Genomic DNA, 72089 nt, shown 5'->3' on the forward strand with positions numbered 1-72089 from the left:
TATTTCAGCAGTGAAATATTATTGAAACTTTGATCGTTCAAATAGAGAGATGGATCCCAATATATGGTCAAGATGCGAAGAAGTTCAAAACATGATTGAATTTTACAAAATAGATACTTGCTTTAAACTTTATAAATAAGATGAAAACAAAAGATTAAACTTTGAAAAAGGAGGATATCTCCATCAAATAGTATACAGAAACGCGTTTAAATGAATACAATACCACGCCGATGGTATCTTGAGGCTCCTTTAGGATGTAAGAGTAAGAACTTCAGACACGTTAAAACAAACTTTAATACGAATGCCATATTGAAAATGTTAGGTATTCAGTCGACTGAAACCTTAAAAAGCCTGAAGATGTTAGTGCAGATGATTCAGACATTTACCCATTATCCCATGTTCGTCATCTCCTTTGTTTTATCCATATCTGCGAATATTTCCTCTGGTCAAACATTACCGCCGGTGAAAACAGATCCAAACATGCTAAGATGACATCAAGGAAAATGAATAAAAGTTGAATTATTTAAAATAGCAAACTAAATCGCTCATGAGATTTTGAATAACAGTCATTAGTCGCACTTGTTGTCGCATTCGGCTATGTATGTTCTTCGGATTATACTGAATACATGCAATAGATGTACTTTGCGCCTCATTCGGACAGGTATGCTTTTAGCATTCCAATTCCGACGTAGATAAATTCTGATTGCTGAATTCGGTGTTCATCACATGGCTGATAGAAGTTATACAGATATGTTTTGGCATTCCACGCCCAACGTAGATAAATTCTGGTTGCTGAATTCGGTGTTTTTCATGATCAACATTATTTCATCTTAGACATTGATACAATTATTCTTAACACAACATATATAACTATAGGCAGAAATGCATCAAAAACAAAGTGACCGGTATACATTTATTTATCAAGCATTTTGTTTACGTTTTCTGTTCCTCTTTAATTTCTGTTGACATTTTGAAATTAATGTACATTGATCTAATCACATTTATGTTAAATGCGGATAAATGCATACGTAGCGTGAATGATAAAATATTATAACGTATCTAATACATTTCTAAATTGCCACGTGTCAATGTATCCAACAATCTGACAGAAGGACTGTTGTCACTGAAGGGAGGAGTTCCGAGTGATTTCCACCATCATCACTATAGTCCTTTGTTTTATATAATGACTTTCATATTGCCTATTTTTCGTTCTTTACAATATTTATCTTACTAAAACAGACTGTTTATCATACTAGAGTTTCTACATCAAAACTGCTAGAATGGTTTAATCGAGGTGTATACAAGTCGTTGTATTTCTTGAAAGTGATGTTGCCTCCAACGATACTAGTCTCTTTTATCACCGTATCACAGTATCACTTAGTAACAGAAATACACCTTAAAGTATTAGTATGGTTTCCAATATCACCTATTCTCATCTATGGCCTTTTTAAATATTTCTCTTATCTACAGATAAAACCAAAATGTTTAAGGTCAACGTCATTGTTTTTTTCAGATTTACTCTATCCTCGCCAAGCAGAAGTTTATTTTGATCGAGATAAATTGGGGTGGGTGGGTGGGTGGTGTGGGTGGGGGTTAAGGAAAACGTGTAAACAAATTTAACTGTAGCTCTGGGTATATTGAATGCTACTAGAAAATTCCACAACCAGTCGTTGGCATCCATTTTGCCACATTTAATTGGTTCGGAAAATATCATGGCACACTGTGCCCTGTCTAAGAGAGAATTGTCACTGTGAAGTACTATACTATAATTTGATACATGAACAATTACGTTTCAGTATAGTACATTTTTATCTAGTTAAATATCTGTACATATCAAAATGAGGTGGAGCGTTAAACTCAGTTGTAGGACAACAATTAGCTTTTTGAATCTGAATCTCTTATTTAGTTATTGAAAAATAAAGTGTGTGCAATATACATTTCAACCGCTCCGGTGGCCTAGTGGTTAGAGCGTCCGCTTCGGATGGGTTCGATCTCCAACCGAGTCATACCAAAAACGTACAAAAATGGTACTAGCAGCTTCCTCGCTTGGCGCTCAGCATTAAGAAGTTATTGTCAGGAGTGGTGAGACTGGTGTCAGAATAATGTGACTGGGTGGGGCATCATGCTACATGTTTGCGGCATGATGCCTCAGTGCTAGGCATCAATTTAAACTGCATCATTGCAGACATCGTAGCAATATGACTGAAAAATTGTTAAATCTACGTTAAAAATCCAAATCACATCACATCATATGTAGCTATAGAACACTGTTGTTGGATTTGTTGTGTCATTCAATAAGCGTTTATTGAAGACCCTCTTTTGATTGCACTTTAACAGTGTTAATTTGATCAGTCATGATTGATTCAAATGAATTATATTTACCTACTATGGTACACGGACTTACAGGCGAATCAGCCTCCCTCTAAAGTCAATTGATAATTGATGGGTGATAAATCAGTTGTGAAGCTTCATTCACCCCGCAATTCCTGTAGCAGATAGTTACACAGTTAAGGAGTCATTCCTATTCCAATAAAGAATAAATTTCTTAATGTAGGCGCCATTGATAGTTCTTATCACTGACCTTGTCTTCTGTTACATTCATGTCGTGGCATGGGAGTTTCCAACACATAACCATGTATATATATATATATATATATATATATATATATATATATATATATATATATATATATATATATATATATATATATATATATATATATATATATATATATATATTTTCAATTCCATGGTTCCCTTCGGTTTCATCCTCTTACCCTATATATCCTGCAAAGTTCAGCCGTTTGTCAGAGAACAGCGGGTATCATCAGTCAAGTTCGCATCACTGACAACTAATCTTTGTTTGATAAAAAAAATATCTTCTCTATCAACATTTCCAGCATGCTTGCTACTTGAAAAATCTTCCATTGGTTTCCCGGTGCAGTAAATGCAAACGTAGTCTAGCCAAAGCAATATGAAAGTAGTCAAAAGTATAGATCTGATATTTTACAAGATATTTTGCGTAATTTATTCTTATTATTTATATGATATTACGGCTTAAAATATGTTTTGTGATAAAATATCGATTGCTTTGTTTTCAGACGTCGAGAGTATCCTTGTATAACGATATATAGAACAGTAAATATTGCTGATGGGCGATTTCAGTGAGGATCGCAGTTTTGCTTTTGTTGGGTGGAGAGAGGCGATATGCATGCCTAAAATCAAATACATGCGAATAGTTGTAATCAAATCCAGGATTCAGGTTTCAAAATTATAGATATGTCACGTATCCGAAAGTTTTCTAAGTAAAGAATTTTTCTTTGCAATATATTAGTGTCATGATCGTAGGGATCTAACATTAATTTGCAATACTGTATACACACAGTACTCAAGTTGTTCTCGACGAGTGCTCATTTTTCTTTCACACCATGGTCTACTACCCATCATTTCTATTATGCACATCAGAACAGCAAACCACTCCTCCTTCTTTCTGGCTATTTACTGTGCTTTTCTGATCGTCAAAAGGTTAGAAAGTATCAAGTAATGTAACCTAAAGATTGATAAAACTGATTGGTCATTATTCGATAGTGCAATATAGTTGCGCTTTAATTATACATGGTTCGGTTATCTACAATCAGATCTCCAATGTCCTACGTGAAAATGTGACGACGACCTCGTATGGGTCATGTTCTGGTGACATTTGAATTAGCCAATGGAAATGCCGTTTTAAAAAATCTGAATGTGAATCAAATTGTTCGGTACACATTCATGGTCTTCATCCACAATGCTCTGTTACCAGATGCGAATATATTAGACTTCATCTGACTGGTTGATAAACTTAGCGATTATGGTAATAGCATAGGTTGCTAGAATATGACCCTTAAACGGTCGCTGTCAGATCTGATTTTAATCAGATTGATTATCTGACATTTTGGTTCGTCTGAAACAACAAAGTCTCTCAAACATTTCCATTTTCTTCCAATACAGACTTCGATTTTCTCTCATTCATGTATATCTATGTCACAGTTTGCCCATGCGAGAAAGCCATTTTGGATACGTTACTCTTTCATGTATATGTACGTTGTGCATGTGCGAGACAATCTGCACATGTGAGAAGTACAAGCGGGATCAAGCAAGTGCATCCCCACCCGCGTAACGAACACTTTAAAAAGGTGTAAATCTAAAGTAATTATCTTAATAAATACCATTCAAATTTAGAAACAGAGACACCTATTGTTGCCACCATTATCTTATGTATTTTGCGCATGCGCTGTCACGAAAACGATTGTAGAATTTCCAGTTGGATGTCTGAAGCTGTATGGCGAATTAAACAGCCCATTAAATTTTGTGTCATAAAATATCGCCCCTTTAGAATGCTTTGTCGATCGTCATTTGTACATTCTGTGTAATGTCTTGTGTTCGCTTTCAAGAGATTGAGAATGATACCGCCGTGATCACGAATCCGTGACGTAATGTGCCACAATATACATTGTCAAAACACCCTGCGTCACAATATTTCATGACTCAGCGCATTTCAGTACAAGGGTGACAGCAAATTAATATAAGAATATATCTTATGTATTGATTTGGGATATGGAATCTCATCCTATGGGTCAAAATAGTGATCTTGATGGTAGGTTTTTCCTGTCTCTCATCAATACACGTGTTTGGTGGGGATTCGCATTCCTGGGTCATTTAGATACAATGGCCCCCATTTGAATATGTTAATGCATTACAGAGGACAAAGTGTATATTAATGATTATTGGATCTTCAGAAAGAGCATATATGACTAGGTTTACACTAAATAATCCAGCATAAATTCGGAAATGCAGTCAAACAGAGACATATAACTTAGTACTGAAATAAGCTTTGAAAAGAAAGTAGACGATATGGCGTTATGTACTAATGACATTATAAAGGCAAGTCAGAGTTATGGTGAGTAGATCAGAAAGCTATTGTGACATTCATGCGAAGTAGGCCGTCAGAACGTCTCTGCTTATCCAGTCGCATGCTGAAATTCAAATAAGAGGGGTGGGTCACCAGTTATTATGTCCTTTTGAGAGAGTGACGTATGTATGGTGATGTTGTTTGCATTTAAAACATGCACAATGGAGAGAATGTTGGCATACCTCTATGCTACATTAATGTAATATGGATGATATTTATTTGGATATTGCACTTTTGGAAATTGTACATGATTTAAACACACTGCTAACTAAAATGACTGCTCCCTTGTGCTAAAACATCAGCCTGGATTAGTCTAAATTACACTATCCATAGCAGCTATTAAAATCGGGAAAATGAATTTTGCCAGACTAGACAATACCAGCTTCTGAAAATGCAATGAATGAATTACCAAATATATGAAATGTAAAAAAAAGTTATCGACTTTTTTTAATACCATTTACCTCTGAATTTCAGGAAGTGAAAATGACCAAGTGGGGCTATCAGTTTTTTGAAAGGTACACATCTGGAGTAAGGCCAATCTGTATTCTCTACAACCCATATTACACCCATCAATCATACACCAAAATAAAGGGAATTAAGGGTTCTTTGATTTATACCGAAGATATACAAGGTCTTTTTAAACAGCCAGTATGACCGGTGAGGAAAGCCAGGGAAATTCTTTTTCTTCAAAATCCTAACCCGATGCAAAAATTGAAACTGTAGAGCGCCACCTTAAAGCAAATATAAAAATGTGTGCAATTATTTTTTTATTTTCATATAATTATGTATGATGTTCTAAATAAAATAGTACATTCATATTGATGTTAGGTATGACAATAAGCTAATTATGCTTATTTTGCTCTTGCTTACATAATTTGCCATGAGGCATGTTTGTGTGAGTAATGACCTTAATTATGTGGAAATCAGAAGTCTTAGAATATAGGAATAGAGTCAACTTAAATTTAAAACTGTTGCAATAAGTAAAAGAAATATATAGTGAATATGTTTCTTTTCATTTATTTGCAATGAAATACAAAAATAAATGATGAGAAAGATAATTCACTTCTTCCATATTAAACAATACGCAAATATTTTACACTTTGACCTTTGACCTTTATGAACCTGATGGGTGTAATATGGGCTATAGAGTATACAGCTTGGCCTTACTCCAGATGTGCACCTTTCGAAAAAGTGCTAGCTCCCCTTGGTCATTTTCACTTCTTGAAATTCAGAGGTAAATTGTATAGAAAAGAGCAGATAATTTTTTTTACATTTTATATATTTGGTAATTCATTCATTACACTTTCAGAAGCTGGTATTGTCTAGTCTGGCAAAATTCATTTTCCCTATTTTAATAGTTGCTATGGATAGTTCAGGCTAATCTTTTTTAGCACAAGGGAGCAGTCATTTTAGTTAGCAGTGTGCTTAGATCATGCACAATTTCAGAAAGTACAGTATCCAAAGAAATATCATCCACATTACATTTAATTTAGTACAGAGGTATGCCAACATTCTCTCCATTGTGCATGTTTTAAATGCAAACAACTTCACCTTACATACGTCACTCTCTCAAAAGTACATAATAACTGATGAGCGCCCCCTAACGGCCAATTCACTTCAAATGTCCTTGACCTTTTCATTTGCATGCAATAAAAAATGACCTTGAATATAAAAAGAAACCATCTTGAACTGCCCTCAAGCCCGGTGTTGTTATTTCGTTATGAAATGTCATCTATTGTATCAATCGAAACGAAAGTATTGTTGAAAAGTCGTCGAGTTTTTATTTTCAACATTTTCCCATTTGATACAGATCTGTTCTTTGCACGTCGAAACTAATGTTCGTTGGGTACAAATTTACCAAGATATGTGCTGCAATTACCTCGAGTCTCTTTATGAACGATTACCTGGAGTCTCTTTATGAGTCGAAGTTATTCCACTTACATCGATTAGAGACGAGGTAGTTCCGTGCGTTTTGAAGTAGGGTAAGGATTTTCACATGGGCGTTCCGCATAGAATATCTTTATCTTTAGAAATGGGGGACGAAAATTTGTATCTAGATACGCGCTGATATGGGATAGGGAAATTACGTCCTCCGAATCAGAAGCTGATAGAGCAAACCATGAAAAGTTTCGCTAGTACCCACAAAGTCTGACCCTTATGTGAGATTTCCATATAGTATACTATTCGATGGGGTGGATTCCATTGCTCCCGCACGGGTGCTTTTATTGGCGCTGTAAGGAGCGCCATCGTGCTCGTGGCATCATGAACGTCTGCAATGCTTTTGAATTTTCCCAAGCCTATAAAGAATACAATGTTACTTCTCTTTCTAATGACGTACACAAACCTTTACCAATTTTCTGTATTTCTAAGATTATATCTGTACCGATGATACGCTATCTTTTTCCAACACAATTTCGTTGTGAGAAATATATAAAAAAAATAAACGTTCATGTGGTATGGGAAAACTCTGCCTTCTTAATCACAATTTGTGCGATGTAACTCAGCAAAGCCTCAATCCTACAGACAAATTCTGCAGTTCGCGGGGGATTACTGTATCCTACACCGGTGCATAATATTATACTTACCCAATATATTATGGCCCATAATGGTTCATTTGGGTAACTGGACTTCTGTTATAGTCCTTAAACTCTGTAAATTTAACTATTTATAAATGGATTCTGCGATTGACTTTCTGTTATTCTTTATTTTGTCTTTTGTTTGTCATGCTTTTAAAAATTATTTTACAAGTCTGTAATACATGTTTTACTACGTTTGGTAAAGCATACAAGACTACACACGATAACTCAGACATTTCTTCTTGAATTAAATACGGCCTAACACCAGTAAAAAAGAAACAAAAAAGTCCTGGAATTCCTATGGGCCCGAAAATATTTTGTTCGTGTTTTGGCTGTTCGAGATTGAGAGATTAGGCGGCTTTATGTCGGCGCGAAGCAAATCGTTTTAGCTATGTCGGGTATTGGAGTGATTAATGTTTTGGGTTATTGAGGATTTACTTAAAAAGTCTATGCAGCTTTTGATTTCTTTTGCAGTAGCCGATGAAAAACACTGCTGTCTGTGTGTTCGGTTCTATCTTAAGTGGTAGTTCCTTACAATAATCCTGCTGATCAATTATTTTAAATAAAAGGTACTATCCAGTAGCTCATTCTAGTTCTACTCAACATTTTGAAAACATTACTATCAATATATTATGTCCATGACCCGTACTCTCTAAACTTTCTGAGCAAAAATCGTAGGGCAAAGTTCAAAATCCAAAACTGTCATTTTACGTAGTTTATTTAATTTCGAAGCTTTAAACGTTCAGGATTTACATAAATTTTGTTCTTTTGCTAAAATGCCGAAATTTGAATCAATCAGATCGGCTCAGAGTATCACATCCGAATAGAATGTTTTGGGTTTGAGATTAACTTTCGAGATTACAAGGCCAGGTGGTGTGATTCAGGTAGCAGTCTTTCTGCTTTTCTTTGAACTTGTTTATTTCTCTCTTAAGGATGAACCATTAAGCGAAATATCATTTTCCAAAATGTTTGCACAAGCTGCGGAAATGTGTACAGCTGCATCTATTGATTACAGTATCGATGCTAAAGGCAAAATCTCAGTAACTTTCAATTCCACGATATAAATGCTTTTTCCTTGAAGTCTGCTCGTCAAGCAACACCTTGTCAATTGTATATTTCCTACGTGATGAAATGTATTTTTGCCAAGTTTACTTTTGACGGACTGGTACGAGTATTGAATAGGCCACTTCCATTTAGTCATTTTAATAAGATATTTTCGAAATACAGGCTCATTATTATGGCTTCTGAATCTAGAAAACGTGTACCATTTAGAGAGCTCATTTTGAATATCTGAAGTCCCATGTTCGATTTCAGCTACTTTATATGATTAGATCCATGGCCGTGATAGTCATTCACGCTTGATCGTTGACTCTAACTCGGAATATACTAAAACCATTTTATAAGTGGTCGTATTTGTGGTTATATAACAAATCGGAATGGACTGGATAAGTTCATAAAGATTAGAAGGGGCTCTTCGGATGTCTTTGCCTCCGTGACCACTCTAGATCGTTACATGTTTCTAGAATACTTGACAATTTGTAGTCCGATCAAAACGCAATCTCATTAACACAGAAATTTCTCACATGAGGAAATTTACGGCCAACGATACGAGATCATGTTCTGTTGACTTTTGGTTTCATTAGACAGATTACAGCCTTTGTATTTATGGGACCGTTCTGTTGGCCAAGTGGTTATAGGGCGCTGGTTCGAATCCCGGCCGAGTCATACCGAAGACTTTTAAAAATGGTACTAGCAGGAGCCTCTCTAGGCGCTCAGCATTAAGAGGTTAGCCTGGTGTCAGGATAATGTGACTGGGTGGGACATGATGCTACATGTCTGCAGAATGATGCCCCAATGTTAGACATCACTATAAACTGCCACACTGGAGACATAGTAGCTGATTCTTTTTATAAAATATACGTTAAATCCAAGTCACACACATAAACACAAACATTTATGGAAATGAAGAACATCGTTCGGAACATATCGTTTGACCTTTCAACACGAAATGGAAATCTTTCTCTCATAAATTACTAAAATTAGATGGACTGAGAATTCTAACGGTCACCAGAATATGCATTCATTTAATTGCGGATCTACTTAATTCAATTGCATTTTCATTTCAAACAAATTGAGTGAAAACGAAATATTCATATATATATATATATATATATATATATATATATATATATATATATATATATATATATATATATATATATATATATATATATATATATATATATATGACACAACAAAAGCCTTAATTGCTTTTGTTTTCATGCTGACATAGATTTCGAATTTCGAAATCACTTTTAAATATAGAAAACAAAATGCATAACGAAAACTTATTTCTTTTATTTCTTCTCAGTGCCATACAAAGATTGTAAGTACATGGGGAGAAAGTGAAAGTGGATGTATACCTTTATATTTTTTCTGAGATATTTTGATAGTTCTTTACACCTACGGATAGGTAAAATTACATTGGTTTAGTGTACATTTGGAAACTGTTGCGAGATTGAAATTAATGCGAAAATTGCTACTCAGAAGCATTTACAAAATGCGAATGTTAAGATCTTACGATCCTTGTTTTCAATTGGAATCGCAAATTTGCCCCTAAGCTGTAACTTGCACGATTTTCAAAACACATTACTTTTCCTATTTACAGTATTATGGTTGCTCCGTAAAAGCAACATATTTTGAGTAATACTAAATTCTATATATCGCAGTATTTACTCTTATCCCAACAAGAATGATTTATGGTACCAAGCCATGGTATTATTTACATATAAATAAATATAGAAGATAAAAAAAAACAACATCATGATTTGTGTGTTCACTATTTATTTCAGGTGATTATTCAAAAAAAAATCTTTAAAAAAATGATACTCTGTCACCAACTGTTCAAATAATCTTTCTATGGGCATACTTAACTTCCACATTGTGCACATCTATAACAGTGTCGATCTCAAGTATTAAAACTTTGATTCCTTTTTTAGATTGAAAGGTATTAGTTAGCCAAAATTGAACTGCTAATTTTGCTGAAAATTAAAATCTTATCATTTAAAACAGATTCTTCTGCAATATTTAATACAGACAGATTTATTAAAAATGTGTTTTAAGTAATTTTTTTTTGAACGTGCGTTGTTGGGTAAAGAAAGAAAAAATGGGATGTAACGGTTGAGCGTTCATTCTTTTGCCAATGGATATGGAAAGTATTGAACAAACAAAATCATCGTAGACACAAGATTTTCAGATAAATTTGGAGACACTCAAAAAATATTAAATGCAACAAAAAAAATATTTAAAATTCAGTGAGATCACACAAACCAGGAAATTAAAATGATTGCCACCATAATGCATTACAACAAAGTACCTAAGAAATCTTAACCGAAACACAAAAATGTGCAAAGATGTCAGGCTTTTTAAAGATATGTTATTATTAGAAATATGTGTTTGCTCTATCTTGGTATAAAAAGTTTATAAAAATGTATTTTGTTTCTGAACAATTCAGATCTATGCATAAAGGACGTAACTTATAAAATTAGAGAGCAATAAATATAATTACATTTGTTATTTTATGTGTATTTACATAAACATATTACATTCATACAATGATCAACAAATATGTTATAACTTAGAAACCCTGTAAATTGTTACTTCTATACATTTTTCATCAATAAGGAGATTGCACAAAATGTCGCCACACTATACGTGCACTTTGAAGATCACCTTTTGCGCATGCCTCCTTTTGTTACCACGGCGACAAACAGTTCCTGGCAACAGGTTACACACTGTTTCCTCGCAAGAAAATGTTTCTGCATCGTACAGCGCTATATTCACAACACGTTTTGATACACAAAGACTCATATTATGTTCAACAGAGCACTTATAATTCTTCATAAAACGAAAAGAAACTTACTCTCCTAAGTTTGCCCAAAAACCAGTGCAAGTGTGCAACTCTTCCAAGTGCCCTGGGGTGTCTCCAAGAAATGAATAGCGCATGCGCAGACTCCGAATTCATGGAACCAGGAGGTCTTTATCGGGTGATGTTTTTGGAATAAGATCACTTGATTAGAGTCCTTAAGGAGACAAAAATCTCCATTGAGGTTTTTTATTTACACACGTGAATGTCTACAATTGATTCACAAGTCTTACACTTAACTTGACAACACCACACGAAACGACAGTTACACCTTTCCACCAGTTTTCTCTTAAATGTATTATACCCTCTTCCGCAGCACATTAAATTACATCCGTCCATTCCGTCGGAACCTTTATTACACTCCCTTCCCACCGTCCCAAGTGACCCTGTTTTAGGGTTTACTACACAATAGTCCGGGGATTCGTCGAGGTATACCAGATCCTCCTTTGTGGGTTTATTGTACTTCTTATGTTTCCGAACCAGTTTTGTTCCCCGTTTATTAAACTTGGATTCCACAGCTCCGTCGTATCGTTCTTTCAGTCTATCCCCGATTTCACGGAACGTTGGAAGCTGCTGCCAGCAGGTTTTAAGGCTGCAGGACCCCGAGACGCCATGACACTTGCAGGCCACCTTGGCGTAGTTATACACCGACTGTAAAAAAAGTGAATCAATTAAGCAACTTTGCACATTTTTACAACAATCGATGGAAGTCACAAATGTAAATGCCTGTATTTTATTCCTTTAATTACGTTTGAAAATTAGTATCGGTCTTCTAAATTATTCGAGTTAATCACACTAGAATCTGGGTCATTAATCTTCTGTCGTTGCTTTTCCTGTAACTTCTATGAACAGGATTTGATATTTCAGAAAAAGATTCCCCAAACATCACAGCTTTACAAAGGCAAGGAATGTCATAACAAGCGGATACATCTTAGTATATGATGACTGTCAGCTGTAGAAAATGGTCTGAGACTCCTGTTAAAATAATGGTAATAAGTCACGAACTACATAACCATATTGTATACGAACAAAGGATTTGTCATATACAAGAATTATATAAGAAACAATGTTTTTGTTTCGTTAAAAATACACATTTAGGATTTAGGGCAAATTTCATGAAGGAACACTATATGGACACATTGGAATCGCCTGCAAACGTGCTTTTGCGTTATCCTCCCCCCCCACTCTCTCTCTCTCTCTCTCTCTCTCTCTCTCTCTCTGTATAATGCCGATCACTAGCAAACGCCCCAACTTCAATCAAAACACACACCACATGCAATCCTTGCTTATCTTACTTACAGTCTCAATATGTATTTAATTTCTTCAATGAACTTTATTACCACTTGAGGGATCTTTTCATCGAGGAAACGGTTTCAAAGTGGCTTTCACAAGAACGCGTCATTACCAGAAACTTATCACATTTTTCTGCGATTCACTTAAGCGTCTTAAACAGTTGGAGTGTAGCATCTTACTGCAGGGCAAACCACATGTGAAATTGAAAAGATTTTTCTATCTGTAACATTAAAGGATTCAATCAACAACTAAAATGAGATTGAAAAATAAATCTAGGCTGTAATTCTTCAGAAAGTCTCACTAAAGCATTTTTGATTGCACTTGCAAAAATAATTTTATGGGTTTGTCACTGATAAAGACTCTAAAACGTGCATAAAATGCAACCATAAAATGTTCTAGAATTTTTATTTCATAATATATTTCTAATAATACCGTTGATATGCACAAGTTAATGTGAAGTATGCATTTTTTTTAAATAAGATCCGGATGACATGGTGTGATATGTTTATTCATATATCTTCAAATAATATTTTGGCTTATTAAGTACGGAGATAAAACTGAACTGCGACAGGATTACAAATTTTATATTGTTTTCTATGCTTCGTGATAATGCTACCATAATCATATAGTTTTCCATAGTACCTTTAAAGATTATCTGTATACAGAATAGAAAGTTAATTTATGAAAACGTTTAATTTTTTCAACTGCCTCTTTATTAAATATTTTAAATTTGACCAGATGTGACAAAACAAATAGTTTCTCAACCTATAATACAAGTCAGTGTATTCAGGTCTTTATGACTCAGCTGCAAAGCGACACAAGGCCCTTCTGTCAATTTCAAAAGTATGAAAATCAGATTTATTTTCTTTTTCATTTCAGACTTCAAAAGATTATTACCCATGCAAGACCCAAAGATTCCGACAAAGTATACGGCATCGGCGAGATAATAAAATATTAAATAAAACTGTTCCCAGCACTTTAAATTAGTCTAAAATGACAGCCGTTTTTACATGCATCCGAGATTTAATCACATTTCAATATAATGGCATTGGTATCATGTCTGAGTTCCCTCTGTCACCAAACAGACTTGTTCCTGAATTACAGATATTGTACGATCAAAATGAAAGCTTATTTATATATTAGGATCTCATTCAACGAGTGTTCATTCACCCCTAACTTTATCTTTTATAATAACCGGTTGAATATTTGGAAACAAAATTAGATGTTGGAACTATTTTGTCCTTTGCAATTATTAAAAAATGGAATAAAGACACTATCGCAACATTTATGACCTTTTTCATCAACATGCATCGTCCCTTTCGTTTGTCATATGGTGTTTTAATATTTTTAGATTTCTACGTTCACCATAAGTCCGGCTTTCAAATCACATATTCAAACTCTTTACAGCAAGGGCCTTCCTACCAATCGATATGAACAATAATATGGCATCTCTCCTTCCGGTACAGCCATTGTTTAGTCGTAAATTCAAGAAGGTCTAATATGGCAATGATTGTGTTATATTTTATGTGTTTTGCTTTGAAGTGACAGGTCTGAGATATTACGATTGAAGCTGAGATTCACGTAAACTTGAGAAAATCGACGATCTTTCGACTGGAATACGGTAGGAATTTTATCAATATACAGCTGTAGATGGTACGGAACCAACATGATTCGAATTTGAAACTGATGAGAGGGACTTGCATGTTAGTATTCAGATTTTAAAGAGCACCCCACCCCCGCAAGGTTAGTAGCTTCGTGATTTGGTGTGTGTGTGTGTGTGTGTGTGTGTGTGTGAGAGAGAGAGAGAGAGAGAGAGAGAGAGAGAGAGAGATAGTTTGATAACAAGCGTTCTTATCATCTGTCAGTTGATGTCAGATGAAGACTGAGTAGGTATGAATTTATCGCCACACTATAATTGTGCCCCTGTAAAATGCATACCGTTCTCGGGGGATTACGTATGACGACACCTGTCCGGTCAAGTGACCTTTAAATCAGGTCAACGAGAGTTTTTGACTGCTTGATTGTCAAGCCAAACTTTGTATTGCACGTATTCATTGCTTGCGTTATTGCTTCACTGAAAGGAGGTTGGGTCTTTAACAAGTTTTCATCATACAAACATCTTTAAATCAGTGTATTCATTTTTTAAATCAGAGATCAAGTAATTAAGATACCTATCCAATTATTATTTTCATGCAATCTATGCTTAATCTATATCAATAACTTTACATCATCTCTTGTAAAAAGAAATCTTTTCCCAACATGAATATTATCGTATATATATATATATATATATATATATATATATATATATATATATATATATATATATATATATATATATATATATATATATATATATATATGTGTGTGTGTGTGTGTGTGTGTGTGTGTGTGTGTGTGTGTTTTGCATGAGTTCAAACAGAAAACATTTACTATATTCCTTTTAATACTTTAAATGGAAAGTGAAAAGGGATGATTGATCATAATGGTTGGTATTTTGAAAGCATATCAAATCATGTTTTATATGTTTAATATGGAATGTTTATTTAAAGAGGTGCATTGTACGTGTTTGATAGCACGCGTTATCTGTGTTTTGCTTCGTTGGATATCTTTGTAATTGATAAATTTATTTTTTCAATAGGTACGGAATTTGACATCCAGATAATTTCAGAGATATCATATGTGATTGATTTTCGATTCAGAAGTTAAATTCTGATAAAAATTTCTTGTTAAAATTGTATCTGATGTGGCTTGACGCCGGAAAACGGTATAATTGGAAGATCAAATAGGGAAACACATTTATTGTGCTCTAAATTTGGAGTAAAATGCCTTACTTTGATCATGAAATGAGTGATTCATTCCCACATAAAGCTATTATCAATCGTCACATCGGACAGTCATGTTTGATTCACAAAATAAAAACCAAAATTTAAACTGGCGTCAGCTACACGCTGGTACGGATAGCAAAATTGTAGAACTAACAAGTGGTGAAAGGAACAATAGTCCATTACGCATTCTAGGACAATAGTATGTTAAAAAACGAAATTAAAATGCCATAACCCTACACAAATTTGTATATCTGGCAGCCAAATCGTCCAACTCACTCTGCTGGGAAAGAAAATAAGACCTTTTGTGAACTGTTAACCTATCGGATAAATATGTAAAACGATAAAACGTTTAATGTGTTATTTATGTTCTTGACGCTTTTTGTATGTCTGTGTCGTTTGTATGAGTATCTGCGTTTAATCGATTGATTTATCGATCAATTGATTGAGCGATTAATGAGCAGACAATAGTGAAACGTTATAATCTTTGGAGAGTGTGTGTACGTGCGTGTATGTCGGTTGTCCAATGACCTACTCATTAGATACGTTGGCTGTTGGATGTAGGTGTGGTTGGTCCCTTTAAGCTGGGTAGTCGCTTTTTGCTTAAAGTAGAACAGTGACACCGGTTTAATTCGAACCTTGCGCATTCCGAATTCTTTTAAAATCTGAATAATTTCAGAAGGGTACCGTATTACTCGCGTATACATTACGTCCAACTGCAAACTGCATAGACCCTGATATTCCTTATATATATATATATATATATATATATATATATATATATATATATATATATATATATATATATATATATATATATATATATATATATATATATATATATATATATATATATGGGTCCATGCGGTTTGCTAGAATTAGTCAGTAGAACAAACAATATAGACACTGATCTCCCAGCGCATAATACAACGGCAGATTAGGGTCTATGTTGTTAGAAGTTGGATCCCACTTGTAGCGATTATATAGAGTACCTGTTACAGAACTAACATGAAAATGACATGTTTTTATATATGCACTGTTTATTCCAAAATATATACGGTACAAAAGACATTGGGAAAATCGACAGACTTGACTGTACACGAGTATACTTTATCCAGGTCATCGTTAACTACAGATATACCTATTTAAAGGACCGACATTGTATTGTTTAGCAACGATATAGGTGTGAAAAAGGTAAATGACATGACCTTATGATTTTCATTTCTTATATATAAATGAAGCATGTATATTGTCTAGACAGTCACACATTAAATTTCGTCAAGGTCGACCAATTCGAAAACGTACAATTTATGAGAAATCTACTGATTTTTTTTTTGACCGGCTTATTATCTATATTTGACAGAGCCACACCTCCAGTAAGCTAATCGACAGATCATAAAAGATATTCGTGTCTAAACCCTCGTTTAAGGGATACTAAAGGTCACCCATGCTAATTGCCCTTTACAGTTCTATAGAGGGAGACATAAAAGAAAGTACCGGCCTACTCGAATATCAATATTTTAAGTTTTCAATAAATGTTCACAGCAGACTGGGTCTGAAATTTTTTTTAACACACTTGTAAAAATTAAATAATAAAACGAGACACATAACTTTAGTAACCATATCAATTCCATCAGGAATTATGTAAATTTTACACGGAATCGGTATAATGTTTGGGATAATGATAGTCGATTATGAAATATACTTTGTGGTTAACGCTTGAAAATTATGACGCGAATAGAGCCTTAACATTTATTGAATGGTTTACTCTGACAAAACAATTTAAATCTGGGGCTCAATGACTCGGAATAAATAACCCATGAAATAGCAAAAATTTGGTCTTTCTTCAAGAGAAAAACCCGAAGAATTATTTGGCGTATGGCATTTGATTGAGTACCTTTGACATAGGAATACCCTTGACGAACACATGTCAGCTCATGTTAAATGCACAGAACATTAGCAGGAACAGCGTGTGTTTCTTTCATGAAATATTAATTTATTTTTTAATTATTGAACAAAACGAAATTTGCAGGCGAGGCTGATCCAGAAAATATTTCTTTTTATGAAGATCTGGTTTCCGAAAACGAGTGGATGCTTAATAAATAAATAGATAAATAAATAAATAAATAAATAAATAAATAAATAAATAAATAAATATGTGCAGGGTTTCACGGTATAGCAGCAAAGCCCTGGTTATACAGTGGTGAGTAAAGTTTAGGTCGTAAAAATGTAAAAGTAAAACAAAATCATTTAAAATCTCTATGAATATTAACTTTTCAAAAAACGTTAAACATAGTTACCTTTAAGGTTATTGATAAATGGCGAACATGTTAAAATTGTTATGGTACATAAATCAAATTACAACCGTGTAAAAGGTAAAATAAGAACAAAATATAGGCTCATTATTTCTTATATAGACCTCAGTCTTTTAGCAAGTCTGTGATTTTCTCTTGTGATACAAAATCAAAAAGGTTCCTTAACTGAGTTGACATCAAACAAAAAGAAAAACGTTTTTGTCTTTCAGACGCATCTTATGAGTAATACGGTGTATCTTCCTAGTCGCTAACGACACATTACAACTTCATTTCTGCATCTAATATGTAATCAAATAAATCATAGTTGTGACAAATTAATAAGTCGATTCTTTAAAAAGATTAGGGCAAATTCCAAAGAGATAATTTAAACGATTAATGATACATGCCAAATCCGAATCCAGCTGTTTTCTGTGTAAAAAGCCCTTAATTGTTTTTGCAGTAAATAAATAAATAAATAAATAAATAAATAAATAAATAAATATGAATTAAGGTAGATCAAGGAAGTGACCCGGAGTGGATAATTTCCATCCAAGACTTATTTCCATGCTGGAAATAGTTTAGAATCGTGTATTGTCATTTTACAAGAGGTTACAATTGAACTTGAATGTAGGGACCATCGGTTGTAATTTAGACAGATTTTACACTTTAGTTTAATAGAACAACAATGACTTTAGTTCAATTGGATAGCTAGCTGTACGCTTTTTCTGTCAGTTACTGCCATATAAATCAATTTATAAGATTTTCGTGAAGTTAAAATGAATTGTACAGTAACGCATCATGTGTGAGGCTTTTGCGAAGCACCAGATTACGTTAATAGCACGTTCGACACTAAACTTTTACGTTCAACGTATTATTTTATCACTATCAACAATCCAAATACATTGAACCTACTTAACCCCTCACAAAGCGCTGGCAAATTAATGGAAACATCAATTTCTAGTAGTTATAGATATGGAAAATTGCACCTAATATGCAGTCAAATAAATCATAGTTGTGACAAATTAATAAGTCCATTCTTTAAAAAGATTAGGGCAAATTCCAAAGAGATCATTTAAGTGATCAATGCTCCATGCCAAATCCGAATCCAGCTGTTTTCCGTGTGCAAAAGCCCTTACAATTTTTGCAGTGGGGTGGAAGCATTTCGGAAAAGATCGGCCGGGTCAGAAGTTTAGTCGATCGCAGAATGCCACCTACAGACATATAATACCGCTATTATACATGTAAAAACTCAACACTTCTCTTAACAAAAAATGTTTTGACCGCGGTAAATGCCACCCCTACCCACCCTCGTTCCAGTCTCAAGTACATGATTTTAATCATTCAATTATCTTACAGGTGACTACACTGTACTACTGATTAATGTGTGCAACATGGAATATGATTGCCTGAACAACTATTTTAGCGATCTGAGTCTAGTTTTAGAGAGAGACAGAGAGAGATGTACGTAATAGCAATATATACAGTATGCAGCAGAATTTGATCTCTTGAAAAGTCCCTTCGATCCAGTTGGGGGCGCAGTTGGGATTTTGTCGGGGGGGGGGGGGTTAAAATATTTTGCAGTTGAACGTTTTATATTATTTCACATTCACGTTCCTGTAACGGGGGCAATTCTTCCCAAAACTTATATTTAGGAGTGGCAACTGAGGGACAACTGTAGTAGTCCCGTGCCTCCACTGTATCTGTCTGTCTGTCAGTATATAAATTCCGATGGCTAACAAGGCCACAAGGCCAAATGAAATATTTGGCGATGAACGTGATAGGGCCGACGATGATATAGGGATATATGGCAATACTTAATGGAATTTATCACCTGTTGAGTTCAGATGAATTCGGAAGCTTACATAAAAATGCAGGTATAATGAGTCAGGTGTTAAGAATCGTCGGACAGTATATACCAGTATACCTTTGTCATCACCAGGTACGAAATTCTTACAGGTGGAATGTTTATGGCCAATCATGTCACCTCATTTATCTCAAATGGGAATAGCTATTGATATTTAGCATGAAAATTACACTGCAATCATGGTAATTGATCACACAGTGAGATTCAACATGTGCGGACGCATATGATGCAAAGTGTAAAACTTGCAATTTGCACACACCTTTCCGCCATGACTAATCAACTATTTGCATGAATTCGTTCCCTATGCCTTAACAAAATTTGGAAAATGCAGCCTGTTAAGACTTTAGTGTTTTGTTCGAGACCGAAATGCAACTGCCAGGCAAATAGTTTTGGAGATTTTATATCAATTTTAAACTTTAAAATGTATCATTTAACTTCTTTTTTTAAAAGCATTTTATTGGTGGGGGGACAGGTTTCCATTGCAACACTATTAGGAACTGTGTGCTTTGATTGCAATAATTTTAAAAATAAAATAAAAGTTTAAAAAAAATCATAACATTAATCAACCGTAAAACTTTAGGTTTGTGCTCAACTTAATTCAAAAGTTCGCAAACATGAAAAATGACCAATAAACTAATGTATCAATCAGAATAGTGGCCACCACTTAGCTGCCAGACCAATCAACTAACTTTGACGGTCAAGCAATTTTTCCCCAGTATAAATTTTTCACAAAACATATAAAATCATAGCCTAAATCTATTTGCCTGAAACTGAAATCAATTTAGAAAGTGATACTTTCTCCCATATTGACTCAAAGTGTGTTAAAAATTCGGTTGGTATCGTGCCACGTTTACAAGAAACCCAGACGGCCAGAATAGGGAACTAGAGAGAGAGAGACAGACAAACAGACAGACAGATAGATGGATAGATAAGTAACGAGAGAGTGAGAAGCTTCGGTAAATTTATCATTGGTCGTCTCTTTGGCTCTGGTGTATTTGATCACTTAAATTACTATCATCAAGAAATATATGCTTTTCATTACAAACATTTATCGTCAGTCAATTATAGGCTGTTGCGAAAAAACTCTGTTCCGGTCTCATGTGATATTGCATGATTAAATATCATTACATGATTGTGTTCAGCAATATGGGGGACGTTTGTTACAGTAACGTAGAGTACCATTTTACATCCAAAGTCTTTCTTGTGAAGCAAACACTGGCTCTTCGTCTGGTCCCAGAATGACATTAAATGAAATTAAAATTCTTCAAACATTATGTCATGCAGACAAATGACCGCATTCAACCTCGTACTCAAAGGAAATATTTCATATTAGGCTTAGAAATAGCTACGGTTGGTTAATTTATAAAACTATCGAAACTGTGTTTGATAGCGGGCTACAGTTAGTCGTAAATATCACATATTAAAGCGTGAAGAATCACAAGATGGAGAATGCAGTTACTTTGCAATGATTTTGTTAAAACTGTAACAATTGATTGATTGATTGATTGTGAATATATATATATATATATATATATATATATATATATATATATATATATATATATATATATATATATATATATATATATATATATATATATATATATGTGTGTGTGTGTGTGTGTGTGTGTGTGTGTGTGTGTGTTTCAATGAGAACAGTTTCTATTACTCTAAGTCATTTCACAAGTTATAGGCATTACTTCTGCCTACTCGACATTATGCATTATGCATTACTTTTTCCTAAATCAAAAACATAACAAACAAACAATAAAAAACAACAAAAAACAACGTTGCATACCATCCGGCATAAATTATCATTTAGTTTGATTCTTTATATTTTCCAAAAGGGGCCTAAGAACCCAGAGATTTTCCACAATCCAACACCACCACACGGCTTTTGCAATGAAGACACTGAAATTGAACCCGTCACTGGATGCTTAGCAATTGGTTTGCTGCTATGTTATCTGCACCAATGGTTTGCTTTACTATGCACAGAGCGTGAGACATATTTTCATATAAAATACATTTTTAAAAATCATGTACCAATTATATTCCCTTATAAGTCTATTCCAACTGTAAACTGCATAAACCTAGATCTGCCGTCGCATAATGCGCTGGTAGATCTGGATCTGTACAGTTTGTTAGGAATAATCCGTAGAACAAATAATATAGACCCTGATCTGTAGACGCATTATGCTACGGCAGATCAGGATCTTTGTTGTTTGCAGATTGCCTGGACTTATAAGCGAGTACAGACGGTATATAACTTGGGATCGTCGGGGGGGGGGGGTGTATACATTCAACCACGGCTCCCGCAGAACTAACACAACGCATACTTTGTTTGGCATTTTTATTTGTCTCTGCACATTTTGACACAGCGGGAGTTTCACCGCATGTCTGGGGGTCAAAATTATTGCTTTGCAAGCCTTCTTCGCCCCATCATATGTTTTATATTTCGTTCATAAGTGTGTTTTGTGGCTGGGTCAGGAGCATGGTTGAGCGTAAAGATATTAATCTGCCAAAAATATAATTATAGGTCGTGCATAGTCTTGACACATTTGTGAAGCGCACGAATGGAAGTACGGACAGTCCGGACAGATTGTCACCAATGTGTTGAAAGTCGGACAGAAAACTGTTTCAATTATCAACTTCGGATTCTATTGTTCACGTAATATCAATGAGCTCCAAGTATCCGAACACAACTGAAAATTTGTTTTTATCGACAACTTTCTAAAAATTAATTAGAAAATGATTATATACGATCAAATTCGGTAGGTATATACAAATGGAGAACATGCAGATGGAGAAAAATAAAAGTCCACTTAATATTTAAGAACCATTCAAAGATTAAAGTTTCGTACGATATTTTCAATGAAGAGAGTCTTCATTCAAAATAGCGCACGAAACTTTAATCTTAACAAGATGATTCATTTGACCGGATCATAACTTTGTGGGAGGGCTAGGTTTTGACGTTTCTCATGTTATTCCCTAGGTGTATGTATTTAGTTTACCTTTGCTTTTTACGTCTCTTTTATCTGCATCACAATGTCAACTCAAGCTCTATTAAAACACGGTAGCGAGGAACACGTCCTAATGCGCTCCGGTTCAGACCTTTTGAATGAGCTTTGCGCAAATGGTACATAAATCTATTGAAGAGAATTAGAATGATATTATTAAGGACCGGCACTCTCAAATCTCGTCATAGTTCCGTGGATATCGTACTGGTTTGGTTGAATTGAGGTACAAGAACGAATTTTGAAGAACTACACAAAACAGACTTAACTAAGCTTAAAGAGATTTTGAATGAGTTCATTGCATTAAAGTATAACGTAGCATTATGAGGTTTAAAGTGCCTGAATATGATATGTTTGCAATAAATGCGTGGACAATACTGGCTCAGATTTCATTTTCCTGTCAAGGATAGCGTGTGTAGAGATGCGTAATTAATTCCACCACCTCCAATCGTGGATGGAATACATAATATTTATATCAACATCCAAAATCTTAAGTTTTTTTTTTAATTAACCGTGTGTAGTCTGTCGCTGATTTGAAGTTTAGGAATATCCTCCACAGGTGATTGGACAAGTTTAGCTTCTTTTTCCCTATTAAACGAAAAATACTAGATGAAATGTGTTCATCAGCTATGTCTTATATTTCTTTCAAAAGTGCTGATCGCCATCGTTCTTTTATGGAAAAATATAGTTTGGCTTAACGTCTAAGCCTCAATACATCGTTGTTGAAGAAACGCTTTTTCAACGTTCTTTTGTGAGCGAATAAACCATTTTATAGCTGTCTAAGTAGCGCTAGTTTTATACGTTAACAGTTGAATGTAATATATGAAATTAAAGTTTATGAAAACAATCCAAAGCCATACCTTATTTCTCGCATTTCAAGTAGAGAATATAATGTATAAACACAGAGAAATAGAATGCATGAACATAGAGAATAGAATGTATGAACATAAAGAATAGAATGCATGAACATAGAGAATAGAATGAATGAACATAGAGAATAGAATGCATGAACATAGAGAATATAATGAATGAACATAGAGAATAGAATGCATGAACATAAAGAATAGAATGTATGAATATAGAGAATAGAATGAATGAGCATAGAGAATAGAATGCATGAACATAAAGAATATAATGTATGAACATAGAGAATAGAATGAATGAACATAGAGAATAGAATGCATGAACATAGAGAATAGAATGCATGAACATAAAGAATAGAATGTATGAACATAGAGAATAGAATGAATGAACATAGAGAATATAATGAATGAACATAGAGAATAGAATGCATGAACATAGAGAATAGAATGTATGAACATAAAGAATAGAATGAATGAACATAGAGAATAGAATGTATGAACATAAAGAATAGAATGCATGAACATAGATAACAGAATGCATGAACATATGCCACAAAAAACACATGCGCGCACACATAGACAACTACACAAAAAGAAGGAAAAAAGAAAAGCCATCAAATTAAAATTAACTGCGACCATACATTTCATTTATTTCAGTTCTTATTCTTTCTAAAATATTTTACCTCATTAATAAAAAGCAACGCTTTAGAATATGTTACTGCAGTATAATCTCTTTACGTTGCTATGTTCAAAAAAAGGTGTAACATAGGGCAATTTTTTCTATGAACATTTCGTTGATTAACAGTCAGGCACAAATACACACAGTCACGATTAGAATTTATACAATACTGCAGCTCAGATTGGCTCTCTTACTTGAAATAAATGTCACCATTACGTCGACAAGATGAAATAACTTTTGACAACTTATGAAAGGCGAGAACTAACTAATGTCTCATAAATTAATCTCACTCACAATTTTTGCATCGTCATTCATCTCTCTCTCTCTCTCTCTCTCTCTCTCTCTCTCTCTCTCTCGCACATGCACAAGTACATATACGAACACAAAATACTTATTTTCTTCCACCAGATATAGTGTTCAGGTGACTCATTGGGCAAACAATAGCATTTTCATATTCCTTTAATATTTTTAAATACAATAACTAACGCAATAATGTAAACTTGAAGTATCGACCTCTACTCTCTTCAAATATTTAATTTACAAATTTTATTTGCAAACCGTCTCTCTTATAGCAGAGACAGGTAATTCATGTTTAACCGCTGTACTTGAAGAAATCTTACATCACTCACTTCCAATCTTTGATGATGGAAAATGAATATTCATTTACCATTGCTGTTTCAACACCTTGTCATAATCAATTTTCTTTAACAAAAGTAGCAAGAAAAATTACCCTCTTATAAGAAATAAATCATTGTCTGCACAAGCTGGTGACGGCTGTGTGTGGAGATCAATCCTTTGAATTATATTCCTAATTTAAATCCCTTTATCAGTTAACAAACACGGCAGTACCATCAGCGCGTGTCTTCAAGACTTCATATTTAAGAATTTCTACTCAGAGAACAAACATCCAAAACTGCGCCTGATTCAAAACCTCTATGGTGGAAACAACTGTACTATTTCGGATGCAAACGGATTACAAAATCAGAGGAACATTTTAGTATTGAAGTGAAATTGTTTCAACAAAACTGAACAAATGCCAAAAAGTGCACCTTAAACGCCATAAACTGTACTTAAAAGAACGTACAGCTACAACCAAAATACGAGCTGCATCAGCCAAGAGTACATGTTTACCAAAATGGCTTTTATTATAGTGGATTTGGAGCGGAATAACTGTAGTTGTCAATAAATTCTGATCGTAATGAAACCTTTCATTCCTTCATTCGTTCGCTTCTTTCTTTCCTGCACTGTTTTGTTTAATCTACAAGTATGTCATAATTTGCTTGCATGTTCGAAATTATTTAACAAACCTGTTATATTGTTTACATTATATATATTGGACAAATTCTGTGTGTGTGTGTGTGTGTGTGTGTGTGTGTGTGTGTACTTGAACAATTTTTCAGTCATATCACTACGATGTCTGCAGTATGACAGTTTATAGTGATGTCTAGCACTGGAGCATCATGCCGCAGACATGTAGCATCATGTCCCACACACATTATCCTGACACCAGCCTGACCAGTACTAACACTGACCTCTTAATGCTGAACGCCAAGTGAGGGAGCTGCTAGTACCATTTTTAAAGTCTTTTGTTTGACTCTGCCGGGGTTAGATCCTGCGACCTCTCGTGTCCGAGGCGGACTCTCTATCACTTAGGCCACCGGAGCGGTGTTAATTATAGAAGATTGTTGGTGATGCTGTATTGGTTTTTGTCATTATTATTATTATTATTACTGGACTTGTCTATAAATATGGTCATGTAAGTCCAGTTTTCATTCCAATAACTTGTTTCGCATTAGTCGTTTCATTTTGTGAAGTGTTTGTTTTCATAGCTAAAATCGTTGTGAACATTTCATTTCTCTGTTTCGATATATTCACATGCATCTATCTGTAAGGCAAGAAATATTTTCTTTACACCTCAGTGAACATTAATTACAGCGTCATCTGTCTTCCAGTGAGAACCACAATTCACGGCAGTTCATCCCTCAGTTAAGGAAACTCACATCAGTAGGTTCACGAACCCATTGCAACGATTTATATGCCGTTTCTGTATCGTGACAGGAACCCATCATTGTTATAACACAGAAAGGTCATGGTATTTTGTTTAATACTGCCATCACTGTGATTGATAGATCGGTGTCCATAAAATGCAAATAATAGACTACTCGGATATCGTGTTTCTCAACTCCGTTTTGAAGAGAGCACCCTAAAGGGCACCTCAAAACAGACTGGAGGATACTACATCAACTGGTCTCTGATATCTTTAAAAAAAATTAAAGTTAATTTTTTTTTCAAGGAATTACTTGGATGGTTCGGCTGTGTCTGCGGCCAACTGGAGGACCCGTTGTGTCTTTATTTATTTGTTGTATTTTCTCAGTTTGGTCATTCTTAACGCTTTATTTTTGTTTCTTAAAATATTGAGTGTTTAAAATTTTGTTTTTCTTCGCATGTGAGAATTTGGTGGAGACAAATTAACGCAGGTGCGAGCGTCATTCTTCAATTCATTAGTTTTATTAAAAAATACTTTTCTGCTAGAATGCATATATATAATTCGGACAAATCGTATACAGATTGATTGTTTCTTTCTTTGTTTCATTCTTGCTTACTTTCTTTCTGTCTCTGTCCCTTCCTCTCCGTCTCTCTGGGTCTCTGTCTCTGTCACTCTCTCTCTCTCTCTCTCTTTATATATATATATCCTCTCTCTCTCTCTTTATATATATATATATATATATATATATATATATATATATATATATATATATATATATATATATATATATATATATATATATATATAACAGCTAAGCATTCAGCTAATTTCAAAATCCAAATAGATACAAGAAAATACGCGTTCATAATCACTCTGTATTCAGTCAGTCCTTCGTGTGTGCATTCATTCATTTAAATATCAGTTCTTAAAAATGTTTGAAAATTGGATATGCTAGTGTCCCTGCAATCCCCACACCTCCAACAATATGCCAATAATATTTTGCTATCAATAAGAACTTCAATTTACGAGATTTTTCCACGTGTCAAATGCATGCAACTTTAAGCCTGCTATTTGCATTAAGAAGGGTTAAAAAAAAACAGAAGAAAAAAACCTAATTCGACCCCAAGACGCTTACACTTCGCCAAAATCTACACTAAATGATTTTCACAGATGCAGAAACCTTGATATGTATTCCCTGAGCTCAAAGAAATGTCGAGCAATGTTCTATGGATGTTGCAAGTCACAAAATAATGCCGAATACTGGGAGTGGGTGGGGGATATTAGCTAGCTCATCGATCTGGTACATCCACAACTTCAATATAAGGGATAAGCCAACGAAACACAATGGCACCCATTATACCCGTGTTAAAATTTTCTTTCATCAATGGTTTATGAATTCTTAAGATAAAATTTAGAGGAAAAAATATGCAAATAATGGAATTATGTTTTCGTTTGTTTTATTGCGCGCGTTTTCGAATAGGGGGTGCATCTCTGTATTTATTGGTTACCAAATTTAAAAGAATCACAACAAAATAACCACCGAGTAAATGAAATGTAAGAATAAGGACTGGTCATTGATTGATACCTGATTTTACGACACCATTACATTTACGGATGGAAGCAATTTAAGTATGCTTCTGAAATATATTGTACAGCAATGCTCCCAGAAGATTCCGTCAATTTTTAGAGCTGTAGAAAGTATAAAATTATTACATTCAACGGAATTATTGTCTGTAAGTTAAAGGTTCAAAATAAACATTCTTATATAAACTTAGATAAAAAGCAAAATGCCAGAAAATTTACAACGTGTGTATTTACTTCTGACAAATGAACTGTACTGTCTGGCATATTTTTTATGATAGTGACATTTGGCAATTCGATCTTTTAAAATGTAACGATTGTTATTTTGATTGGCTTTTCCAAATGGAAATAATATAATACTCAGTAAATATTTACTTTTTTTATTATAATATACTCGTATGCCTATATGTAATCATACTTACATACATTTGATCTCTCTCCTTTCTGAGAAAAAGGACATCTCGCATAACCAGTACTAAACGCCACGTTTTGCAGAACCCATTAATTAACCAAACCATACCTTTCTGAGTGTAATTTATAGAAGAGAGTGAACTACAATAATTATATACCAATAGTCTGCAAAATGGCTCTTAAAGCGTTCAATCAATGGCGTTTACGTACAAACATACATAACCAAAAATGAACCGTTAAAAAAAGTTGTATATTTTCTCATGGCTTAAAGTCACATATTTACCATGCCTAGCAAACAGAAGGCAACGTTTACAAAACTGTAGACATGTCAAGTATTAATGCTTTCTTACAAATCGTCACCCTTAAACAACCCGCTGATTTATAACGCCCCAATGTCGTTCTTCGTCTTTCATGGGGGTCATACCCACTGTGCTTTGGTATTCACAAAAGACTAAACACCAATTTATCACTGAGTGTCGAAATGCATTACTAGAATGTAGTTCCTTTACATGATGCATATATGTGGAAAATTGTGCATTTTCGCGTGAAATTACACCAGGAGAGTCTTGGCCAATTTGATTCAATATTTGACAAAAGCGTTGACATGACGTGTTGATATGTTAATGGGGTATCTGACCTTTGGCACTACCGCGCGTTTTAGAATCGGATACATACAGTTTTCGATAATATTGATTACATAAGTTGATTTGCCAATTAATCACTTAAATGGATTATTTCAAACCCTATCATCTCAAGCGACAAAAAAAGAAAACATTTTAAGCGAAAATGAAATATAATGCGTTCCCCTTAGCTGGTTTAGAATGTATGACAATTGTAATGGTGGTATCCAACTTACGTCTTTTCCGCCCCCTGCGAAGGAAATAGCTTACGATCGGATACAATCTTCAGTTATTGGGAAGACAATAGAAGCACTTAGTCTGAAATCTAGTCACACATTACTACCATTAGAAACCGCTACCCGTATCTTCGAACAGTAAATCGTTAGCTCTAATGGCCCATACGTTCTTAACATAAGCTTTGTGAAAAACACACGGGCAAAGGTCGCGTATCTTTCCGTTATCTTGTCAATCAACGTTAATCAGAGACGTTTTTGAGGTGTATAGGGCAGGAGCGGTTAATGAGCTATCAAATGAAACGAACACTATTCTCAATGAACTAGTAATACCATTCTAATTGCTTAATGAGGAAATCATTAGGCCACAAAAGAAATGGACATAGGCGATGGCATTTGTGTGAAATCCATTTAAGTTGTTTATGTAAAGTCTATGTTATCTTACATTTATTGTAAAAAAGTGGATGGTACACATGCCTGACCAGAATTTAAAATAAAATATCAAATGATAATATTAGTAATTGTTCATATATGATCTTACGAAATGGTCCAGTAAATAATTGATTTGTAACGCAATCAAATTTCCTACAAATATCCTAGGTCCTGTGCTAATTAACCTAAGATATTTCCAAGTTGTTGGAAGTTATTACTATAACCCTCTTTTATAAAAGTATGGTTGAGAACAAGTATGTATGTATGTATGTCTGTATGTCTGTATGTATTGTATGTCTGTATGTATGTATGTATGTATGTATATCTGTATGTATGTATGTATGCATCTGTGTATGTATGTATGTATGTATGTATGTATGTATGTATGTATGTATGTATGTTGTGTGTGTGTGTGTTGTAATTCTAACCAAAAACATGTAACATACACACATGTTCCATTGCGTACCGCCAGCACCCAATGATGCAATTTTACTTCTCAATATTTCATTTGCTTAATATCTATGTAGACAAATATATTTACGTTTGTATTTTGTATTACATGATTAAGGTAAAGTAATATTGTATGCTTAACAAAAAACACTTCCTTGTACAACGCAAAAATGTCTGCATAAATATGCCAAAGTTTCTATTTGTTTCATATTTATCTATCTATCCTCCCTTTTGATTTTTTTTTCCTATAATGCATTCCTTAACCAGTTTGTTGTTGTTTTTTTCAATTATTTCAAAACGAAAACTTCAAAAATTTTATCCGAAGACAGGATACATTGATATTTTTTTGTATACCTACCATGCATCAGTCAACAATGTCAGCACCACGTCATTTTGATACATGGTATTACAATTACGGTAGAGATTATTACATTTTGCAGTAATGTATTTCATTTGCGAATTAGAATATTACCTTTTGCAGTGATGTGTTACATTTACGAATTAGGTTGTTATGTTTGCAGTAAAATTACATTTGTGAGTGAGACTTGCATTTGTAGTCATGCATTACATCTGCTAGCGTGGTTATTTCATTTGCAGCCATGTATAACATTGTAAATGAGGTTATTACATTTTAGTAACCAAACACATATGCGAGTGAGGTCACTACATAGGAAATTTTATTACTTTTTTTGTTTCTACAGTTACAAAAATTATTATCACCAAGAGGCTTTTGCATATTGGGGATGGGGTGTATTATAAAAGCTGTCTTTATAGTCATTAAAACTACATTCTCCCTCTTAGTACTCTGTGCTGTATATAATCATGTATGGCAGATGGTGCCATTAATATGGGATGTGATGGTGCATCGGACCCCGCATTCTATAGACTGTCACAATACAGCATATAGAACCCGACATTATCGAGAAAACATTGTTTTTTCATCCTGTGATCTTTCTAAAAACAAGATTTATGCCTTTAATCTATCTTTGTTCCAGGAAGATAATGTGTTACCGAGACAAGATGAACTTAGAACAGACATGTCTGTGTGTTTTGCGCATGAACTAATTCTGATGTATGCGGGCAATAGGAAAAGATTAGTCAAACGTTGGCACTGTTCAAGAGCAACAGGCATCAAAAAGCTAAATGGTGATGCTGTCGGATACCAGGAATCTGAATATTGTATAACAAAGACATTAATTTCCACTCGCTACTTCATGTCGTGAATTGTTCATGTCGGCAAATTCCGTTAAGGTCGTCCATGCCAGTGATACGTCTGCATTAATTAGCGTTAAGCTTCTTGAAATGTCTCAAGAGTTTTATCCCTGGAATCGAGTGTTCTTAACCGGTTTATAGCAGAATTAAACGGTCCAAAAGACGCCGGCCTGTCCAGATTCCACTGAAGAAAGTTGATAGAACTTCAAAACTATTAGCTCCTAAACACTGTAGGAGCAAAGGATTGAAATTTGGTACTAGTTCATGTTAAATAATCTTATGTTTTCAACGTGTAATAACTAATACCCTCTCGATAAAAAGATGACATTTTATTCCGAGATACAAACTAGACTACTTGTGAAAATTAAGTTGTAACGGGTAAGACGTGCATAAACAATTACAGAGGTGGTAAACACGATATATTTGCAGGAAAATGGCAAGAAAGAAACATATTAGAAAAATTTTAATAATATTTATACACTCATTGCTTATACTGAGGTAATGTACCATTCACGATTTGTATTACAAATGAGTAAACTTACTGCGTTTTCCAAGACACAGTTGAGTACTTATTTATTTACATATTTACATATTCGAATTGAATTTGCCGAAAAAGTATTACACTGGAAACAAATATACACGTAAAATTACATAAATCTGGATATATGTCTTTCAGTTTTGCTATACTTTTGTTTAGTTCACGCCAATTTAATTTTGGCAAAATATGGACTCATTTCATCTTCACGCAGGACAAAAGATAGATACGATGAAGAAAAACGTTCTTTCTTTTTTTCAAAGTTACTTATACGTTAATATCATGGACTGTTGAAAAGGTCCGAGTTAGGACTAAAATTACAGTCCCAGTTTTGAGTAAACCGACTGTATCCACCTACGTTTGGTAAAATAGTGGCTGAGAATACAGTTCAATTAATCTCCAATACCGAACATGTTTAGTTCGTAATGGAGATTCACGAATATTCTAATTTGTGAAAGGCATGAAAATGGAACCGATGATTTGAACTATTCCTTGTTGAATTTAGAATTACAGTAATCGAATGAATGAGGGTGCCAGTTGTACCCATAATCACATCGGATAGAATGGTGCCACTTTTGGGGGATCTGTCTGATAACCTGGTGCGAATTTTTAAAAAGAATTAAAATTTCGTTACGTCACCTAAAAATAAATGTTAGTTTTCTTAGGCGTATGATATGATGAATAATATTTTTCAGAAAATCTATCGGTCTTTCCACCATTGCAACATTACACATAAGAACAAAACGATCTTAACATGTTTGTTAGAACGGTAGAATGTTTTCTCTTCTACGCTAACAATTCAATAGTTCTTGGTACAACAAAACATCTGTCTCAAACAACTCAATCGTGCTCGTAGTTTTATCAATTGAATTTTCTTATACTGTTTATTTTCTTACATTTGAATGCTATATCTTTCAAATCTCTGAAACAATTGTACGTTTTTACTGTCACTACAGGCTGGGGCCCTGGATGTCCGAGTGGTCTAAGGTGCTTTCCTTGTAGAGATCACTCAAATCTCACCTCTGCCCGCGTGAGTTCGAGTCTCAGCTCAACCAACGTGGGTATATGAGAAAGCTTGCCAGTAGCTTCCCGTGGATCAGTGGCTCCTCCCGGATTCCTTTTACACCAAACATGCTGGCTGCCATGTATAGAGACTATCGTGTGCTGAAAAATGGCGGTACCCCCACACGTCTCTTTGTCTTTAAATTTGTTTCCGATAATCAGGATTTTAAAAAGCATTAGTTCTTTGTTACTATTTCAGTGACATTACACTTTGCTGACCTTTTTGTAAATGAAAGAAAACTCTGATTATAGCATTTACATCAGTCAGATTGTGTAATAACGTGGATTATTATCGGATAAAAAGAACCAGATCGAAACAGCACCTGCTATTCCGAGTGTTTCTAGCATACCAGAATGTTGTAGGCAGAGACGTTTTATTGACAGAAGTTAAAATTGATTGCATACGAGAGCGTATTGGATTGCCTCGACATTTATCATGATGATTTAGACAAAAGCGTTCGATGAAAGAGTGTGATTTACTACTCCAGTTAACTATGATTTTGCGCATGCTCAATGTCCGAGCGAGAAAATACTCAATGTTTTCCCCAATCCAAACCGTATATATTGCGACCCCCAAATTCATGTTCCTTATCACAAGGGAAGATCATTTACAAGTACTTACAACTGTTCAACACGATAGTCAGAGAAAAAGCTCAGTATTTTATTGACATTTGGAGATAAAGGATAATGTAGTTGCTCTTTGGCGTTTCGTCCGACTCATAAAGGGCAGTTATAACGGCATTATCAGCAGATATAATACGAGTTTGCAGATTTAAGTGTTGATTTTTCATCTCACTGCTAGCTTAATGACGATCGGGTTATTATATCTTTCTGAAACTGGTTTTACGTGTTCAATTTAAGATCAACCATTTAAGAATTGTATGTGTGATCAGATTTACCTCGGGTTTACTAGAGCAAAATAAATAGCATGTTCTTTACAAACGCTCTTGCAGCTTTACCGCTTTGAAGTGGAAATTCATTGACTTCTTTCGACCTCTAGCAACCGGTCAGAAAAACATTTCTCACAAGGAAAGCCACTCAGGTAATACAAGTTTGGAAAACAAATTTAACTGGGCTTAACATGGTAACTATAAATCAAATCTATTTGGAAAAGTTTTCATTAGTGTTTTATTCGTAAATTATAGCCTACTCTACTATTTATTCTCAATTTCGACTGACATGGCTATGCCAAGAAATAATAATTAATGAATGAGAGATCATGGTGAATGTATGTATCAGTAGCGAACTAACTGGGGGTGGGGGCGGAGCGTACGGGGCGGTTGTCTTGGGCGCCAGAGGTCACGGGGCGCCAAGCTCCATTGGGCCATCATCGTTGCCATTTACCCTTTATACGCCACTGGTGTGTATGTATGTATGTATGTAGGTAGGTAGGTAGGTATGTCGACAGATAAGAAAGTACATATAAAAGTATACAGTTTATCTTTATACAAAGACTGTTAGGAGGAAACACATTTCAAGATATAAGGAGTTTATCTGATTTTGTAAATACTCATTTGACATAAATACCAACAAACAGTTTGCTAAAACGTGCGTATTCATGACAATACCGTCCTACATACATTTAATTTGGCCCAAAGGTAAACTTACTGTAACAACCTTGATATATCGGAATTTATGAGGTTTCTGGCATAATGAAGGGTTTTCACGAGCAAAAAAAAAAATACGATTTTCAAAGCTCTTGGCGTAGCCATCAAATTGTGCATAACGTTACAGATGGTAAAAACGTTTATTTTGCAGCGAGGCAACACTTCCCAATCTTGCCTAGCTATAGATACGTCCTGCACCCGTTTGCCCGCTCTCAGTTACGCATGGTTTGGGAGCTTCGTCAGGAAAAATCTATTTCAAGCGGGGTCGTCTTCCAGGCAAAATAATTGCTGGAATTTCATCACCAGTTTTATCATCATAACTGAGATATTAATGTAGATTATAAGTCGATGGATGGGTTTGATGTGAAAAACTTAAGCAATTAGCGTGTCGTATTTGTAACACAGACTACATATGTGTGGTATTCCATTGCAGACTTTTCTGAAAACCAATTCTAATTAGGTGGAGCATTTCATCAACCAAATTTCATGGAACGTTTGATGTGGACAGAAAAGTCTTGGACCCCATGTTGCGCTTTATGCGTTTTGGCTGTGAATTCAACGGCAAATGGATTTCGCTAATAAGTATATTAAGTAATCATGGTAAAACATCGGTTTTAAATTACGCAATTTTAAAAAATCCTGTATCGTTCGGGTGAAAATTTAGTTTTAATTAAAAAAGATAACTTATTAAAACAAAATTAAATTCAAAGTCACGAAGATTCATGGCTTTGGACATCTCTCGAATTAGGACCGAACATCACGATTACAAGTGTCACTTTTTGTTGAAATATACTTTTGTTCTAAAAAATCAGTAATTCTATCCGTAACATTTCCAGAGACTAAAAACAATGCATGAGGAACGAACAACTGGAATTATTTTTTAATTTTCATCATCGGGTTTGTTACTATTTATAGAACTTTGCGACAAGATAACTTTCTATACAATGTTTTAGACAAACCGTGTTCTCTCGTACTATATCTTGTTCTTAAAGAATGCGACGAATTTGTTTAAAATTTAATTACGATATTCGCCTCATTTAACAAAACATCATCTATGTCGTACAATAACAAAAAACTGCATTTTACGCGTGTATAGCAAGTTCAGGCGCCATTCAAAATATATATAATTGAATCTTTTTTAAATTCCTCACTCTAACGTTTAGACAAAAGAAATACGCTGAAACAGATGTAGATCAAACCTGTCAGAGGCAGACAGACAGGCATAAAGAAAAAAATATTACTTACCCGTCTGCCTGCTTCGTTGTTATGTAAATTCATCATCATTCTTGACAATTCCGCCGAATGCCTTGGGTGATTCTTTTCCCTTTCACGCACATCTACAAAAGCCCTGGCGAATCTGTACCCGTATTCAATATTGTCCCCGCACCCGCCCCAAATCCAGTCCCTGTCCAAATCTTTGGGGCGGAGCGCCCGGCTGCACCCGCAGCTCGCGAGCTCGCCTTCCCTGCACGAGCGGCTGATTGCATGCACAACTCCAGCCGCGGATATAGCATGTGTAAAACTTGCCTCTCGGCTAGCTGAAAAAGACAAGAATATTTTCATTGCTATTTACCCAATATTATGACATAATTCTGCATTTATGTGCCAATAAGTGTATGTCTGCCGGTAATTTGTCCTCCATCGTTCATCATCAAGTAGGTGTTATTAATAAATCAATTTGTGATCATCGTCTTTGTTGTTTTCCTCATCATCACCTCCACCACCACCACCATCATCATCATCATCATCAACGTCATCAGGACAACAAAAATAATATATCTCGCATCAAAATCATTTTGACATCTCACCCGCTCATCTCATGCCTTCGTTTGAGCGATTTTTTTCTATTCCGTTTTACCGATATTTATCCCCCTCCCCTTTGGCGCCAGTGTTCTCATTTGAAACAATCTGTTGTTGATCTAAAGAAATCAGGTTGAAAGCTTGACTTGCTCTGCTTTGTTACATAAAGTTAAAAAGTTCGTCCTTGCTGAATTTTAAAATACTATATGGAAAAGAGACAATGTTATTACTCAATAAAGACAATGTGGTTTTCTATTTCAGCCATATGTGTTCTCCGATATCATTGACTGCAGTCCTCGCATTAACAATATGAGTTGTTTTTCCTAACACGGAAACATGCATTTAGAGTTCTGTTGTTTTGTTGTTTAGGAAGAATTCTGTTGCAGTCTTAAATTAACCGCATATGTTTTGGAAAATCTGTGCTCCTTTATTATCTACACAACATTTCTTAATTAACGCAAAGGTCTTTTGGTAAACAATCAAAGTGCAGGTTGTTAAACTCCATATAGTGGTAAAGTCCTTCAAACCTGTGTAATAGCTGCTCTTGCAATGCCTTACTCTGATTTTGGAACGGTAGGTAATTGTTCTGTTCGAATGAGTATATGTATGTATGTGTGTAAAAGTGCGAGCGCATGTATACGTACGTTGTGAAAAGAGATGTTGTTGTTGTTTTGGGGTTTAACGTCATTTCTCAGCGTAAAATAGACTATATACATGGTGAAGAACCCTGAAAAACCCGCAAGAAACTACTTGCAGCTTTCTCGCATACCCTTCTTGGCCGAACAGTATACTCAAACCCACGCGACAGAGACAGTGATCGGTAAAGGCGAATGCTTTAAGACCCCTCAGCAATCCGGTGTAGCAGGCCAAATTAACCCCTGCCCAGATTAAACCCGGGTATAGTTTGGCCTAGGCCAGAGTATTCTCCAGGGGATAAAGTGTCCTAGGCTAAACAATGCCCGGGGGTGTAAAATAGCCTGGGCCAGACCATACCCCTTCAGGTCAGAATATGCCCCACTTGTATATTAAATTAATATTTACTTATCGTTCTGGTCTTTACTTGTAACAGGAAAACATGAACAACAATCATCACCGCCTTTTCTGAGTTTACTGAGGTATGTTTTAGCTTCAGCTTAAAGAAATAAGAATACCATTGTGATTTGAAAACTAGAACATATTGATGGGAGTGTTGGAAATATAATAGTTAATCAATACAATTGGACTGGAAGAATGTGAGGTATATATTGTATCATGATTCTTGATTTCTTCTTCAAGTTTTCCACAAAAAGCTCAAATTGTTGTGCATTGACACTACCACGATAGTGTACCACATGATTAACACTGTCTCTGGACATGAAGAGTTAAGTAATTCTTGTGTATATCGCTCAACACTATTAATATCATGGGGGTATGATTTGGCGTGAGGGGTATGAATTGGCCTAGGCCATAATATACCCCAGGGGTATAAATTGGCCTAGGCCATAATATACCCGAGTATAATCTAGCCTAGGCCGCTTTAACCCCAGGTATACTCCGGACTGGGGGTATACTATTGCCTGTTACACCGTGTCACGTTGAAAAAAGAGCGCGCACTCGCACGCGCGCGCGCGTGCGTGTGTGTGAGTGTGTGTGTGTGTGTGTGTGAATTAAACCCAGAGGTAACACTGTACAAGTACCGAATTGATACACTGTATTCCATGGGTTATCTTTACAACGGGCCAATGACTTGGTCCATTTTTAAATGCTAGCAAACTGAGTAAGTACGAAGCTTCTTGGGTATCTCCTTTACATGACAGTGAAACTGTTCTTGAGATTGTGAACGTGGATAAGTATTACAAAAATCTCAAATTCCTGAGATAGCAGTTGTAATGCTGCCTCATCCACAACAAACGTTTGCTACAAAGAAAAACAAATTGAAGCTAAAAATTACAAGTTAGTGTTGGTATATCCCAAATATCAGAAAACAAAATACAGAAGAATATCGTTGGCTCAAACACCCTGAATCTTTCTAACTTGTTTTAAGACAATACAGACAGTATTGTTTCAAATTTCTGACATCAATTCCATGAGGATAAGTTCAGTATCAGATTAACAAGGTAATTACATTATTTTGTGTAGCTATTTCATTCATCAATGTATTTTTGTGTAATAATTTCGTATTTTTTTAGCATTGCTCCTTCTGACTGAATACTAATATTGAAAAACATACATATTGCATCTAATCGAATGTGTTAAGTTAGAAGAAACCAAGCAAAGTGCGGTCAATGAATCGAAGAAACCAAAAAACAACAAAATAAATAAATAAGGCTTATAATATATTTGCGAGTTAGAATTGGAATCAAGAGGGTTCGTTTCTTCATTTCCTTTTCTGCATTGCAAGGTTCTAATGGTGTGGATGATTAACAGTGGATCCTTTTTTGATAATATTTGCTTTTGTAAACATATTGATGATGCAAACCTACCCATGCTTTCATATTTTAGCATTTGCTGATTTTTTCCACAAGTAAAAGAATTAGAAATAAAACTCATATAGACTAGATAAAGGTTTTGTACTTTTCGGAGGCCAACATCTATCCCTTATCATCGGAGGCTAACATCTATCGCTTATCATCGGAGGCTAACTCTCTATCGATTTCGACACAGGAACTTATCTTTAAGTGTCAATCCGCCACCGGTTGAAAGCCAGCGCTTCTTTCAGACAGTTGTTCTTAACGCCGGGCCGTATTATGTTGACTGGGTCCTCTAGATACTTAGAATGGATTCTAGTACTACCCGTACATTAGCTGACTAAAACTATCCCCATCTTTAATCAAAACTCACAATGAGATTAGAGACAGGTCTGGTTCTACGAGATGAGCAAATTCACTTGTCAAAGTACGAGAATGTTCTATCAGTAAAGAATAAACATGGCAAATGTATTGTTATTGGAAATCGAAAATAGAGTTACTGTCCATGAAATCAATGCATATTCTTAACACTTATTTAGTCGATTTGTTAACTACCTCTCGGCGGAGAAGCTATAGATTTACTCCGTCTAAATTTCACACCATATACCGAGGAAAAGAGGGTACTGTTTTGCGCCAGAATGATCTAGGATTTTAGTCGACTCTTGACGAATGAATTCTGTCCGTTAGCTATCATAAAATATATGTGGTGCCAAGATTAATTCCATTCCTGTCAACGAAGTCCACCAGTAAAAAGGAAAGAAAACATATGGATTTATTCACTTCAAAGTATTTATCACATTTATTAGTAGTAATGCATACTATGTTGAAATCTTTGCGAACCAATTGTGTAACGTTACCTTAAGTAGTGAATATATATATTGCAACATCCATATCGAATATATATATATATATATATATATATATATATATATATATATATATATATATATATATATATATATATATATATATATATATATATATATATATATATATATATATATATATATATATATATAAGTTCAAATAAAAAGTTACAGTCGTCCTGACTGGTAAACCTGATGTTTTCTTGGAATACTTACCAGAATCACTTCCTTCACCATATTAATATTTTAATGGAAAGTCATGTTATTTCTATATGTAAATCAATCGTTTTCCATATCTTAAACACAGTAAATCAAAGCGGGGTTCATCCGAATTCACTATTATGGACGCAGAAAACAGGATTAAAGGTACCCAAGCTTTCTTGTCGTATTGGTATTTAATTCCCTTTGTATTGTATTGTATTGTATTGTATTGCATAACCCAATTTTATTAAAGTGGCAGCATCCGCTGTGTTCCAGCAAAGCCATGGGCAAAAGTCTGTAAAAAATGCTCTTCGACCGAAAACATGACGTCAAAGAGTTTTCTGCACGGAAGCGGAAAACGTATTGCTATCCGGAGATAACATTCTAAAAATAGCCCAAATGCACATGACTGTATCAATTCAACAAATTTCAAAAGCAGCCATATTTAGAAAGAAATGCAATCAATCGTGAAAGTTTGTGTGTTTGTGTTATCATAAGATGAAATAAGTACAGGAAATCAGAACGTTAAAAATACTGCGTCTTGAAAACATCTTTGTTACATCCATAGGAAGCTTTACATAAATCAACTGGTGACCTTATTGTTCTTTAAACATGCATATTGCTGATTTCATTTTCATCTAACTTTGACATACAACTTTTCAACATTAAATGCAAAAAGGAACCGATTTTTAGATGAAGATATTTTCTCAACATGTCACACATTTTTCATTTTATAAGTTACTCTTTCATCGCTCGTTCGGTGTGCTCCATTTCGCAACTCTTGGTTCAATGTTGGAGAACGGTTCAAGCTTTAAGAACAGTCATACCATTTCCTATAAACAATCGATGACAGATTAACAATCGATTCACTTTTACGTGACGTATTACCATAAATGTTAAATTTTTATGGAGTGTTTCTGCAAACAGCAATTGATTATTAAAAATTACCTAGTTTATGTGTACAATGGAATAAAAGTTTCCTTAAAAATACAACCTTAGCACTTAAAAATTGTGCATTCCAGTAAAAGTTACCAATGGTCGATAATTTCGATTTTTCGGAACATCTTTAGTTTATGTATCATATAGTCAGAGTTGTTAGACAGTACACTTTCGTTAAATAGACGTTTGCCTCTGATAAAATAAAGCCATACCTTTCATGAAGAAAATATCGTCACCTATTTAAGGAAATTATCAAGACTGACTCATCAAATATGTATGTTGCCGAAGAAGCTAATATTTGCATTCAAAATGTTCAAATTAATATCGATTTCGTTAAATTTCATTAAACAATTCTATCTGCATATTGCATAACAATAGTGTGTTACTTAATCTTCATATTGCGTTTCTTAATACAAATCTCCTCTGGACTTGGTGTCTCGCCTGTCAACGGCGTTATGAAGTTTATGGAGGAAAGACGCACATTTCTGGGGACAAAAATAGGATATATAGCAGCATGCTACTAAAGATGATTTTGAACGCAGACACGAATGCAGAAGATATAAACTTTTAAAACCTTTAACATAACATCTTGACAATATTAGTGAAACGAAAAAGGGAGAGAAAGTATCTTCATTCAAAGGCGAGACCAGTAAGATAATAACAACGGTACAACGTGGGTAATAATAACGGTACACCAGGGATAATAATAACAACGGTACATCATGGATAATAATAATAACGGTACATCATGGGTGATAATAACGGAACACCACAGGCAATAATAAATGTATGAAAGCAAAATAGCGTAGTGATACTGATAGATTTTGAGCTGGGTTTTGATCTTCAACTACATACCATATAACGGGGCATGTTAGAATGTTTATCGCTTGGAACTTAACTATCAAAGATCTAGTAAGAAATGAAACGTGCACTGCATTAAAAGAATACAACTGCTAAATACCTAGTACTGTTTACTGCATTCTGATGGTGGGGTATAAACATGCTGATTACGAAATGGATCAAATCACGTGATGCATACATGTAAATCTAGACATTATATACATCATCGGTTTATTTTTGCAAGAATTTAGAACAAACGTAGTATATTCGCTTTCATTACTCCAGTGCTCCGAAGTCAGTGGTGCAGAGGGAAACATTTATTTGATAACGTAATGAAATAATTTCACATTATTTAATATACAGCCCGTGATGACTATGTTGCTTTAATGGAATGGTTCCAGATAAAAAGTATGCAGCTACCCAAGATTTATCCAATTTCGAATATGTCTGCTAAAATTACGTTTGAATGATTATGACCTACGTATTATTTTCTAGCAAAAGGCGTTATTTAAGTCACCGTGCATAAGGAAAGCAAACAGTTTTTGAATGGCGGCATTGCATAACTATATACCACATAAACGTAGCAGGCCCCACAACTTTTTATAACTCCTGCTATTATTGAAAACTTGCACGGTTGAGTAAATTGACTTGTATAAAGAAGGAAACCGGAGCGCCCTGGGAAAACTGCCAGTCATGGTTGGGTAACCACCGACCCTTACGAATCACGGCAACCAGTCATCACAAGCATCTAGTCCTGCCCTTCAGTATTAGATGAATCCAATGTGTGTTATCACTATATCGAGCTCTGCAGACGCACAAATCAAAGAACGCACTGAATTTTCGAATGGCATTTTTCCTGTGAACCGACAGCAACTGCAAATGCATACCGCCTAAAAGAACACATTCTGCTTGGTAATTGATGTCGAACATGTTTACGCCAAACTTCCTTTACGACTTTAAATTGAAATGATGCGTTTTGTGGTTTCTTCCATTCAAATTACCCTTGCATAATTGGTAATTAAAAGCAACCGTTGGTTTGAGGATAACTAGAGAATTTATATTGAAACATGATAATAATAATAACGATACTATGAACTCGATAACTCATATTACTTACAGGTAAAAGAAAGAAACAATGTTTGCGAATTGGCGGTCTTTCTGATGCACATATGTTCGTACAGTGTCAAAGAAAAGACAGGTTATTTACAAACGGTTGAATCCATTCATGCTGACAGTAACCACATTTTGGCGCAGTGAATGTGTTGCTGCAAAGAAAGTAGCCAGGTCTAGGGTATTATTTCTATTATAGGATACAGGAGACGGGTGGGTATGTAAAGGATCGAATCAGTCAGCCGAGTTATACCGCGAGAGGCATTGTTGAACATGGTATTGAGATAGAAGCGGAGGGATAATAGATGGCGTGATCCGAAGCCCTGTTCAGGTCCTCGAAATGCTTGATTTTCATGTCAAATTGCTGTAAAAAGACTGTGTCTACAGTTTCAGATAGTTTTCTAACATCCATAAAACGAAGTTGTTAAACAAATCAAAGTATAAGTACCCAATATATCGTGGCTAGTATCATGATACAATCGGGAAAGTAAAGCACGTCCTTTTCCGAATTTTTCTGGCGTTTAACACGCATTCAACACCAAACAACGTCATCCAGATCTTACGTCATTATAATCACGTCAGATGTTGGTCGACATTATAAACCTACTTTACGTTTTTAAACCAGCAAGCTAGACTGTTATTTACTGGTGAATTATGCACCGGCAGATAAGGGTCAACGCTATTTGTGGTTGAAGAGCGTTATACACGGTTAGGTATGACATTTTCTTTCCGATAACCTCTTCTTTTCATTTCATTTGCCTGTCTTAATTCTGGCGTCTCCGATTTCTTAATCTTTTGGTGGTTTGGCTGTGAAGTTATCTCCCAGAATTGGTGTCTGTTAGCAAAAGGCGCTTACACGATCGTCAGGGATGCAACAAATGCATTAACTCAGATATATCTGATAATGGACTGTGCACGTCGATACACGAGGAGAAAAAAAAACATTAAGGCTCAATGATACTTGCGAATTTAAACAACTGCACTGATAAAGAAGACAAGTTTTTTAATAATACAACTGCCTCAACTCGTGTTTTGACAATGATGCGCAGATCTGGTGCATTTATTGTTGGGAACCTAAAGAGCATGGAACGAAGCGATTCAAACAAAATAAAAATAAGATCAAGTTATTTTCATTTTCGCAAAATTTGTAATTTATCACTGCATTTGGTCCATTGTGCTGAAGAATGCCTTGAGAATGGTTTTGTGACATGACACTATATTGTGTTTTTCCAAGCCAAATCTCTCTCTCTCTCTCTCTCTCTCTCTCTCTCTCTCTCTCTCTCTCTCTGCATATATGTTAGCAATAAATGTATGTCAAAATAAAATGAATTGATAGAAATTACACGTCACTGGCAAAGGAACGGAAAACTAAATGCGGATATCATGTATGCACGCGCAAAGCACGTGAGGAATGGCATAACTGTTGCGCAAAGTTATCATCAAACTCTTGGCTTTTCTCCCTTCCTATAATTTGACTGAGGCAGACCAATATTAGCATGGGCTTAAAGCGCCACTGTTTTTCTAATTCTGCACCACGTTGATGGATGGAGGTTGCATGCCAAAACAATCTCCATTGATATGCAGGCGTAAGTTAGGCTAAACTAATTTGTTATACTAAAACGACTCATCCTTTATTTTTTTTATAGATGGATATCAATGTAATAAAATTAAGAAATGCTAAAAACAATTTTATAAAACACCTGGTAAGCCTGACTTGATTTGATGCGTTAAGCTAATGGACAGGCCACGTGTAAGAATGTGCTAACTAATACGTAAAAGTAAACATTAGAGAATTTAAAATTAAATAATAATCACCTATTTCTATAACTGGCCCAAAAACGGAGGAATCTCCTTGGATTATTGTGCAGTTCCAGCGGCGGAACCGGAACTGGTATTGGCACTCACGAATACCAAGCTGGGCTCCTCGCCCGATGCTGGGCATGTGGTCATGATACATTTGACACAGTTTGGTCTGCCCAAGAGAAAGTCCTTTGAGCTGCGAACACATCGGCTGTGCCCCAAGAATATACACTTTTTGGTTCCTCCACACCTCTGCACCACCTACTACTCCCAGATTCCTGCAAAAGAAGAGACAAATGTATCATCAAATGAAACACCCCAACAATAATACAAATGAAATCTTTTCAAAAACCGATTTGTTAACCGTCGTTTCCTAAGTCGTGAGACTAACATTATGTCCGAAAATTAGTAGAATTTGAATTAATTCACCTTGAGAAATTATCTAAAACAAAATCGTTATTGATCTGAGTCGCGACCGTAAATATTTCAAACTGAAAATTCATTAATGCTTGAAACGACGGCTGGGGTAGTAGGTGTGTGATAGATGAGGTAGGACACTTGAGGCGGAAATGGATACTCATTGACTCTAAGTCATGTAATAGTTTAAATAAAAGCTGTTGTTTCTATGCTTCGCAGCATGTAACGCTTTATTAACAAATATCTGCTTTCTAATCTGCTGATGAATGAAACAGAATTAAATTTAAAATAAATGAAAGAAATTAAAAAATGATTAATTTATTCTTCTTTAGGAATAATACATTTTTATTGGTAAGCAAAGTCATTGCTCATAAAATATTGTTTCTAACCACAACGGTATTGGACCTTGATACTCGACTGACAAATATATACGTGACACTGTGCATGATGTGTTCACTTTCTTGACAGTTGCATTGTATTCCTTATTTTCTCTTTGTGACAGAGGAGAAAGATTACAAAGTTTTAGTTCAGATCGAGATGGAGAATATTTCTCGCCTGAGAATTCTCTATAAAGCTCAATGGAAAAAAGATTAATCAGCGCATTTAACTAAAAAGTAAAACGGGCCTCTTAGTTTACCGACCATTAAAGGGAATAAATTGTGCCATTTTGGTTAATTACACACTTCTTTCCACGCTCCTTGTGGGCTTTGTCATTTTTTGATGCGACTTAAACTACATTCATCCTCGAGGTATATATTTTTTCTTTCAAAATCAAAACACATATGACAACAAAACAAATTCCTATAGAATGGTAAGAAATCTATGGATTTACCCTTCTAGAAATGACAAAGCTGTTTGGATTGCGGATAGTTCCTCGGGTTGTATGGTACTTTATTTGCATACTGGATGAATAACATTTTTCTAGAGCAAGTAAACCGGATAATAGTGGCAGGTGACAGGTAAAAGAGGAGTGTATATCAGAAAGGGTGCATTCTTAACGTTGATGTAACTACAGAGACTGTACAGTAATGGCGGCATGTGTGGCCGACTTCATGTAACATAAAACCTATTTTTAAACTCACATAATCCAGTATGATTTCAATTTTCGCACGGTTATTTTTAATATGATTGCGTAAAACAAAGACTTCTTTCTTAAGCCTTTTCGCTTCATAACATTATTATTGCATTACGGATTTTATTTGCATTAGCTACCGACACATTTTCAAAACTGTCAGACTTACTTAAATCGTTGTGAAAGGCCACGTAATACCATCCACGAACACGTCAAAAAGTAAGAGATGTGATTCTTTGTTTAGCGATATACTGAGGACAAAAATACAATTAACATAAGCAACTGAGTTGAAAACATGCAGGATTTCCCACTACTGAACATATTGCTTGCATCTATTTTGCACGCGCAATCTACACCTAGCTTGGTTGGGTAAGGCTCGATTTAAGTACTTTTTTCTTTCGTTTTCTTTAGAATACCAAATATATGAGTCTACCTTCAAAATGTTAAGGATTCTGAATTTCCTTATTCAATATGAACTTAAAGGGGTAAAAAGTCATTTTGTTTTAAATACTGAAATGTTGGAGAGATCAGTGGATGAATTCGATTTTCTATTGATTATCGGTGCAAGTGATATGGATGCACGTTAATCAGGATTGCAAGAATATTAATTCTTAATCTATTTGTGCATAATTTTGAAAACTTATCAATATGACAAACAAAAGTTATGCGCACTGGAAAGAATTATTTATGGTATTCGATGCCTTTCTAAAATATTTAGATATCTTTATATTTGTAAAGACAACGTTTGTTTCCAATCTGTGAGATGTAGTACATGCAGTGACCTTAATTGTGTTGCAAATGCAGACTTAAAGAATACCACGATATCAGCACTGATAACTGAAAGAAAAAATTAATTACGTGCACTGATTATCTGCATGTTTTATTTAATCATTTATTTATTTATTTACGAATACGCACATACAGGAATATGAATATATATATATATATATATATATATATATATATATATATATATATATATATATATATATATATATATATATATATATATATATATATATATATATATATTTGTGTGTGTGTGTGTGTGTGTGTAAATGAAGATTTTTAATAGCTATGTATTGAAGCCAACATATCTGATATCTCTAATATGATGCATGGTTTATACTATTTCTTTGTAATGAATTATGTGAATGCATTACTGTATTGCTCGCAGTGGTCAATAAATTATTCTAATGCGAAATATGCTTGTCTTGATATAAAAAGATCAAAAGGAAATTCGTATTTAGTGTACTCAGATATGCGTGTTTCTGAATGATAACGAAAAGGTTTGAAAATAACAATTATTTTTACATGGGCAAATAAAACCGGAGATAGTTTTCCGTAAATCTTTAAAATACACTTCCACTGCAGGAGCCCATTAGATATAATCTAGCCCGTCTTTCGAGCGTTTTAGATTTGTATCAAAGGACAAAACCGAAGACCAAGTCTTCGTTCTATGTTTCCATTCATCATTGATAATTTCAAATGATATGTTCCTCCGTGTCTAAACCTAGTGTGAAAAACGTGTTGACTATCTACTTCAGGCTATGCACTTCTCCACTTGTAGGTGAAATCCGAGACATATCCAAATATTTACTCTGCTTGACTCGACCACTAATAAAAAAAGTGATAGAAAAGGGTTTTAATATACTTATTGAATAATAAGTTCGTAGTTCCAGTACTTTTCATATCGTTACAGATATAACAATGAATTAATTTATTCATGGTTCAAAAATAGATTAAATAGATTAACACTTTTCCGTGTGGGGTATATCTTCATATTAATTATTTTTAGACAGTTTCTGTCTGTTTGATTTTTCAAGGCACACAAGTTTGTGTAGGATTTGAGTCAGAATTAGCTCCTGACCAACTCAACTATTTGACTTCCTCGCGTTAAAGTGTAACGCGCTTAGTTCCAGTTGTTTATTTTATCTAATAGCTCACACAAGCTTTCTAAAGTACTGAATTTTAAATATAAACCTGGAGCACAGGATTTTTCCATTTGCTTAAAAATGGAGACATTATATCAAATCCAAGTTCTAAGTGCTAAAATGATAAAGTGCTGATTGTAGGTTCGTGTGCCTTCCAGAATATCGGGGAAATGTCAATTGTCATCATTCGGAGATAAGTATTTGCATCGGGTCGACAAAGGTTATATATCAAATATCGTTTGACAGGTGCTTGTCAAATACAGAGATCCTATAACACAACCATGAGTTAACACCTTGGTGACGTTAATATATAGCTAAGGTGTATATAGACAAAAACAGGTAATTCAGATGTGTGTGTATTATATATATATATATATATATATATATATATATATATATATATATATATATATATATATATATATATATATATATATATATATATATATATATATATTTATTTATTTATTCTGTATTTATCCTGTTAATATAGTTTTGACGAATCAATTAGGCGATGCCTTTGGGATATTATTTGATTCGGTTTGAAATTATTAAAACATATGGAGTGATTTATTTAAAAAATAACATTTTCTATATGAAAGATTTTTTCAAACTGTACATTTTTCTGTAAACGAAAGGGCATCATTCAGAATACTGAAGGAAGGAAGAAACATTAAATTATATTATATCCGTATTCTTTCCTTGATTGTGTCTGTTCCAGTAAAGCAAAAGTTACCCCTAGGCGACCAAGTTTTGTCGCTGGGATAAAATTACCGACAATTACCTATAAAACGAAAGGGATATACCTGGAAACATTAAACATTATGGTTTTGTGATGCAACGAACCATAAAATTCTTCTTCAAACATTTTTTATATTCCGTTAATCCCAGGTAAAGTCTAAATTTCTCCTTTATCGGTTTTCCTTGCAGCGATAGCCGATTTATATACTGTCTTGAAAGACTGAAAACATTGCGACTCAATTTTAGTACACCTTTTATTGCCGCAGATAAAACCGGTTACGTAGCAGCTACGTCCATTACAATCAGATATCTTTAAGATAAAGGGGTCACTTTCTCATCCATTTCAGGCATACTCAAGGCGGTTACCGTTGAGTGGATTTTGTACCCAGGCAATGCTCGAAAACCGGTGCAAAACGGATGTGCACTTGACAATTGCTGGTCTATTTTTTCTGTTCTGTTTTATGTCATAAATGAAAATGTGGCATAACCAAACGTCTAGTAATGCCAATTCTAATTTTTGTTGCTAGTGTCAATTTGTTCTATATCAACTCTGTTTTACAGTCTGTCACTATTAAGACATAAACCATCTTCAAGAAACGAAGATAGTAAAATTGCAAGCCCTTGATGCTTTTAAGATTGTAAAAAAAAAACGGTAAGAAAATCCCACATGCGATTCCTAAAACTTAAAAAAAATAATTATTATTTGTCTTTTAGCAATTCACTAATGGATAAAATTGTTTGCTAACTGCACGTTATAGAGTTGTGAATTTGCCCAAGTCAAATCCAAATCTGGTTAGTGCTGTATCTGAAAATATTTGGGTGAAAAACCGGGTCAACTCAAAACCGCATATGTCATATTGATGAATTTATTTGGAAACCCCTTGTACATCTCTGCATATGTTTTATTGACAGATGTGGTTAGGTAATCATGTATGCGACATGCCTGTTGACAAATATGTGGTCTTAAGGGTACGTTTTTGAACTTGTCTATGCAAAGCTGTAACGTAAATTCCTCGTATATATGCTTTCTCACGGCTACTGCCGACATTTTGTCACCATTCAATTAATAAATACATGTGACCGAACGTTTCACAAAACTATTTTTTCTGCTGTATGTCGTCAGGTAATGCTAATAATATGAACTGTTAACGAGTACATTTTAAATCAAATTAACTGATATTAAAAAATTTACCCCCAAAGGTATAAATGACATGCTGAAAGAATGCATGTTAAGCTGGCTTTGCTTTCTACGTAGAGGTAGGAAAACAGAACATTGTTTGTTAACTGTATGGGTAATATAAATATTGAGTTTGTATGATTTAGAAAACTAATCTCATGATATGACAATGGTACTTGCCTCGAAGAATGTGTAATGTTTCTGGCCACATCAGTGTTTTCGATGCAACTTATATTTTGATGTTTAAGTTACATTAAATACACAATATATTTTGTAAGATTGATATTACAGTAGTGAGATTCGGTGTGGTTTGAACAAGATTAGGAGAAAGATTATTCAGTAAATACGAACAATCTATTTCAAATAACATATCAATGAAATTATTATGCCTCACATTTAAGGGTAAAAGTTTACTTGTCACGTGTTTACATACAATACCCTGCCGTGACTTTATTGGCTCTCAGCGTATATCGTAGTGGAAGAAAGAGCTAATACTCATGTTATATAACGTTATAATATATATATATATATATATATATATATATATATATATATATATATATATATATATATATATATATATCTGCCATAGGTTGCAGCTGTTCGTTATTTACTGACATTCTGAACTGAGTATGCGTGCATGCACACATATACGCGCGGATACCCCATCTCACACACACACACACACACACTCGTACATACATACATACATACATACATACATACATACATACATATATATATATATATATATATATATATATATATATATATATATATATATATATATATATATATATATATATATATATATATATATATATATATATATATATATATATATATACTTCTTTAAGATAGATGAAGCACTTACCACCACATATCCATTGCGGTGACGACGAAGGATTGTAGAACCCATATCAGAATAATCACAACTTGTAAATCCAAGCATTTCTTCAATTTGATCATTTTGACTGCTACTCATCCCATACGATGCTCCGTATCTGACACGGAAAGAAAGTATTCACAATAAATATTAGGTATTCCACAACATCACTGAATAGAGAAAATCTAGTTTTGTATGGTGTGCACTACACGGGAGCACCAACACTACATTTTAGGTAAAATGCACATGGTATGAAATTCACGAAAACAAATTTAGGAAAGCCATCTAAAGGTCAAATTCTTGAAACAAAAATCAACATGGAAACGAAGTTTGGATACTCCACAATTCACTCATCTTTTGGTGAGAAAAAAAGATCTCTTTGCTATAGGGAGAGAGCTATCAAAATACGTGTGATCGCTCGTCGAGTGCTAGCTTTGTTTGATTGATAGAAACAGCGCCCGCGTGTGTAGAAGGATTGAAGCGTGCCCCAGACCATCTCCTGATTGGCTAGCTCAGTCAGCCTTTTACGAATGATTAACATTTTCAAATTGACTCTGTGCATGTACTGTAGATCAAAGGAACGTATGGTGGGGTGGCTAGTATACAATCGTGTCAACACTTCAATATTGTGACCAGATATGCTGTGCGAAGAAAAAGGTATCTGTTTGCACTGACTGTGTAAAGGCCCATTCTATTTTAGCGTATGTAGTGGCATTGTAATAAAAACACTAAGATACCGGAAGAGTGCACAAATAGGCCTACACCATCTTTCTATATTTTTCAATGATATATATATTGTGCGAATGGGTTAATACTGAACAAAGGGAATCAATGCAATTTAATGTGTGTGTGTGTGTGTGTGTGTGTGTGTGTGTGAGAGAGAGAGAGAGAGAGAGAGAGAGAGAGAGAGGGACTGTGTTGGTGGGTGTTTGTTAAAAAAAGAGAGCAAATTTATACAATAGGCGCTCTTTCAAGCGTCAAAGAAACAATATAATATTGAAACCTTGGTATCTGTATTCAGTGGTCAACCCAGCGGTGTTAGATGTATGTAAGTGATGTTTTGCTACAAGGATATCAACACAACTATTTTCGAAGTTTAATACACGATGATGATATTTACTGCAATTGAGACAAAAATCACAAAATCGAACTTTTCGCTACAAGAACAACAAAAACTAATAATGGTACTACTACCACTACTACTACTTCTATTACTACTATTATTACTACTACTGCTAGTACTGGTAGTGCTACTACTACTACTACTATTTTCAGCCAATGTGGGCATGTGAGAAAGCTTGCCAGTAGCTTCTCGTGGGTCGGTGGTTCTTTCCGGGGTTTTCCGGGTTCTTCCTCCACCATTAATACTGGCCGCCATGTATAGCCTATCGTGCTGAAAAATGGCGTTAAACCCCACAACAACAACAACAACTACTACTATTACTACTACTACTACTACTACTAGTACTACTACTACTACTACTACTAATAATAATAATAATCATACTTGTGTCACAACTGCCGCAACATTAATGACAGCACCTGCAAGTTTTGAAATAAATAGCAGCAACTTGTAGTAGAAGTAACGTTAAAGAAGCACACGTAACTGTGGCAGTACTGGTGACACATTATTAACTTTTGCTGTATCAATTTGTCTAAGTACAATAAAAGAAAATAGTTTTTGTTGTCTAAATACAATGTCTGTTTTGCTGGTTCACTGTAGACATTTATCCATACAATTAGTTTTCACACTTGAGGCGCTAAATATTTCTATCAAACAGATAGACTGACTGGCACATGTCGTATTTCCTTAATAAGATATGTAAAGTAACACGCTTTGATTTGACAAATGCATGGAAAAGTAAAACTGTATTATCCATTAATCTTTCTGTGATATTGCACAACAGAACCGAAATAATGTGTGACAAGTTCCTTTCCGTTCAATTAAAAGGTAACCAATTAGGGAATAAGTGTAATTACCCCTTCATCCGGATAAGAATAAGACATTGAATTGTTTCCGCCCATTTTTTTTTGGGAGTTTCTGTTTTCTCTGTTTCCGTTTCTACAAAATTATTACCTTTTTTCTCACATGAATCTTAGATGGCAAACATTAATATCGTTAATTGTCAGATGGAACGATTCACTATATACATACTAATACATTCATGTCCATACTAATCTACTTTATGCGTTCATCTGTAAAAGTTTTTATTGAAATTTCATCAGTTTGAGCAAACCAATAAGAGCTATATTTTTTTTTTAGTTTTACCCAAAATGAAGACGACAATTTTTTTTGTTTGTTCTATCTAACTTAACGTCAGTCTTTGTATCCTCAGATTCGATTCTTTCAATAAAAAAATCATAATACTCTATGCTTCACTGAATTGACACGTGACTCATGCCATTTTATTTAATTAAATTTTTCAGATAATTTACATAAGCTAAAAAGAAGAAGATGCATGTTTTCAGGACAGGAAATGCTACACAAGTGTGTAGGTGGGGTGGGGTGGTTTGTTGGCTTTTGTGTTTTTTTTTTAATGGTTACTTTTATTTAATTTACATCACAATGATTTGGTTGTACCTCTAGATATGGGGAGAAGGGGGGTCAAGATTAAGAAAGGTATCCGAATTTATAAAATATTCTTGCACTAAGGAAAATACTTATTTTTTGGAGACAAAAATGATTTATATCGTACTTGTATTTTTCATTTGTTTTAAGTCAGTCTACGCGTGCAGTTACGTAGTGATTGACATTTATGATATATTTACTCAAGCTGATGTTAATTTTTCTTTTGTAGTGTTAAAGGTTACACTCACAAATCTGTACAGCATGACAGTTTGTTTTCATTAGCATTTTTTCCAGAGCAAATTCTTTAAAAAGTAGATGTCATGATTTACAGCAGCATGACGTAGCATGAGTTTTGTTTTCCGCCCACATGAGTTCAACGAGTACTCATTGAAAGTTATGGGCATTTTTTCGTGAGAGACATTTCAACATATGTAACAGGCCCTTTCTTTTAGAAATACTTACAATATTTTGTTGCAGTCATGAACACTTTCTTGAGTGCAAGCGTTTGACGAAGAACGAGTGAAGAGTTTGTGCCTCAGATTAGTTTCAGTGTTCCGTTTAACTTGCAAGCAGCAAAACGTCTATGATTGCCGTTTTTAATCATCTGTTACCGAGTAAAAACCATCATTTCTTTTAAACACCAAAGACATCCCCACCCCCAACAACCCCCACAAAAACTGTACTTAAACAGCTGCGCTTTTCATAACTGCAAACGGCCGACGTCACAAAACCAGCTAAAAACAACAACCAAGTCATGCAAAGATTTTTCACCACCTTCCACCTCTGCTATTACCACTACTACCATTACCGGCACTACCCTTCCAAGTACTCGTTCTGCTTAAACTACTACTGACAATACTTCCATAAGTACTACTCTTACTACTGCTGTTAGATTATTATTATTATTATTATTATTATTATTGATGTTATTGTTACTACTGTTATTATTATTGTTGTTGTTGTTGAGTGATTTCAGAGTTTAAACGATCTTGACTGTAAGACCAACGAAATAATTCAAACAAATCTTTTATATTAATTTCAAAGAGGTGTATATTGTCAAAAAAATCTTGTACCATAAATAAACTAAACATTTATTTTTGCAAACAGATTCAGACAAACTAAAATATATACTTTGATAAGAATATAAGGAACAGAGAGGAAAGCGCTCATCTCTGGATCAATTTATTTTATTTATGGATACATTATTATAGGAAAAATGTATATAGAACTATACAGATACAATAATACGGGCTAAAGAGTTCAGTGGCGTACTACGGGTGCATGGCGCCAGGGATCTCCGGCACCGCGGTTTTGGCGCCCCAAGACCTTTTGCGTCCGGGGCAACCGCCCTTTCTGCCCCCTTTCCCCGTTAGTACGCTCTCTCTCTCTCTCTTATTTTAAAAAAAAAAATTGCTAAAATATTTTTTATTTTATCCAAAGATTTGGTTCGCCTGTAATGCTATTTTTAAAAAGGCAGTGCTAATAATCAGTCTTAACTATTTCTTACTTTGATTGTTAGTAATTTTTAAAAAATGGCCGATTGGGTATACAGTAAATCCAAAATCGCCTCCAAACATCTAGGGTGTTGATTGGCTGCTGAAATTACGTTAATCCAATGAAATTTAGTATCATAAACCCACGCGATGTGTTGGCTTCCTGCTTTTCGCTAAGCACTCACATACCAGATAATCAATCCAATGTGTAATCCACGCCCCCACGCCCAAGTATTTATTTACAGTTTGGGAACCTGAAATTCGGAGAATTTTGATACAAATCTTAAGATTCATAGACGTATCTAAATTCCTGAAAATCTGGTGTGTGAGTGCGTGTGTGTGTGTGTATATATATATATATATATATATATATATATATATATAGATATATATATATATATATGTATGTATGTATGTATGTGTGTGTTCGTGCATGTGTGTCTTCTAATGCGTAAACTCACTGGATCCCTGCGCCATACATTAGCATGTCAGTTTATTTTCCAGATTCAGAACGTGTATCTGTAATTAAGATGGGGCTTTTGGAAAAAGATTTCATCCAAGATCACAACTTACAATAAATACCATACAAATCTTATTAATACCGGTCGAACTTCATTATGTTATCAAAGGAATATTATTCTAAGATGTGAAAACACTAACATCGTCTTTTATTTTCGGTTTCTAGAGCGTTTGTAACGGTTCATTGATGAATTAATTTCGAATGAAAACAGCAACCTCATGCATTTTTATATAGATATTTCCATATTTCCATCGCTTATTGAGATCCACCCGCTTTTCCTTTCATTAAAGGAATAATTCGGAGTTAAAAGAAATCCCCGACAAGTCATGTTTTATCCAATATCATATCCTATATTATTCTACTTTTTAATTATTTTGCATTGATTATTGTACCCATTTGTTAGGCATTTGCTCAAAATTCAAACCTTTGACAAGGGTTCAAAATATTTTCTGAAGCCACCTTATTGTTGATTTAATGTTTATCAGCATGCAATTATTACATTTGTATTTGGTAGTCTAAATAAATTTCTTTCTCATTGCCGGCCATTTCTTGAGGAATTTTGTATTTTGCGGTACTAACAAATCCCCATTTAAATCAAGGTGGAATATGACAAGTTACGTGTGGTCAACATTCGTACTTGGCAACAAGAAAACAGAGCCGATCCCAAAAGTATTTAAAAGGAGATCATTTCTTGAATTAATCCCTTTATATTAAAAATTTTAAAGCAAGGAATATTTTGCGTGACAAAATTTGTATTGGCTCTATCGACGCTGCATTTTGCTGTCATTGATTGAAATATGGTTCTTATATTTAATCCCGTGACATCATTAAAAAGTCGAATATTAGCTGTATGTTTACTTGATACGTCCAAATTGGTTGAGAAAGAAATTAACGTATATTGGACTCAAACGTATCTGTCCTTTATTATAATCTTCTTGATTATCTCCGTTTCAGCAAAGCGTCCAAAATTATTTGACATAAAAACAATCGTACATATTTCATCCACAGATGCCTATTCAACATATTGAAAACCTGATGGTAAAAATAATGGTTAACAGAAGTGCTAGACCCTTCACTCATACATTCCTCCACGACACATTCAAGACATGATGATAAACATAAATGTTGTGATCAATCTTAGAATCTACACTTATGGATTCCTCTGCGACACATTAAAGACATGATGGTAAACATAACGAAATACCAACACTCTTGGAACCTTCAATCATAGATTCTTCTGCGACACATTAAAGGCATGATAGTAAACATAACAAAATACCAACAATCTTGGAAACTTTAATCATAGATTTCTCTGCAACACGTTAAAGACCATATGGTAAACATAACAAAAAAAAATAACAATCTTGGAATCTTCAACCATATATTCTTCTGCGACACATTAAAGACACTTTGGTAAACATAACAAAATACCAACAATCTTGCAATCTTCAATCATAGATTCCTTCACAATACATTAACAACATGATGCAAAACATCAAGGTTAACTGCAGTCTTAGAGTCTTACTCAAAGATTTGTCTACGACGACACATATCAGACAACCCAAGGGCAAACCGACATGGTGACAACAATGGCTAGAAACAATGGAAATCGGATCTGGGTACGTCCAAGAGAGGCTATCTGTAAAGCCCTCTGAAAAAAGAGGACACACAAACAGACCAACTGCAGCAAAACTAGTGATCAGCAAGGCAGTGCTTATTGATTGGTGTTTACCGATACATCGAAAGCACGAAAAGTTATGTAATGCCGGAGCAATTCGACTAAGTCCTTGTTCATACACACACCACGTCAACCGAACCAACCTGATCTGGGTAGGATTCGATCCCGCATCTCGTTGCGATTTCGGCGCGAACACCCTTGAGCCAGTACGGCTGTCTTTAGTAACAAATACAACAGATGCCGCGGAAGTTCAGTTGGCAGAGCGTCGGACTCGTAGTCCAAGGGTCACGGGTTCGATATCGTCGAGGCGTCGTCGGTGTGACCTTGGGAAATGCACTTCAATCGTTTGTCCTCGGCATTTTATATCCAGTAATGCCTTCAGAGTGCCGTAAAACCAGAGGAAAGAAAACAAATATAATCAGTATATAATGCACTTGCTCGTAAATAAGTTTCATCTACTTCATGTTCACAAAGTGGTCAGCTTTAGGCTCTTTTGTAATGGAAATACTTTACCGCTGTGTTAATTGTGCCTACTGAGTAATTTTTAAATTAATTACGAGATAAGATCTTGTTTCATCAAGTTTAAGCAATGGAAAGATCTGATCTCTCCTTTAGTTAAGTCAGCTATTTAGATATTTTCAAGATATAAGATATAAATCACATTTCACTGACACAGGTCAGCACATTGTCATAAATTAGGCACTGAAATTAACTGGTTTGGATAGTTTTCATGAATGATAGTACCGAGTTAGTATTAATATACGATGATTACACCTATGTTTTATTTGCGACTAGTACATTCTTAGGCTTTTCGATATCAAACAACCATGCACGGATCTGCTACTACCCGTATATCTGTAAAGCTACCAGCGGTCTTTTCTTTTAATGGATATATCTTCTCCCACTGCGAAATAGCGAAAATATATAATATTCCAGTTTAAAAAGGATTCACTGTAAGTCCGATATATATGATGCGTGGTCCTGTATTTCGCTGTATATCTGCACCAGTTTATGAGCGATATTTTCCACCGGGAAGATGCGAACACACGGACGCTAAAACAGTTTTTTCTTTGTAAAAAGTATTTTACAATAGGTGGTAATAATTTAAGATTTATTCTCAAAGGTGCCCACACCAAAAGAAATTAATTTATCTTTGATGATCCCCATATCCCTCATTACTTGGTAATATAAGTCAAAAGGAACTATTTATGTATAATGATATTTCCAACAATTCGTATTCTCATTTCTAGTATTATTCAAAGTATTGTTCAATCTTGATATGGTCTTCGTACCCCCCACACACACACCTGATATCTTCATAAGCACGTAATATTGGTATGGTCCTCATACCACTATCATATCTTGATAAAAATACACAATCTTTGTTTGGTCCTCATACCACCCCTGACATCTTGATAAGCATGTAATCTTGGTATGGTCCTCATACCACCCTGATATCTTGATTAGCACGCAATCTTCGTATGGTCCTCATACCACCCTGATATCTTGATAAGCACATAATATTGGTTTGGTCCTCATACCACCTTGATATCTTGATACGCACGCAATCTTGGTATTGTCCTCATATCATCCTGATATCTTGATAAGCACGTAATATTGGTATGGTCCTCATACCACCATGATATCTTGATAAACATGCAGTCTTGGTATGGTCCTCATACCACCCTGATATCTTGATACGCACGCAATCTTGGTATTGTCCTCATACCACCCTGATATCTTGATAAGCATGCAATCTTGGTATGATCCTCATACCACCTTGATAGCTTGATAAGCACGCTATCTCTGTATGGTCCTCATACCACCCTGATATATTGATTGTTGTTGTTGTTGCTGAGCTTAACGCCATTTTTTTAGCACACATGGCGGCCAGCATTATTGGTGGAAGAAGAACCCAGGAAAACCCCAGAAAGAACCACCGACCCACGAGAAGCTACTGGTAAGCTTTCTCACATATCCACATTGGCTGAATCCGAGACTCGAACCTACTCAGACAGAGGTGAGATGGCAGTGATCCGTAACGGACAGCGCTTTGGACCACTCGGCCACTCGGGGCCCCTGATATCTTGATAAGCACGCATACAATTGGTTCATATAGATGGTAACTTCACGTTAACTTTATTGTTGTTGTTTTTCCCCGTATGGTCTAAGTACTTGTCGATGTGCAAGGACACGATAAGAAAACTACAGCAAATATGACTCTGTCTGTCTCTCTCTCTCTCTCTCTCTCTCTCTCTCTCTCTCTCTCACTCACACATACACACACACACACACATACACACAGAAGGAGGATAAGCATAATAACTTCATTGGTTCTTATTGTATATTTATGGATGTGTGCTGCATTACAAATTATGAACTAAAACAACTACAAACTATTGTACATATAATTGCGTTCTTATTTCAAACTTGCACTACCATATTTAGAAACATTAATCAGTTACTATACTTTAAAGTTTGCAGTCATGACATCGTTATAGTCAAATTCAGTTTTTTTTTTCGACAAGATTGTTTCTTCAAGTTTGCTTTCTTTAATATTTCATCAGACATTTTTCCGCACGAGTCATAACAATAACTGGAACACCATTCTTGTCATGCTTTGTTTATACAAGATTGAACATAATTATGCAATGTTGAATGAATGCATCTGCTAAGCAACAATTGTAAAACTCTACAAACTTGATAACGTTATGTTTAGCATATATGTCGATTGTTCCGATTTTTCACAACTCCGTTTTGTTGCGACTCTATGATCATAAATTAAGTGACAGAAAAATTAAAACCAACAAATTTTGTAAAACTTAACAAATAATTTAATTATTAAAGTTATAAATGAAAATGTGAGAGGAACTTACAGTATTATTAAATGAATCGAAAATAATCCTGAAAGCGTTATAAATCCATAAGAATGAAAAGTTCTGTATAAACTTCAGAACCGGAAATGTACTGGATCGTCATGAATCGTGACTTTGTTAAAATGGCGTTGTCCATAACTCCTTTAAATGATACATAATAGTTCCAGAATTATATTATAGTCCAATGAGCACTTTCTATGTCCCCTGAACAGTCCAAACAAATACAACAGAAAACTCGTCTACAGACTTGATGTTACAAGGGGAACAAAAGAAATAAGAATGAACCCAAAATAAGAATGAAATCTGAACGCTCATTTCTCTCCTAAAGTATACTTTCTATAATGACTATATTTCACAACATACCTAAACGTTACATATCATACTACTCTTTGTAATGTTTCTAAATACCTATTCATGTGACCTAACTCATTTAATAGGAATTAGCTTAATTGTTCTAAGTTACCAACCAGCCGATCCGTTCAATGGGAAAAGGCCAAATCTCGTAAACATGTTTACCAATAATTATATTATTAGTAACTTTGAAGACGTACGTAACCATCTATTTATAGATCACATGAAATGTTGCCTTCTTTAAAATCATAAAAAAGACCTTAGGCAAAATCTAACTAAAGATGATTATTACAATTTACAGCCACGAATAAAAAATAAAAATCTGAGACAAAATCATATTTCAGGAGTTACAAAAAAATATAGATATACAAAACAGTATACTAAGTACAACTGAATGGGCAAAATAATTTAGTTCCACGTACAAGAAGCAGGCTTTCATACATGAACCGCAACTACACTTATTTATGGATAAATTGACTTTATATATTGGACGGACGCTGTCAAATTTCAGAGTAACGTTTTCTGTGGCTTATATAAACAATAGATGCTGAACAGTTTTTTCATGGAGACAATAACTTGTCCATTCTCTGCTTTAATCAGATGCCATATTACTGTCCACTCAATTAAACAAGTTCCATTATATCAAATAATTATATTCGGTCTCAATCAATCAGTCAGTCTTTGGAGAACTTTTTAGCGAAGCCCACTGTAATTGTCAATTTAATTGGGACTCAGACGCACAGTTTTAAGCAAATTGTATTTCTGGAAGGATATTGCGCTTTTGTTGTAATTGCTCCAGGGCTAACAAGTCTTGAAAACAGAAGAAGAAAAAAAAAATCAGCACATAACTTACATGATTCTTCACAAAAGTACCAGTCGCAGAATCTCTTTGATAAAGCATCAATTTTTTCGAGCAATGAAAAAACAAAAAACACTTTTGTTGAACCCGAAGCGGTTACGGCGTTTAGTTTTAATTTGTGATAGCCACAAGCAATGATATTAAAAGACTGAATTATTGGAAGCATGTTCCCAAACTAATTTGATTCTGTCGGTTATGCTTTATATCTAATCGTACTGTGTTGCCAATTGATTCACATGACAACTCATACCAAATTAAATCAACAACATTTTTTGTCAAAGTCTGTTTGAATAGAGCATTCAATATGAGTAGTTATTTAAAATACATCAAATGATTTTTTTAAATTTAAGCTTATTTATCTCTGCCATTTATTTCTAGTTACCCCATTCTTGGGATTTGTGTATAGGTCTTACAGGTATACACCTCATCGAATAATATCGCTATTTTGTGCTGTAGACGGTAACCTGTTTTACCATGGGCCATATTTTTCTCCTACGGCTTAATAATCCTGGGTTGAAAGTCACAAACCCGTCTAGCTTTTAATCCTAGCAAAAACTACATTTATCGACAATCGTGCTTCACTGAAGCTGAAAACGCGATTTCCGTCAACTCTTTCATTTTGAACCAATTCCTGTGGAAAGGACAATTCAGGCGAACCGATTCTTTTACAAACAGCTTATTATGTCCGTTACGGATAGTTCTGGTCCCCGGATTCAGACTGTGTGAACAAGTCCTCTAGTTTTTTATCGATGGCGGGGAAAATTAGGTAACATTAAACAGTGTTGCATGAACTAAATTTTCGCTTAATATTAAAGGATATAGAAAAAATATCGACAAATGAAACAATGCAGAAGGTAATCAATGTTCGTATTTGCCACAAAAATCCTCCAAACAATCTTTTAACCTGAAGGAAATAAACATCTCTGAACAAATGTTAGGGTGGGTGAAAGGGTGATCAACAATCACTATGTATCTCTTTGTGTCATGCGATGAACGAAATACGCTGAGTTTCTTATTAGTAATGGAAAATAAACTCGTATTGCCCTGTAAATTCATAAAAAACAGATTTCTTCTGAACATTTTACTAGCTTTTATAAACATTTTTTGCAACTGGGATATCAGATATATTTTGTATTCTTCTTATACAGTCATTAAGTTGTTCTCGTTCAATCTTTACGGCTGGACCATTCAAAATCGCATGTTATGTAGGTAAAGAAAGCGCACAGATGTAGATAATTCATTCATTTATTCATATTATTATTATTTGAAAGACGCACTCACTCTCGTTTATAAAATATCAGTTAAAAGGCAATGGTAATACATACATTGATAAACACTAACCTAACAAAGATTAAAGGAACTTTGGTTCTTCATCAAGAAAGAAGCTTTCATCTTACACACACCTGTAGAGGTAACATAAATTAGATACGAATTGCGTGTAGCGGACTTTTTAATCTATTTTTGTAGAACATATCAACGTAGATATTGTTCTCCCGTTGGATGGAATAATCTACCTAAAACCTTTAGATCAACATCAAAAGCAGAAGACAATTATAAAAAACCCACAAATAAAACCAAACGTGAATTAGAAAATCTCCTATATAAATATCTCTATGATATAGTCCGGTACCAGGTTATAAAATGCAATATTAGAGGAATAATGTACTGGGGCAATATGTTATTAATAAGACCTTACACCTGGAGACGATTTACACATTAAAAGTTCATAAAATCTGCACCAAGAACGTCCGATACGGAATGTTCGAACCTAAAACAACCCTAATTGCACTCCTTTCATATTATGCGAATGATACCTTTTCAAGCTCTACCTTGCCGCAAGGTTTTGCATCAATTTCCTGGATACTTGTCAATTTTTATTGCCTGGTCATTATTTATTAAAAAAACGCCACAAAGCCGAACATGAATGTGGACCGTATTAATCACATCTTTGATGGAAACAGTCCAATAAAACTACGTATACTTCTCAAGGTGGATAAGCACGTTCCAACTTCCGGTCGCCTCGTAGAATATGAAAGGAACGACACACATTGATTTCTACAATTTTCATTTACATACGCCTACATCTTGGCAATTAATCATTATGTTTTCTCGTTTGCTTTGTCATCATCCTTTAGAAGTGTAAGACGTAATTCGTGACATCTGGTACACATTTTGGCGTTTAATAACCTCAATGATGATGTTGTGTAAAGGAATGACTGTTGATGAATAAACATGCGAGGTCGCATGGAAACAAACCGCAAAACATTATTAAGACACATTGAGCCTTGGAACATCTGACCGGAATATATTTCGTAATCCATAAACAATGCAACAAGGCATAACATGTTGGTGAACCGGAAAATGTCGAGATTCTAAGGTCTGAGAACAACACCCACAATATAAGCATCAATATCAAGTGGTATAAACAATACCGCAACCGGCAAATGGGATGGGGAGTGCGCTCCCCCATCATCATATAACGATAAGAAAACTCGTAAACTGCGAGTGTTGTCTCGGTCACACTCCCTATGGACAGGGAAGCATGAGTAATTCGCAGGAAATATATTTCATAAATCTAACCAAGTTATTTGATTTCGTTCGTATTCACGGCTCTTGATCAGGGGCGCACGCAGAATTATTTCTTATGGGCGGAGGAAGGGACAAAAATATTTTGGTCAGATATTAAGTTTAACGGAAGTAGGCCAAAACATGCTTAGAGGTGACATTGGGAGGGGCATGTGCCCACACAAACCCACCGGTACACACACCGTGCCCATAATTGTGCGGGCGCCCATGCTCTTGATAGCCAAATGCATACTTATCTAAAAGAAATTCTTTGGATTATAATGCCATTGCAGTAACTTCAGGATATCCACGAAAGAAGGCTTGTTACGTATAGAATGAAATACATGTTTCCTTTAATCTTTAAAACAAGATATTGTAAAACATTTTAAAAAATGCAGTTGGTCGAAACAAATTTTGTCTTTCGCTGAAGCTGTTTGCCTTCAAGCACAATCTGGAAAGTTAAACAGATTTCTCCACAAAAAGAAAGAAGTTTATTCATACATAAAAAATGCAGGCATGGACATCATAATAAAAACAAAACTAATTATGCTTGAGAAGTATTATATCAGTTTGTTTCTTAATATGGTTTACGTCCACAGTGCTCCCAACAAAAAAAAAAACAAAATTTGTCAAACATTAATACTAACGTGTCAAAGAGAGATGAGTTGTTAACTTGGGTGAATCTAGGTGTGGAAAAAGAACAGAGAAATAAGACGTTTTTAATGTCACTGTCATATGGGAGGATACAAAAGATAACAATCAGAACACCTAGCTGCAAGTTCTTGTGAGTTTATGGCACGGTTTTGCATCTGTTTTCTGTCTGTCTAAATTTGCCTTTTTTTAATTTGACAGAACGTGTTCTGGTAACGGAATCTTTCAGCCTGTTATAGAATGTGGCGATCACTATTGAAAATGTCCGCCATGCTGATAAAACATGAAAATCCTTTAAACCAAGATGACGGTGGGACGGGGTTGAGTATTCTTCTTTCAGGATCCATTTCTTTTTCTATATATTATATTTTTTGTGAAATAAGTAAACACACACACACACACACACACACACACACACACACACACACACACATATATATATATATATATATATATATATATATATATATATATATATATATATATATATATATATATATATATATATATATATATATATATATATATATATATATATATATATATATATATATATATATATATATATATATATATATATAATGTTGAATGATGGGATTCATGCAGCGTGTAACACATTGCAAAATCAATACAAATTAGTAACTAATGCACTGAACATTTAATTTTTTTTCTCCTTTCACAGTAACTGAATTTTTGTTGCCCCGGACGGTGCGTGTTTCTACCACGATTTATATATAAGCTAATACTATGAGGTTAAATGAACAAGCGCTTGTTAAATCAAATATATCAATAATAAAATCGAACAACCTTACAAATAGGTGCACGCACAAGCATTAATTCAGCTAGAAATTATTCATGACTAATTTTGCATTTATGAAAATTTGGTAATTTCAAAACGAACAAGAGTACCAATAGACGGTAGCATGGTACACAAATCAGATGAAAAAAATGTTTGCAATTTTTAAAATTCAAAGCTTCAAGCGTTAATCATCCGATTCATATTACCATGTAACTATGTATCTTTTAATTCAGTATTTATTTGGATGTGTTCATAAATCATTTCGTTTTGAAATTACTTAAGTTTAGACACAATATAATGGCCACTGCAAATGTTGTTTTGTTTGTGTTCAAAACATGCGTAACACCTGTTAATAATAAGTCGCTGAAAATATTTAGAGTCAAACGTACTTGGACCACACCTAACTACTTTTCTTTGAGTTGATTGTCCTATACGGGAATTATGTCGTATGAAATAATATTACAAGATATCTCCCAGAGCTATCTTAGAGACCGTTATGCCCAATGTCAGCTTAACAATCTTCCTTACTTGTATTGCGTAACTGACTATAATCAGTTTCAATTACGTTCAATTACGGCGAGTACATATTCTTGAGCAAATTGAATATTCATCAAATTAGTTTGTTAAAAAGAGATATTTTACATGTTTACGAAGAGGATCGATGACTAAAATCCACAATCATTAAAAAATTACTTCGTCATGAGTTAAACGTATGTGTACTTATTCCTAAAAATGAGGTTTTAAGAAAGATATGGTATGGCAGTTCAACTGTACAGGGTTCACAAATTGTTCGTCATAGAGATAGATAAATGGATAGATAGAGGTGCGTGAATAGATAAATAGAGAGAGCAAACTAAATATTCCCATATACAAACCTGCCCAGGCACACTAGATCGATACGTACATACATATATACCCACAAATACATACATTCATATACGCACATACATGACGGCCCCGGTGGCCTAAACGGTTAGAGCGTCCGCCTTGGACGCAAGAGGTCGCGGGCTCGAACCCCCACAGAGTCAAACCAAAGACTGTAAAACTGGTACTAACAGTTGCCTCGCTTGGCGCTGAACATTAATAAGTTAGTTTTAGGACTGGTCGACTTGGTGGCAGGATAATGTAACTTGATACCACATGTCTGCAGCATGATGCCCCCAGCTAGAGATCACTACAAACTGACACAGTGCAGACATCGTTGCATCGATATGACTGAAAAAATTGTTAAAGCAACATTAAAACTCCAAATCACACACACACGCACGTACACACATTAAACCATACATATATATTCACTTACATGCAGATAGATACATACATGTACATACCTACACAGATATATATATATATATATATATATATATATATATATATATATATATATATATATATATATATATATATATATATATATATATATATATATATATATATATATATATATATATGTATATCTTATAGTTCTTATTATCTGCCTTTCTAATATTATTTTAGACATTATCAATGTGCTTGGTCTGCTGTCTAGACTTCAAAATGCCCAGGGCATTCGGGTCTACGAAGCTTAGGAAAAATGAAGGGTATGTGAGATATATGGAGTCCTTTAAATGCAATTTCTGTGTTACTTTTGATAAACATTATGTTGTATGCAGCATGTTTGCCTCAGTATGTGGCGGCACGGACATGTTCGAATTCTCAGCAAAGTGTTTCACTGTGTAACCATGGACAAATTAGCCTGCGTTGAAAATGGAGTTCTTACCAGTATAATGTATGATTAGTTTCAACTGGATCCTGTAGAGGATAGAACAAATCCTTGTTACATTCAAGTCCATGTACCGTTCAAGTACTTGTCACAATCAAGTCCTTGTCACATTCAAACATCTATCACTTTCAGAATCGAAATAAATTGTATATCTGCTTAGTTTAGGTCCTGCTATTTTCCTTGTGCGTAATTCGTAGAAGGATCGCACTAGTAGAATTCATAAAACAAAAGATAAGTAAGCGGTGACAACTATCCCATATTAAATTGCTTCGAGATTGCCTGTCATCTTGAAATTCTGAAAATCATAAATTCAATACAAAACAAAAAAGGTTAAGAGGATTAAAATTCATGTTACTATTTAGTAATGTTTGCATTATATTTCAAAGCAAAATACCTCATTTGATGGCTGTTTTTATTCTGTTCATGTCAGTATAACACATTTCGCTTTTCCTTTTCGTTTTGCGGCAAACGAGTTCAGTTGCGTTTCGTAAAGCGTAGACCAGCGTCCGCTTGAAATTCAGTATTCCACACAACTCTTAAGTATTTATTACTGGGGCGTTTCCACATTAGATGAAATACATTATGGGTACCAAAAAAAAAAAAACGCTGATTAATGTTGGAAAGGTTTATCCTTACCCGTGCGTCTATTTTAAACAGATGAACTGATTCTGACCACACTCACACGAATGTTTACTTGTAGACGTTTAAGTAAGCGTTAAACTCTGATTTCACTTCACCGCATATTTCTTGCGTCTTCCTAAGCTTTATTGTGCAATATAAATTATTATCATAATCGATATTGAAATTTTTATGACTGCAAAAAAGAAAAGTTTAAATTGGAATCTTTATCGTCCCGTTTATATCAAGAGACACTCTTCTGTGGAAACAAATATACAATACAAAGACTGTGCAGCACCGCAGACAATTAGAGTGCGTGTGCTTGATGGTCTGTTAGTTGTGTATGCCGACAATAGAGCCCATTAGAGTCTTGGTATAAAACAAGAGTTTAAAGATTGATCTAACTACATTTTTCGAATTTATATTGGAAAATTGCAACAGATTCCAGCTACGCATACATGTTATTGACGTCACACAATAGCGGTGATGTAAATAGAGTTGTTACGTCATTATCCGTTAAAATTGTCACAGCTGCGAAACCACCCATTGTCGTTTAGGAGTCGATAGAGCATATACATGTCTATGTAAGCAGTGCTGTTTTCCCATAGCTTTAATTTATTACTTTATGTTAACATTATAGGTTTGCTGTTATAACGCATAGTTTTAAATTCTGTATTGTATAGAATGCGTCCCCTCAATTCATACAAACGATAGTTCGACCAAATATCTAAGCGCTTCGCTCACTTTCCTAGCGTATGTATGCCGTCTTGGGGCATTGTATAGCAAGAGGGGAAACCAATGAATTGCAATATCGACAACAACAGCAAGAAAATGAACAAATCCAATTCTTACAGAGCTTCGGGTAGTAAAAGATTTTCTTTTTGTCACTGTTGAATTGAAAATTCGAGATGAGCCGTCCTAGAGCTTATTTTTGAAATAGAGTACACTTTCCGGGTCATAAATGTCAGTGAATAGGAAGATTTTAGTCAGATGCGACTGTTTTATGTATTACCGGTGGAAAGGGGAAAATGAAGGGGTAGAATAATTTCGTATGTCTTATATGTATAGTTATTACCTGCAGTATATAATGTTTTATTAATCGAAACGATTTTTACATCCTAGTATAGCATCAAAAAGAACACTTGTTGAAACCTTTATCATCGACTCTAAGTTCCAACTCATGAGTCTTGCTTCACTAAAATTGAGTAAGTTTTGTAAAGCTGTTTGTATTCGCAGAAGAAGGTGATGTAGAGAAGAGGAGAGGAGAGTAAACAAAGGAAGAGATACTGTAGGAAACATATACAATACTCTCTCTCTCTCTCTCTCTCTCTCTCTCTCTCTCTCTCTCTATATATATATATATATATATATATATATATATATATATATATATATATATATATATATATATATATATATCACAATGCAAATTCAAAACGGTTTCCGAACGTTTCGAGCTATAATAAAAAATCATATAGATCATGTATAAGCGTTTTCTCACCTTACATTGAATATGAACTGTTGTTTTCAAATTTAATACTGATTTTGTTTAACTGAGTAGTGATTCCTACTGCACCTTAAATGTCATCAAGAAACCAAAATTATCGATCACTATTGACTTTTAGAATGGTGGCCAGGTACTAAACCGGGTCAAGAAAAAAGCACATCGAATCTAATCGTCACAATATAGGGTAGAACGATTTTGTTTAGCAACATACGTAGTTTTCATTGTGACAACACAGTTGCGACATTCAATCCGGATCATACTGGATCACACCTGTAGGTAGATCTCCTCCATAATTGTCCACGTACTTGAATCTTCATTTTGCCGTAGGTACATCTCGGGCCGTGTAAGTAAAGACCTTCCAAAGGAATGTGGATGTATGGGGAGCCAGATAAAGTGAACAATTGCCATTAAAGGTTTGTAGAATCAAATTCTAAAAAATGACTCCCATTACTGAAATAATCTACGTTGAACACATACGTGACCTCTATGATTTTTACCTCTGTGACTTTTACCGTAAACAATCTCTTTGTCAAGGCAAAAACAAATAAACTTACATATACAAAACAAACACTTAACACAAAATCTTCGAAAATGTCATGGACTCCTACATGCTAGAATCACCATGGGCAATTTACAGCCAGAGATATAACAATACAAAGTTGTTCAAAAATAATAGACGAGCCAGTGTGTTTTGAGCTAATCTGAGTTGTGAACAAAGGACGGAAACAGAATAGCGAGAGTTCAACGCCATCTACAGGGTTTGATAAAGAAATTATATCCCGGTAGAGTTATGCATACAATTTATGATGGAAAGATGTTTAGATCGTTGTGTATCCGAATAATGGGCAAGAACTATAATAATAATAATAATAGTGATACAAATAATGATCGCGATAAATAAATATAATAAAGACAATCAAATCATAAAAATGTAATTACTTTAGTGGATATTAGCGTAAAATGTGCACCGGATGCAAAACCCATGACTGAATGTTTATTTTTGATAACACTGCAACGGGAAGGTTGAAAATTTTAATTTAGGACAAACTCCCCATGATGAATATTTCTGTAAAAAGTGGTACTAAGATTTTTTATTACAAAAGTAATCCACGTGAAACAATAATTTTGCTGACAAATATATCTTGATACAGAGTCTCCAAAAATGCATCTAGAAGTGGTCATGTAAGCGCATTTAATGAAATATTAATTGTTGTTCAAAAAATCAATCCAAATATAGTTTAACCAAAGTCTGTTCAATCCTGATTATTGAATGTTTGCACCTTAACTGTCATCAAGAAACTTTCAAACTAATTGTATTTATCTATATCGACTTTTACAATGGTGGCCGATAATAAATTGGGTAAAGTAAGGAGCACACATGGTCTAAACGTCACAGCAGTATAGGGTAATAAAAACGTTTTATTATCAACATGCGAAGAGTTTATGCTGATATCACAGTCTACGACATTAAATCCGGTTTGTACTGGATCACACCTTCATGTTGACCGTGTCCAAAAATTGCAGTAGGTGTTTGTTGGGTCATGTAAATAATCACATTCCAAAGGAAATATGGATATATAACAATCCCAATAAATTGAAAAACCGTCATTGAAAGGTATGTGTAATCAAATTCTAAAAATAAGTAGACTCGTTACTGAAATAGTCTGTACTGAAAGCATACGTGACATGTATGATATTTACTCTACGACAAGGCAAAATCTTTGTTATATAGAAAATATTTGCCTGAAACCAGCGAATAACGGATACATTTGATCGATTGGGTGAAAATACTTAAGTTTCTCACCTACTAGATGAAACATATCTGTTATACACTAGTAGAAAGCACATTTCCATTTTCTAGTGATGCTCAATCGTACTGGCTGACAAGATGTACTTTATAACAGACTGAAGAAGCAGATTTCTTACTGGATCCCTTGTAATGTTAGCGGTTTACCGGTTATGTTCTGTTGTGTTTTGTGATTATTCGCACAGAACATATAAACAGTAACATAATTCTCCCTCTAACTTCAAACTACATGAGCACATCAAGAAAGAAAATAAATCGAAAACCTCCACCCTCTTAAACACAAGTTCAGGTTTTGATGTTTCTTGAAATATTGGGTCATTACCCCTTTTAAGGAAAAAGTAGATAAATATTTTCCTCATTTTGAGAAAATTGATGAAAACTTGAAATGGCCAAGAGAGCATTGGACCTTATTATTACAGCGTGCACTTATTGGTAAAGCTTGTGAGGTCAGTAAAACAAAGTGCTGATTATGGTATAGTTAAGGAATGCATTGTGAATGTATCATATGGAAAAGGGTTTAGAAATTGTAACAAAGAAATTAGACAAGTCCATGTCAAATTTGCAGGTTAAAAAGAACAACGATTTGATAGGCGGTGTTCAACCAAGAAGGTCAATCAAGATTACAATAACTTCATAAAGCTCATATTAGTTGAAAAATTGAAGAACTTAATGAGGAAAAGGTGGAAACTTTGGGAAATGCTCATCGAACAGTCACTTACAAGTACTTCCAATTCTTAATCTGCAACAACGTAATGAGGAAAAGGTGGAAACTTTGGGAAATGCTCATCGAACAGTCACTTACAAGTACTTCCAATTCTTAATCTGCAACAACGTAATGAGGAAAAGGTGGAAACTTTGGGAAATGCACATCGAACAGTCACTTACAAGTACTTCCAATTCTTAATCTGCCACAACTTAATGAGGAAAAGGTGGAAACTTTGGGAAATGCTCATCGAACAGTCACTTACAAGTACTTCCAATTCTTAATCTGCCACAACTTTTAGAAATAAAACTTCTGATAAGACTGAAAATAAAATATTTTCTCATCCTACGTGCACCTATTGTAAAATGAAAGGGCACGTTATTTTTTAATGACACAGGTTGAGAAAAAGCAATATAATAGAAACAGAGCTATTCCAAATGCTCTTATTTCAAATACGTCAAAGTTATGATTTGGTATTGAAAGCAATATATGGGTTGGGTCAAACAAACCCCAGTTTGATTATATAATGGAGAATTATGAACCAGTAATGCCTAAAGGCTCTGTATCACTTGTTGGTGATTCTGCAAAGCCTACCTCTACCAAACTATTATGGGATACAGGAAATTTCTCAGAGTCTTTTGTTATCAGGTACTTGGTCGTTGTCTGAGGAGTCTTCTTATAGAGAGTTCT

The 72089-nt window shown here is 34.6% G+C and overlaps 1 protein-coding gene across 1 annotated transcript; it reads right to left on the minus strand.

Moving 5' to 3' along the window:
- Nucleotides 1-9867: 9867 nt before the first annotated feature.
- On the minus strand, nt 9868-51284 carry LOC149771256 (protein Wnt-5a-like). Its single transcript, XM_089948675.1, has 4 exons — nt 50630-51284; nt 44430-44692; nt 35657-35949; nt 9868-12100 (listed from the first exon to the last, which is right to left on the minus strand). Exons 1-4 carry the CDS (start codon nt 50722-50724, stop codon nt 11639-11641), a joined length of 1113 nt encoding a protein of 370 aa, XP_089804801.1. The 5' UTR covers nt 50725-51284; the 3' UTR covers nt 9868-11638.
- Nucleotides 51285-72089: the final 20805 nt, after the last annotated feature.

Source organism: Sinohyriopsis cumingii, unplaced genomic scaffold, assembly GCF_028554795.1.
Source record: "Sinohyriopsis cumingii isolate HCF-2022 unplaced genomic scaffold, ASM2855479v2 utg002010l, whole genome shotgun sequence".
In the NCBI taxonomy this organism is placed as follows: Eukaryota; Metazoa; Mollusca; class Bivalvia; order Unionida; family Unionidae; genus Sinohyriopsis; species Sinohyriopsis cumingii.

What these genes read in the sequence shown, in the direction of transcription:
- LOC149771256 (XM_089948675.1), bottom strand. Translation starts at nt 50,724, where the DNA reads ATGATCAAATTGAAGAAATGCTTGGATTTACAAGTTGTGATTATTCTG. An exon ending in TGGGCCAGTTATAGAAATAG is followed by an intron (nt 35,950 to 44,429) that starts GTGATTATTATT and finishes TGTCTTTTTCAG; the next exon opens with CTAGCCGAGAGGCAAGTTTT. An exon ending in ACAACGAAGCAGGCAGACGG is followed by an intron (nt 12,101 to 35,656) that starts GTAAGTAATATT and finishes CTTTTTTTACAG; the next exon opens with TCGGTGTATAACTACGCCAA.